This window comes from Argopecten irradians, chromosome 7 (genome assembly GCF_041381155.1).
Source record: "Argopecten irradians isolate NY chromosome 7, Ai_NY, whole genome shotgun sequence".
Classification (NCBI taxonomy): domain Eukaryota; kingdom Metazoa; phylum Mollusca; class Bivalvia; order Pectinida; family Pectinidae; genus Argopecten; species Argopecten irradians.
The window spans coordinates 7,298,768-7,370,856 of NC_091140.1; the positions used below are offsets into that span (position 1 = coordinate 7,298,768).

A 72,089-nucleotide genomic window follows, 5' to 3' on the forward strand; every position below is an offset into this window, starting at 1 on the left:
CATCGGTATGTACACCTGTAAATGAAATATATCAAAACATTAAGCATAAAACTGATTGTGACTTTCAGAGCGCTTTGGAGCGCTCATGGCTACATAAACATTGACCTATCTAGCTGTAGAAACCAATCGGACAAGCATATCATACAACTGTGGCTTCCAATAAAATAAGGAAAAAATATTCAATTTCAATACATGTACATAGTATTTTGAAATATTGATGTGACCATTTATTCGACTGTTTTTACTTATTTTACCGAATGTAATATCATATTTAAAACAATCATTGAAACTTTCCACTGTCTTTGCTTTTATTATCGGCGGATAAACATGTACAAGTGTTGTAGACAATAGAAGTTTGGCTTTTGTTATACACACTACAATTAATCAGCTGTTCCACATCCTAATAAATAATTATCTTATTAGCAATGGTTGATTATCATTACTTACAAATATCCAATTAGCCCACATAATATCATATTGTAAAGATTTGGTTTCATTTTGGGCCGTTTTACGGCCACATAGTGATAGGAAAAATATTTTGCATGATAGCTTATATACTTTATATATACTGCATATCATATGCTTTTCACAACATAATATGTATTCATGGTCAAATGGCCAAACTGATATTTTCATTGTTTGTCCTAATTAATTAAGTCTGAGAGTATAGGATGTACTTTTGAATTTTTTGCCTCCAAAGCATGTGGTTGTGAATTTCAGTTTAAAAAATACACGAGGAATTGAAAAATATGTCACAATAACCTAGTGTAAACGGCCTATAGTGATAAAAATGAAATCATTTCTGCTCTGCTGATATTTGATAAGCGTTGACATTTCATGTAATAGTTTAAGCTTTGATCTAACACATTATAAATAGCCGGTCGTTGCCTCCCTTCATACATATAGTTTAAACCATATTACAAACATGGACCACAAAGTAATGTAATCATGTACCAAAGATGGTCAAATTTTATGCTCCATTGTATTTGATGGCTATGTAATAATGGCGAACACTAGCCGCAATATATATCTCGGCTAGAGAGAGCTTCTCTTTGGCGGTTAAGCGTCAGTCTAGTAATACAGAAGTCATTCAGTTGTAATTATACAAATACCGATAAACCCTTTTTCAAACAAAGAGTATCTACTGAGGGTTTCCTATCTTCTTTTAAAAATGTCAATGCCGGTGTACCACAAGGTTCTGTCTTAGGGCCATTCCTATTCTTATTATATATTAATGACATAACTGAATGTGTAAACAGTAAAATCAAACTCTTTGCTGATGATACTTCACTTTATGAAATAATAACTGATAACCATGTAAAAATTGCAGATAATCTAACCAATGATCTTAGTAATATCAATAATTGGGCAAAGAAGTGGGACATTAATTTTAATCCTTCAAAAACAGAAGCTGTACTTTTCTCAAGAAAAAGACATATATTCAATCCTGATATTTATTTGCAGATGATATTGTAAACTCGTTCTATTTCATAAACATTTGGGGGTAACTTTCAGTAGTGATGGTAAATGGTCCAAACATATTAATAATATTTATACTCAGGCCTCTAAAAGACTAAATATTTTAAGATTACTAAAACATAATGTAGATAGAAAGAGCCTTTTAAAAATTTATACATCCTTTATAAGACCTGTTTTAGAATATGGTGATGTCATTTGGGATAATTGTACAAACCAAGATAAAGACTTATTATTAAGCTGTACAGATAGAAGCAATAAGAATTATAACAGGCCTGAGAAGAGGAACATCGCATAATAAACTTTATGCTGAAGTTGGACTTGATTCACTTGCATTCAGACGAAAACTACATAAATCAATATTGATGTTTAAAATTGTAAATAATGAATCCCCAAGATATCTTACTAATTTGATTGAACCATTCTTTAATGATAATAATAATACTCCTTACACATTAAGGAATAATCGCCTGTTTAATCCCCCCCTCTGTAGAACTGAATTATACTCCAACAGTTTTATTCCCTCAACGCTAAGATAATTTAATCAAACAGATATAGAACTCATATTTAATAATTCATAAGAACAATTTAAAGAAAGTATCAAAATTGATAATGATATTCCTACTACAGAAATTTCTAATATTTTTAAATATCATGGCGACCGTAAATATAACATTTTTCTTTGCCAGCTACGAAACCAAGCAAGTAATTTAAACTCTGATCTTTATCACGATCATTTAAGAGAATCTCCAGCCTGTTCCTGTTATTATACCAATAAAAATTCATATCACTTTTTCTTTGACTGTAGGCATTTCTATGAACAGAGAGCAATTCTTATACAGGGAATACAGAACTTAGGTTTACCAGATAATCATAATCATTTAAACATTGAAACACTATTATATGGATGTAAATTTTGCAATAATGATATTTACAAAGATATTTTACAATGCGTGATTAAATATATATGCCATACTAAAAGATTTGATTTCTGAACATATTTTATATACATGTATCTTATAGCCCTCTGCATATATAAGCAAATAATAACAAGTAACAAGTACCCATTTTTAATTACTTGATAGTCAAAATACTATCTAGCAGTGCAATTAAACATCTAAACTATTCTATATGTTAATATTAATTCTGATTTACTCTAAACTATCCTGGCTGGATGGATACTGAATACTGTTTATCGAATATTAAGAATCTTTTATGATGTAATAATTATCTAATTGAATAACCAAACTATGTACATTTTAGAACCATAAATGTTGGTTAACTCCAATTGTATAATTAATTGCATTCAATCTCCTACCAATTTTTTTCATATTCAACTGAAGACAAAATGCTCATTTGTTGTCAGACTCTCATACATATTCCAAGGGGATGGGCGATTGTGCATAAGCACAGGGGCTTTTTGGCCTAATATCTCATGGTGTGTATGTATGTTAGTCTGTCAATAAATGAGCATGATTCTTATCCCTATCCAAAAACTACAATCATTAGGAATATGAAATCCAAATAACTAAACTTGTTCTGAAACATTTTCTATTAAAAATAAATTATAGTTATCCCCCTTTAATTAGTAATTATTAGTATTATTATCACTATACTGTAACTAATTCAATTTATTTGTATATATAAATATATGTATTAATGAATTGCAGAATGAATTCATGTTTATACTTTAAAATAAGATCTGGAGAGGACTTAAATAGGCGTAGCCTGATGTCCGATCCTATTTATGTACATAATATCAATAAAATATTGTTGAAATTGAAATTGAAACCCTTTTTCATCATTCGAAACACTTTCATTTTGCTATACGTTATAACTGAGCAAATAGTGATTTATGGCACTCGTCTAGACTAGCCTTGACTTTCCTGTCAGCATTACCAAAATTTGAGAACTCATAATTTCAGAATTTCAAACATAATACAAATATTGCTGGCTAAACGAAGGAAATCATTCCATAATATGACAAAGGAAAAGTGAATGCACAACATTTAAAGCATCCTATGGAATACAGTATTATGGCATCACACGGTTTGGATGTAATTCATAAGTGGTCTAACCTGTCTGCGATGTACAGACGAAAAAACGTTTCTCAAGACAACTGATCAAATCTGGTTGAAATTTCGAGGAATCAACGGTCATATTCAACCCTGTACACAATGTCGAAGTATGTACGATATTGGGAAGTTTGTGGTTTTCGTAGATGTCACACTTAGATGTATACCATACTGTGTCGTTTTCCAGTTTGACGAGTCCCAGCCATAGATCTTTTCCATGTGGCCTGAAATTATGCAAAGCAAACACACAGAAAATAAATTCTCGTCTGGAAGACTGTTTGCATACTGATATCGCCATTGCTTAGGATACTGATTTCAAACCATTTAAGTATTCTGACCAATGAGGCCATCGTCAACTTATCTTCCAATACATTCATGTATGGCCATTAAGAAAACAAGAAAGTCCACATCTTTGCCCCTGATTCTATTTTAACGATCGTTAGCATTATCTACATGAACATCTTGAAATCCTTAATTTAGCAGTTTAACTACGCAACTAGGGTTGCAAAATGTTCCATATTAATCGATTATTGAAACCAGTTTATAACCTTTCAATGTTTTTTTTAGGTGCATGTAGTAAAACAATGATAAATCAAATTCGATTTGACTAGGCAAAAATTAGACTTAATTTAAACGTGATTCAAATGAAGTACACGCTTTACTTTTGACGTTCATTGGATACTTAGATATATATCTAAGAACACAATGCGTGAAAACAATATCAATATGATATCAAAAACAGACCATTTAAGTTCTTGGAGAAAGAAGAAAACAATAATTGGCAAGCAGACAAAAAGTTGCACAATATATTTACCATGGATTATACGTTGTGTGTAGATAATGGCGGAGGTCCAGGATATTATAGGTACCAGTGCCGGGAAACAGCTCGCCTAAATTGCTGTCTGTACAATACTTTGCGGCCTCAGACCAGGTCAGTTCCACCTTTACCACAGTACGTGTGTGTGTAGCGTCTCCATTACTCTGGGCAGCTGCAAAGTAGTAAGAAGTAACCTAAAATGTTACTACGCCTTCTTTGATTGGGATTACTTTTATGTTTAACAGTGCGAATATATCTAATCTTTTCATACAGTGAAAACGGTGCCTCAAGGTCCGTCATATCACACTCAATAAATAGTTATAATATCCATACATTTTATTTGCTATGAAAAGGGTGTTATAACAAATGAATCAGGCGTGAATTTTGATTAGGATTTGGCCGAGTTATTTTGGCTATACACTATAATAACACGTCATTCGTTAGGTCAACGTTTGTTAACATATAAAATAAAATATATGACTTGTTATGACCCAGAATAACAGAAATGAGAAACCAGCAGCTAAATTCAAAACACAATTTAATTATATATACAATATTATACAGAGATGGTTTACAATATCTAAAGTAATTGGTGGTGGTACAAGAGTAATGCGGTGATTTAAAGTGTCACTTATCTGTATGCGAATGTCCTAGTATAATCCTTGATCCTCCCAGGTTTCAAATTAACAATAATCAAAAATCCACGAGGAAAATGAATGTCCACAGATGATTTGTAAAGTTCCAGGCAATATGAATAAATCCACACAAAGTGTTTTAATAATCCACAGATAAAGTCACAATAGCTCTCCCAATAGAATCTTATATGGCGCTATACAATTCTTGATATGTCTAATTACAGGTCTCATTACAGTTCTGATTAGCTTTGGACAGTTGGAGTATATATAGCTAAACCCTAGTTCAAGAATATTGGAGAACCTTCTACTTCTAGAAATATCTAACTAAAAACAGTAAGCAAATAAACACACAGAACTTTCTGGAAATAGATCATTCTAGTTCTCTACTTATAATCAACATGTTTACAAACAAGTATGTTTATACATGATATTTCTAGAAAGTTCTATAGCCTAGATTAATGATATGACCTTTATAGGATGTATTGATAATAAAGCTATAGGAGTTATCTCCCTTATCTCAGAGCTACATGTATTTAGTGTCATACATAACAGACTATATACACGTCACATTTGTTGTCACACTCTGAACCTTCCGTTTTGCTTTGGAAAATAGAGGTCAATATAACGACAATGATTGTACCAATAAAAATACATGGTAAGGACTATGCATAACCAATAGTTTCAATAAAAGATCTGGTTGGATATAGTTTAATACCAAATACAGTGTAACAAAAAAATGGCACTAACAAATGTTTTCAAGCGTCACTGATGACTCATATAAAAGTAACTAAAGGTGGAATTATAACACGTGTAATAGTCTACTAACAATATCGGATGGCATTGTGAAGATGACCTGGCAGTGTTCTACTCACCCGTGATGTTTATGGCCTGACCAGTAGCAAACGGTGATCCTGAAATAAAAAAATATCATACCTCTTCAAGAAATTTGAATAGATATAAAATGACCTCTTACATGTATTCTTATACGCAATTCCGTTTCACGTTACTATCTGTAGTTGTTGAGAAAATTTGATTTCTCTAGAGAAAACAACAGCAATGCAAATATGACATATAGACCCAAATTCAGAAAATGCATTAAACGGGATAACTAACACAATCAGTAATAATACCATATCATTGTAATTCCGTGTGCTATGTTGGGAAGAAGACACGTGAAACGTCATCATTTAAACAATGGTTTTCAAGGCAAAAAAACCTTAATGCATATTTCAACAGATGCATTGTGATGTGTGATAGTTGGTCGTTAGTCAGATTTATTATGTCAGATAGGGCGATGAAAGAGAAAAATAAAACCAAATCGAGCTCTATCCTAATCTAAAAGACTCATCAGACAATATTAGGGAAGGTGACTGCGTGTTTTTCCATACGGTGACGATATAAATAGACAACATATATAAAAAACAAGAAAATGTAGTTGCAAGTAAATACCTTGCCGAATATTAATTCCTATTGGAATAAAAATGAAAATAAAATAGCACCAGAAATCCCTTAACCGTACCGTTTCCAAACGAGTGATCGAGTGCGGATAAATTTTGTCGACTGCTTTGTGCAAAAACGATGAAAGATTATAATCCAAATTAATCTAAACCCCCTGTCCGTAAAGATTATCCCCTTATTTCTGTAGTTTATAACCTGATAATGTTACTATACTACATTGTTGTCATGGTGATATACATACAGTTATACATTATGTATACCGTCTACTCGATGTGACCCTGTACATGCACCATGAGAGACCATTAATCATAGAGTACATTCGTGGTGTACCAATCCTACATCTACACGGAACTGGGGTTGTAACAGACGTTATTTAAAGACGGGGTAGAGGTTTTATTTTAATTTTAATACATATTTCCAGTTTTTTAGTTCTTTGTTTACGTAAATACCTTTATGATACAGACGACTTTCACTTTCAACGCATTTTTGTTCGCAACGACGCGTACATTCCGCCAGTATTGTTGGCAGGTGTATCAATCCTAATGGTATTGATTTTTGTAAGAAAAGTGTGACAACCAAATGTGAAATAAAAATATATCATTGAAGTGCATGTTGAAAAAGTGTTTGATTATTTACTTTCATGAAAATAGGAATTACTTATTATATGTTGTCATCAGAAACAAAAATCAATTTAGATTGAATGTCCAAATCTATTCGAGTGCATACGTGTCTATTTGATACAGTAATTGCATGAAACGAATGACTGCAAATAATAATCCAAAATAAAAATAAACAGAAACGAAGAAATTGTGACAAATATATGTTAAATTAGTTCGATTCAAATAAATTGTTTACCTTTATGGATGATGAATGCAATAAAATAATTTGTATTTGAATTAAAAAAAAAAAGGTTTTCCATAAGTGGTTTTATCGAACCATGCACACCTTTCCCATTTGTTATTGGGCACACAAAACAGTGGATGCGCATATATTTTTTTTCTTTATTTTTTTCAACTTGCTACTGCACAATATCGAACATTTACTATGCCATATCTAGTATTACTATATTTATTTTTAATATCACTTAATCAATGGATTTAAGCCTAAATAATATAGATAGCTTTAAAACATTAAAACGGATGAATTAACTTCGTCATTGTTACGCTCATGAAAATGTATATATAAAGTATCTACTAAAAATCTTAATCCTTGCTACAAACACACAAATTGAAATCAGACACACCTGTGAAAGAATGGAAAATAAAATCGGTTATATCATTAGATATGTAATGAAAACCTGAATCCTTGCTATAAACACATACGTTCAAACCAGACACATCGGTTATATTATACCAGTTATATTTACCGAGAACAGCGATGATTACTATTCCTGCAGCACACCATCGCACCATCCTCAAGGTGTTGATCCGGCACGGGATGGTTGGTTAATGTCTATTAGACATTGACAAAGTGATATTGCTTATCCTCATCAAAGGGACATATCATTGTACAAATGGCATATATCGTCCGTAATCCTTGTATTGTACAATATAACCACCTTGTTGCTGGCATTAAGGATCCCTTTGTCATGAATATGGACTCTCGGAAATTAAGCAACAGACATAATTGTAAAGATGTCGATAAATCCGTATTGAGAAGTCTTTGAAATCTCCTCTGTATTCTTCTGTTGAAAGGACAAATTTCTGTCCTAGAAACTTAACTAAAACGGGTCGATGATCGGACGTGGAACAGTGACTTTATGCGAGGATTATCAAAAGAATTAATTAAAAGATGTTTTGATCACCTTGCAATTTTATCAATGTCAAGTATTGTCAAGTACAACGAGTGTAGACAATGTGTTATGAACATTGTGAGTCAAATAGCGTATAACAAATTGGAATCAGTACCATTATTATACAAAGGAATATGTACAATACAAACGTATTTGTTCGCCCACGACAAAACAATATATAATTCTACAAAGGGTTGTTTATTAGATTCAAGGTGCTCAATGTTCACATAAATATAATTTCTCATTCCTGAAGCAGTAAACATGACAGAATGTTGTCTTTATAGCATTCTTGCAGTGTTCAGCCGAACAAAAATCGTCGAATTCAGAAATCATATTTTGGAACATTTCAATACACTTTTTACATAAAATATTACAATTTCGCCTTAACCCGGCGTATAAATTGCACCAAATGTTGAAGATCTAATATAACAATGGACATCACTACTCCAGCTAAAAGTAACGATCCGGCTAAGCCTATGACCTGCGCAGACGTCCTGTGATCCGGTGCACTGATACGTTTCCGGTTGTGCGAGGAGAGACTGGTCTTCTCTAGCCTAAGCTCATCCTTTAGCTGATTAACTTTTAACTGCAGATCCATCGCTGATATCTGTGTTTGTTGTTCGCAGACACATTTAACGGTAGCGTTTGATGTGCATAATGTAGCATCCAATTCACTTGTAACAATGTCTTGGAGAATGAGAAAAATAAAAATCAATCACTTGTTTCCGAATCAATTTCATGTTATATTTATTTGACTGTTTTTTGTATTGTATGACTTATAATGAATGAATAAAATAACTTTTTTATTAAAATCAATAAAAAAGCCTACTGTCGCCGCTACTAAATTATGCAATTTTAGTTTCGAAACAAGTTCACGGGGGCTGCCAATTTATTAGAAATTTATTTCAATATTATTTATATATATATTTGGTAATTATTTATAAGCGAAAACTGACGTTCGCGAGTTCACTTTGGTCGTTTGTTTACAAAACACATGTATCATTTGTTATTCACCAATATAATACTTGTTAATGGTACATTACCTGCAGTCGTGGTCACTCCAGAAGTCGTCGTTTCGCCTCCGGCAGTGGTTGTTTCGGCTAAGGTGGTTGTCGAACCTCTTGCGTAGATGTCGTAATTACGGCTGGGTCGAGTGGTGTCGTTATTTCTATAGTGCCTTTAGATGGAAACCAAGAACAATGTTCGAATGATAAGTAGAAACTATGACATGGCATATCAGTAAGTATAATGCAGCTTATAAGTAGTCAAATAGGGCTGAACGTCACTTTAAGAGTTGACAGATGTCACATGCTTCAGGAACGACTTGAAAAAGATGATATTCATAGTAATGCAATCAAATTATGGATTGAAGATAATAACAACAAAAAAAGCAAACACAATTTTAACTTATTATTTACACATTCCTATAAGTTATTCAGCTTCTTAAATGAACAGAACATTTCTGAGACTTCTTTGCGATGAAATCTGTCAAAATATAATACTGGGTACTCAAACAGCTAATTTTACTTACACGGAACATCTTCGTCGACTTCCGTCACATTGTAGTCATCATCAGGGTAAACTAATTTTACTGTCAATACAAACATATTAGTAGGATATAGAAAAGGAAAGAAGTGTAGGATTTTGTGATGGGGAGGGAGGAAACTTTATTTTCAGAATAAAAACGATGAGTGGTAACTGACATACCCATGGTAGGTCAACCTTCATATCAAAAACGCAGTTACCAATTTGTCATTGTAAACTGCGGAGTATCCATATGTTTTACTGTAATTTTTGGAACCAGTAATGGAATGAAATACGCATTTCAAACACTATAGATTTCGCTGCTATTTTCATGCCTCGAACATATTGTTATGTATGACACTAAATACATGTAGTTATTAATTAAGGGAGATAACTCCTATAGATATATATAATATCAATACATCCTATAATGTTCATATAATTAATTTAGGTTATAGAACTTTCTAGAATATTATTATGTATAAAAAATATGTTTGTAAACATGTTGATTATAAGTAGGAATCTAGAATGATCTATTACCAGAACGTTATGTGTGTTTATTTGTTTACTGTGCTTAGTTAGATATTTCTAATATTCTTGAATTAGGGTTTAGCTATATATACTCCAGCTGCCCAAGGCTAATCAGAACTGTAATGATACATGTAATTAGACATATCAAGAATTATACAGCGACATATTAGATTCTATTGGGAGAGCTATTGTGACTTTATCTGTGGATTATTACAACACGGTGGACATTCTTCTTCCTCGTGGATTTGTGATTATTGTTTATTCGGAACCTGGAATGATCAAGGAATATACTAGGACATTCGCATACAGATAAGTAACACTTTAAATATTGCACCACCAGCAATGACTTTAGATATTGTAAACCATCTCTGTATAATATTTTATATATAACTAAATTGTGTTTTGAATTTAGCTGCTGGTTTCTCATTTCTGTTATTCTTTCTCGTAACAATACGCTAAGCCGTGTATAGTGTTTTAGACAATTTAGCACCCTGTATAATTACTTTGGACCCATCTATTATTAGTCTTGCGATATTCTTACCTATATTGGTCAGATTCTTGACGCATATGATGTTGTTTAGTGACACATTATACATAATGGTAACATGGACAGGCAGGCTTCTGATGTCACTCACATAGTACAAACACGTGGATTCTGTGACGTCATACATAATGGCCACTTGGTTGATGTCTAATCCATCTCTACATCTTTCCAGGCAACTATCCATACTTGAGTTAAGAGTCGAAGTTATGGTGAACTCGATAGTGGGATATATTGTCGAGATCTTATAGCTTGTAAAATTATTTGGTTGTACCGGACCTGAAACGACACATCCTGATTGTTTATATCAAGTTAAACAGTTCACCTATATCATACAATATGATGAAATTTACATTGTTGATGTCTGTTGTATGTTTGAAAAACATTACATAGAATGTTATTCCAAATGACAATGCAAATAAATTGGATTTATAAGACCTTAGTCTTAATATGTAGGTAAAAATGCAATTCACCACCGTTATCGATAAAAGTGAGACAAATTCGATAAGTCTATGATTGTTTTTATTCTAATAATAATAACTGCAATTTCAATACACAAATTTAACAGAGGGAAGTGAGCAATGTATAATTAACGTTTGGTACATAGATTGAAATCCTGAAATATTTACATTGTGTTCCATTACAAAGAGTAACCATAAAGCACGATTGTCATTAATGCCATGTTTTACATTACTATCCGTATTGGAAACTATGACAGTATGTTACAGGCGATGGGGGTATCATCGAGAGATAGAAGACAAAGCCAACATGCCAATGTTTGCTACGTATTGATGAACTATCAATTAAACATATATCCATATGTCATGTGTAATTATGAAATATCTAACATTCAAAATAGCTTCCACATTTGTCAATTTCACTTTTTATTATCATTTATTTTTTTAAAGTTAAATTGCAAAAACCATGGTACATAATCTAAAACATGACAGCTTTCAAATCTGTCGAAACTAATGAAAATGTCAAATTAATTGGGAAGCATGCAAAATTATATCAAAGTTGTAATCAATTCCTCCAACAACAATACTACCATTAACCCAGCTAAGATGACGACTGGTTCGCCCGTTGTCAGTATATAATGTGACCGGGTGGGGTGCTTGGTGTCTTCGGCGGCATGCTTCATTGATATAGCACTATAAAAAGGGCAATAGTTCCACTATACAAGAAGACACAACATGAATATACCGCAGTCTCCCAAAACACGCACCTCGCACAACATACACGCAACACACCGCATACATGGGAGGCCGTCCTTACATGACCATAGCTGTTAATAGGACGTCAATTAATCAAACAAACAAACAAACAAAAGATGAAGATAAATATTGTATGGTGTAACGCAATAACTTACCTATGCCTTTAGAACAGACAAAGAAGTGTTTATCTGAACACCTAGTTCCAATCCAGTCAATTTCTGCGTTATCTGATGTCATGTTGACGGCGATACAATGCTGTACGTCTGGTGAGGTATCTACGTCTAAGTCCGCAGTAGGTACACACGACGCGGACCTGTAAAATGTCATGCCTGGTACTGGCTTCACTATCCCCGTCCATAAAGGTTCGGTAGAGTTCCTACAAGTATGATAACACCATAATCAAATACCTGTAAACACGCCACAATATAGTGTGACCCTATGTATCTGATAATTATTCAGCATAAGTTAAACTTATTATTTGAATTACCTAAAAAATGTTGGTCTTACTGCTTTCCTTTTTCTTTTATAAAAATCATATAAAAAAACGTTTCCTGGGTTACTCACTGTATAAGTTTTGTTCGTTTTCAGCGGAACGATAGTGAGTGGTGTAGATCGGTACTAATACACCATATAATGTCTATGTAAGAGATTGTCAGCATGTTTTGATGATTATATTTGATAATGACTGATTTAGCTTTCTAGGCGAATATATCTACCCATAAGCAGATTAACAGGGAAAATGTATAATGCTTATCAAGTAAATTGGAACACATCGGATACTCTGAAAGCTGGCTAAGCGTCTAAACCAAAAAAAAATATTTAAAAAAATCGAAATTCTGATGCAACAATATATGTACTCGGAATAAGATAGGGTATTCAAGTTCGACTTCGACTGAATAGATTTCATTGTATGGTCCATACCAATCATATGAACTGCAAAATCAAAGTGATATATGTACTCAATATGTACGAAGTAGTAGTTTTGATAAATATTACCATTCCGATTCGTATAATATACATTTTGAATGATAAATACCAATCCTGGTTAAGCAGTAACTGGTGCCGCAGGTTGATAAACATCGATCCTTTAGAGCCGGTGACTGCCAGTATTCCCAGCTTGTTGTCACTACAGTAGCGATAGGCACCAAACCATGTATCCTTCACCATGACAACGGTAAACAACTTCTCCCAATTGATTCCCGCTGAAGCTGGAATCACAGGACTACATATAGGTAAAACACGATTATAACGAAGCTCGTTTGGGACCAGCGAAATCACTTCGTTATAAACATAGTTCGGTATAATTATATATTATTGTTTTACCGTATTGTAAGAAATATTGATATAAAGACATTTTGATAACAGTTTGACGGTTTACATGTAAGTGTGTTTTAGCGCCGAAGTTTGCAGTACCAACAAATCTGTCTGCCATACGGTTCTTGTCAAATATTTCTTAAACACACTTTTTAAATATTTTATTAACTATTTTTAGCCGACATGACATGTTTGTTTCTTTCACTTTGATAGTACTACAATTATTTGATTGAGATTGATATTGAGATATCTTACCTGTGAACTTAAATGTATCTGCCGCTGTTGCAGAGATCGGACCTGAAGATAAAAATAGCATGTCTGTGAGCTGACTAAGGGAAGGAGCTGAACCAAACGTTAGACCGAACACACATATTTGAATTGTGTGACCATAACACTGTACATTTGACTCGATAGATATCCATCTGATACGAACATTCATATACCGTATGAACGTCACTTTTAAGGTGTATATATACATTGACGGTGAATGAGATCAAGACACTGATTCGGCAAAGTCCTAATTTCAAATTTTGAAAATTAAGTCATTATTAAAGATCTAACTTTAATAAGTGCAAAGCTCTTTCGAAGCGCGTCGAAAACATAAGCTCCAAATTATGACCGATGGCAAAACTTATTTCGTACTTTCGGTTTAACTTGCGTTGCTCCGTCATTGAACATTTTTGATAATTTTTTTAGATAAAAAATAATTACACTTATGAAAATTAAACGGCATAAAATGCAGTCAAAATATCCACCAAGTGAAGATGAGCACAAGGAATCATGACGTCGCACGTAAACAAATGGCGCGAAATAATGGGAGTCACATATGCGGCACCCCAGGCGTTTGGCACTGCATGGACACAGAAAATCAACGCTCAAATCCGAATCTTTAAGTTCTATTTAAATTAAAAGTGTTCGTGCCACATTGTTACATATAAGTTTCCCGCGCCGGGACGAATATTTTCACGCGATGTGACGTCACTCGCATATGTCTAGTGGGAATGAGGTTCGCATCATGCTGCAATGTGATACTGCAGATGAAATGCGTTTTTATGTTTAGATTAATATTCTGTACTGATTTGGGAGAACATATCAAACAATGGATTTGTTACTTACAACCCATTATTTTGGAAACTTCCATTTTCCTCGCGGGTTATGTTCAATAATACTTTTTTACCTTTAATGATGTTTCAAGTAATGTTTCCACAATACTCTTGTGTTTAGAATTATCAATACTTGAAGAAATAATTTACAGTAGTCTAGTAAAATAACGAAAAAAGAGCACCAACAAATTGTCAATATTTGTTTACTTATGATTTGTATTTTTGATATGTTCAGTAAAGCGTATCAACAGAACAAATGCTTGAGTTCATTCCGGGGATAATCATGTTAACCCATCAGTACAAACAGTTTTATCATGGTTGAAAAGATCATTTACTAGATAGTTCTACTTTAAAGTATATTCTTTCGTTTTTTGTTGTTTTTAAAACGTAAGCAAGTAGAACTTCGCCCTTCCCATGCATGATTAATATCAAATATATATTGAACATGCAAATATTTATAATATCGCATAACCACTGGATAAAGCCAGCGTCATTGTAGAACTTTTTTTTGCAACGAAAACTTCTCGCGAAATCTGGATCGGCTGTTACATTATTCAAATAGTGCCAAGGCTGTTTCAACCATGCGATAGCGTGAAATAAATATTAGATATATCATTGCGATTAAAGGTATTGTTATGTTAAACCTGTCGAAATGTACATATAAGACATTTTTGATATGTTTTGCTATTCATTGGTGTATGAACGTGATGTTTTGACAGATATTTCAACATGAGGCGCTGAATTTGAAATTAGTTGTCAAAAATGACGTTCATGCACCAGTGAACAGCAAAAACAACAATTATCTTCATAATCATTGTCACGTCACAATTATCGTGCCAGCGATCACGGAAGATGGCTGTTTAAATGGCTGTAATCTCTTTGACTGTATTCATTATGGATGCAAAATCTTTTGGGATTTCATCATAAACGTTTTTTTATCAAATGTAAATATAAGCATTGAACGCCTTTCATTTGACATTCATGTTTGCTAAGAGTGTCAACTGAAGGACGTTCAATACTGAAATGAATACCAATTTGCGCTCAGTGCAACACAAATATAGTGCAATGAAGCCTAGATGATATTGGAATTGGTTATGTAAATAAATACACATTGAGTACTACAAGAACTTGGTTTTTGCCTTAAATGCCTGAAATGAAATGCTTGGGTATTCAGAAACACGGCTATTGTAGTATAGACACACTAAAACGCACAAATACATAAGCTTCATTACTAATGTTCGATACCTTTCAGCAACAATATTAAAAACCAAGTTCTTTTGAATAATATTAACATCAGAAATTGAATATCAATAGCCCAGGATGAGGTTACAACAACAAACAGATGCAAGATTCTATGCGTATTATATGTTAACGGTGAATATTTAATTTGCTGTTTTGCCGTCTAGTACAGTGATATTCATCTTACATTACGCACAGTACTTAGGACGACGACCCGCGTTATGAAAGCTAAAATTTAGTTCATTCAATTAAATTGTTAAGAAGGCGATGATAAGTGTACTATTGGCGGTAGGCTTATAACTTTTGCGACAATAAATATGATCTCATTTTACAATTAAAGCTGTTTCAGAAAGTTAGTTGGCCTCCAAGCTCAAACTCGCCTATTTAGACTTATTCGCGAATACATGTTCCAATTCGCAATGTCATGAAACTACTATAGATAATTAAAAAAGCCGTGTCAGACATTGAATTTTGCCAAATGTAAAGCAAGCATGCCTTAATACTGGCTGTTCTTCGATGTGTCACCATGTGCAGTCGGCCACCCCTCTGTCAGTGAGTAAGCGAAGCGTAATCACCTGTATACATCAACAGAGTGGGGAGTATACTTAAATCAATCAATTCCGTTTTTAAATATTTTAGACTGAATAAATACTTTCCATTATTTGAACAACGTTTCGCTACAACCTCCACTGGACCGTGGCAAACAGCAGTAACGAAAGAAAGCTTCTTTACAAAACAATATTTCTTCCGCAATACGTCGTATTATTTTACTCTTATGCCACATTATGTCTCGTATAAAAATGTGTATATAAATTTTAACTTTAACCAAAACTACTTTTTTTTCTCAGTTTCACGTTAAAAATTTTTGATATCATCAATTATCAAAGGACGTCATACTGCAATTAATTGTACTTTGATCGCTGCTTGCAGAACAAACAGCTTCTGAAACATGATGTGTGACGATGTGTGTATGCTTTCCCATCTGTAGCAACTATCGGCTTAAAATTCAAAACTGTCTTTTAGACAATATTGTTTTGCCTCACGGATACCCTCCAAGTGATTTTGGTATCAAAAAAGCACCTAAGCCGAGGAGGGCTTTAACCTGTATTGTTCAACAACAAACATGTTTTTCATTGAAACTAATAGAAATCTAGATTAAAAATGTTCATTAAGTAGGAATGCATGGAACAGTTGTTCAAAATCAAAATTATTTCTTATTAATAAAATATTCGTGAAATTAAGATTTTTTAATATTAACGAGTGTCCATTTGCTTCAGAAGATATCACTACACCTTATTTGCATATATCGGTAAATAGCGTTATCTTATTCTGTCCACCTTAGATAATTGTGGTGGAAACAGGTCACACAATTCTCAGTTGTTGGATATGGGATTTATATGACACTCGCAAACTATTTTTAAATGTTACATAAGACACTCGCTAAAAAGAATAAATTTCCTATCCAGTGCAACACTCGTTGTGTAACATCTATTTTCGTAAATTGTTTCGACGCCTGTTACATCATTGATGATGAATCTTTGCACTGCTATTCAAAACGTCTTCCTGCATCCTTGGTAGATGTATCTCTTGATATTACTAGTGTTGTTGGGTGTATTGCAAACAATCTGGCGACATCCATATGAAGCATACGCATCATTTTCAAAAATCTAGCTATTTTCTATCTTAATAGCATTACGGATATAACGCAATATCCGAGCTAATGTGAAAAATCCCATAGAAACTGCCCATAGCCCAATTTTCTTTAAACTTTGCATATCGAAAGTACTACTAGTTGCCCCTTAAAAATAAGGCTACCTTTTCATTTTGTGATTCTAAAAAGGCCCAAAGGGCCTGGAATCTTTTTCATTTTCAATAAAACTTCCTTCACAAATATATGAAATAGGTAATCCTCTATTCTACATATGTACTTTTGTTATTCGTAAATTATCTGAGAAGATCGTATACTTCATATCTCAGTCGTTTTTTGAACGAAAAATATTGTTTCGAATAATTATTTTAACAAAAAATATTACTTTTGGGGAAAATGGAAAATGAAAATATTGCTCCTTGTCATCTCATATCACCCTATCAAAGGAGCTGTTCACAAATATTCTAAATATAATGGTTACAGTTTCGAAAATATTGGTTGACATGGTAACAAAATTGATGCCTTTGGTCGGCTGAAATTCAGATAATGTCAGATTAAAGTGAAAATTGGTACTGTATAAAGGGGCTATGAGGTATGCTGAATATCATGGTATCATTTTTAGAAAGATTGGTGTCATAGTAGCAAAATGGAAGCCCCTAATTATTTGAAATTTAGATATTGTCATATTTAATGAAAATTGGTTTATAGGGGTTATAAAGTATGCTAAATAACATACATTTAGAAACATCTTCAAAATGCTTGGTTTCCATATGGTAACAAAATGAGCGGCTCTGATTGGTTGAAATATAGATATTTTTAAATATAAGTGCAAATTGGTACATATAGGTTATTAGGTATGCCGAATACGATGGTAACAGTTTTGAAATACTTTGTTGTCATGGTAACAAAATAAAGTACCGAGATTTGTCAAAATTAAGATTATAGCCTTTGTGGTATTCTTTTAGTTGAAACACGTTTTATTTGAAAACAAAATGTAACTCTGTTTCGCTCTCTAATCTACATTTAAAGGACCTCTCTCACGAACAATGGAAATTCACCCACGAACCAATTTTATTATAATTGAATGTTATATGTAGCATTTCTATTTGTTAGGCTTTTTGTACTGTTAGGGAAAATGCAAGAATAAAATACACTAATTTTATAGAAACTATATCACTAATTGTTGTTTTATTACGGTAACTAGGGTCACTTTTGAATTAACAGTCACCTTTGACAAATTTGATTTCATTAGAAAATCATCTTTGGCTACAATTCAGCCTTTTGAAATGTTATTTTCCAGGATTTCTATTTTTAAAAAAGTATCTGATATAAGAATATACACGTGATTACTGGACAGATGATACCATTCATTGAATATGACCTAATTTATGCAGGTGACCTTGCGAATGTGACTCTAGGATGTAATCATCTTAAGCAGATAATGTCAATATCCTTATGCAGTACTAAACATCAATTTAATGCTATCAATCCTTTGAAATGCCTACGTAGGTCACTTTGATCTATTTTTTGAATTTTTCTTCAATTTTCTGAACTGAACATCACATCCAGTATTTACAGGCAAAACCTGCAAAAATGTTATCTACATTCTAATCTTTAATTAATTACGACTTAAACAATGACAATGTGAATTTTCACCCTTAGACTTTTGACCTAGGAAATTACCATGAAATTACCAAAAAATCGGATATTCTGAATAGCATACAATATGCAGCTGACCCTAATGTATCTTCATGCAAAATATTTTGCTTATCACCGAGTCGCCGTAAAACGGCCCAAAGTGATACCCCTCCTTTGACATTTTTTACTGGGAAAAATCCTTTTGTAGTCAAAAGAATTAGTAAATAACATTATAAATGGGTGGTACAATATAGAAGTATTTTTCATTAACATAAATAATAACAAATAAAAAAAAATATGTTCAAAAGGTGACCACAAGGATCACCTTGACACATACCTGGAATATTTTTAGAAAATATTATTTCAGGCCCTTTACGCCTTTTTAAAAATGACAATATAGATCTAATTCCTAGACCTATAATGCTGCAGAATTTTGAAAAAAAAAGCAGAGCAGATTTTGCAACCTCGTCTTGCACGGAATATAATCTATTGCATCTTGTTTTCATCAAAAATGTGTTTTCGATGACGTAAGAAATACATCGAATCCGCCATCATGGATCTAAGTGGTACGCTCCTGAAAATGAACCACTTGTACCGGTTCGGCTCGGCTGATATAGCGCGTTTCATTACAGCGGATCCGTACCGGTACAAGTAGTACGAACCCGTAAATGGAACGCACGGTAGTATGTAACATAGCAGTGAAATAAAAAAGACGATAATCAAATCTTGTCATTTTACACAAATATACGCAAAGAATCTGAATTCGTGATCGATCCTCCTCGCGAATTAGCGCGAAAATATATCTTTGTAGAAATACAAGTAGTTTAGTGTTATTAATGCTCTTGTTAGAAATAACATAATGACACAAACCTCATATACCAATAAGTCAACTATGAAATCATTTACAGAGAAAGTAATGAAAATGTACGATACCTAGAGTTAGCAGGAACAACACAATCATTGTGATGAAGCCCCAACAACACTGAGTATAAAGTCGATACAACTCCACTGATCTTACAGAAGTAATAACTACAAGACTTCTGGTATAGTACAAAGTCAGTCAAAACATAAAAAAACTTATATAGTTTATATTGATTGCTACACAAGTCAACCGGAAAATGTACGAAGCTTTTATACAGCCAATGAAAGCGCTTGGATGGCAAGGCAATCAATTAATTAATTACCGGAATGACAAGGTGCACGATAATTGTCAACTCTGATGTCACGAGCTTATATAACAATGTCGTTTATAGAAGTCATTTGAACTCGAGTAGTAGCTCATAACAACCAATTATACACGAATGCGTCCATGCACACGCATATGTAGTGAGGAACCGAACCGTTCTCTTGTCGTCTGTTCAGTTGTTCGCCACCACATATGTAATGAGGAACCGAACCGTTCTCTTGTTCAGTGTTCGCCACCACATATGTAATGAGGAACCGAACCGTTCTCTTGTTCAGTGTTCGCCACCACATATGTAGTGAGGAACCGAACCGTTCTCTTGTTCAGTGTTCGCCACCACATATGTAATGAGGAACCGAACCGTTCTCTTGTTCAGTGTTCGCCACCACATATGTAGTGAGGAACCGAACCGTTCTCTTGTTCAGTGTTCGCCACCACATATGTAGTGAGGAACCGAACCGTTCTCTTGTTCAGTGTTCGCCACCACATATGTAGTGAGGAACCGAACCGTTCTCTTGTTCAGTGTTCGCACCACATATGTAGTGAGGAACCGAACCGTTCTCTTGTTCAGTGTTCGCCACCACATATGTATGAGGAACCGAACCGTTCTCTTGTTCAGTGTTCGCCACCACATATGTAGTGAGGAACCGAACGTTCTTGTTCAGTGTTCGCACCACATACGTATGAGAACCGAACCGTTCTCTTGTTCAGTGTTCGCCACCACATATGTAATGAGGAACCGAACCGTTCTCTTGTTCAGTGTTCGCCACCACATATGTAATGAGGAACCGAACCGTTCTCTTGTTCAGTGATCACCACCACATATGTAGTGAGGCACCGAACCGTTCTCTTGTTCAGTGTTCGCCACCACATATGTAGTGAGGAACCGAACCGTTCTCTTGTTCAGTGTTCGCAACCACATATGTAGTGAGGAACCGAACCGTTCTCTTGTTCAGTGTTCGCCACCACATATGTAGTGAGGAACCGAACCGTTCTCTTGTTCAGTGTTCGCCACCACATATGTAAGTGAGGAACCGAACCGTTCTCTTGTTCAGTGTTCGCCACCACATATGTAGTGAGGAACCGAACCGTTCTCTTGTTCAGTGTTCGCCACCACATATGTAATGAGGAACCGAACCGTTCTCTTGTTCAGTGTTCGCCACCACATATGTAGTGAGGAACCGAACCGTTCTCTTGTTCAGTGTTCGCCACCACAAATCACACAACCAAGGTTCAGTTATAACTTGTTAATAATGCTTGGTTTGGTTATAGTCGCTAAATACAGAAGGAGCGGGAAAATACACGGCCAAACCGAGGTGGTGGAACCTGAATACATCGTCATTAATTATCCTCATGCAAGTATATTTAGCGATCAAATGAATGTACTGTATATCATCAACCAAAATAATCATACAAGTATTTATCAGACGATGAAACATTATCGTAAAAGCTTATTCTGATTGTTATCACTCAAAATTGCAGTTGCAATCATGCCATGTTACAAACCTACAATTGTTCTTGGTTTTGCTTGTAAAATTGACATTTCAAAATAATGCACTCTTTAATGACGGTGGCATTTAGACCACAACCTGGTATAAGTATCTGCTGCATATACCGCTATGTCTAACGACTATAACTGTTCTCATGGAAGGTTGCTTTATTATAACCAATCAAGGGTCTTCCAGTAGAGTTACCACCGTTTGTATGGCTGGCCCAATGGTTCAATATATTTTCCTTAAGGGTCTTGATGGTTACGTTCTGCCTGCTTTTCATCTCCGTATAAAGACACAACTAGTCCATCTGTTTCAATAGAACAGCATACCTTGGGCTTAAAGGTTTCCTTGATATAATGAGTCTGTAGAATCAATGATGCGTTCAAGGTTAAAAACCATAAAGCTGTTTGATATGGATGTTTTTATTCGTTATATTGTATGTATCTTCAATTATAGTCAGACTGTTATTCATCTCCTACTAAAACCAACTCCGCTAATGGAGTTCGATCCTAGAGACTTTTGGCCACTTCGACAATTATGATCATTAAGCCACTTGACGTGTTGCCTGGTTGCATTATTACAGTAATGCGATTTACATAAAATGACATGGCCAAGATGTTGTAATGCATCACCCAAACCACACTACATATGTTCAGCTTTTGTTATTGATGTCAGACAGATTTTTCTAGCAGATTAAACAAGCATGAACACAAACTAATTCATTGGTTTCGTACATGAAACGAATTTTAACTTTGTACAGAGATATAAAATAGCCTATTAAAACTCAGAAACAGTTGTGTCCTAAGTATAATTAGATAGGTATTCAACATTCAATTTCAAACGAGCGCAAAATACCTGTGTAAGTGTTGAACAGTGACAACTTTACAACAAAATATTAAAGATACAATGTAAAACCGAATAATGTCTGAAAGTAAAATAAAACGAGAAACTTCAGAAGCGTGCAAATGATTATTCGGACTTGTAATTCTAATTTAGATAATTGTAGTTTAGCATGATGGATGTTTCGTAACAAAGTATAACCCAGATATATGTATATACAAAGGATCAATTAGCAATCTCTAACCTATCAAGTACAGTACATTTGAATCTCTTTACTCTTAATTGTGCAGCATTTGCGATATCGCCACCTCACGCAACATGTCAATATGTCCTTGGATTACAGACAAGTATTAAAACAATAATCTTCTTTGATAGATTAGTAGTATCTGCACTCTAAACAACCCACTTATCTAGTCATGAAACATGTACTCAGCTGTGTTGACTTATATCACGTGGACATAACATGGTACTTCCATTATTTCTATAGAGATTTCATTGTAAGGGATGGAGGGAGATACACAACTAAATTACATGTATATTATGTTTCTATTTGCCAACGTACAATATGCTGTGTGGCTTGTCGTGAATAATAGGGAATCCCCAGAGCTTTACGTAACGTAATCGATCATTTGAACTGTTTTCAACGGTCAGCATAAACATGGTACAGTATGAAGTATTCAATGGAGCATGTCAATTTTGTTGAAGGATGCGTACATGTGTCGTCTTTGCATGTTACAGAGTTAGCTCCCTTGATGGTAGGTATCGATTTTTGCGTCATTATTTTGTGAATGCAATTCACGTCGTTTTCTCCGAAACGTTTGACGTTACGCTCGCAAACATTTGACGTCACAATCAATACCTACCCGCAAGGGCAGATAAATCTGTAATATTAAAATTAAGAATATAATGTCTATGAGTTAAATTACAATAGCTCTTTAAAACAAACACATTCTTTGGAAAAAAATCAGATGTATTTTTTATATATGTCACAGGAGAATAATGACAAGACACTTTTTCCTGCTGGTTCGTTGTTATTTTGATTTATACACCGGACGTGAACATGACATCATACAAAAAACCCTGAAAATATAATGAACTGTATAAGAACAATACATATACATGCATGTACGTAACCTACAAATAGCGCGTACCTAGAAATTGAAAAATCCGTAAAGTCGTCATTATTATCAGTCATAAACAACGTCTAGTTATATATATGTAATTACTTAAAATAGTAAATGTCAATCTACCTTCCAAGACCTATCAGTCTGGTGAAAATAGCTACGTGCCTTTGGTTTCGTTTGCGCTCAGGACCCCAGAGGATATGTCCTTCGCACGTTCACGTTGTATCTGCGGCCATCTGCGGCCTCCCACCCCCACCCTCCCCCACCCACCCAGCCCACGGGTTTTAGAAATAGTTATTATCAAACACGTTTTAACCATCAAAATATACCAAAGATATTATTACAAAAAGCAGAATATGTGAGAATCATTACTTAAGATTTGACATCCTAATGAAACACTTGACCATAATGAGCATTTGACATCCTTCGTGACAATTTTATTGCAATTCTCCATCTTGATATCAATGTTTGGCATTCAACAAAGAGTAATTCGATTGTGAACTACCTATATCCAACAGCAGAATGAAATGACCCTTACATGCACTTGCACGATAATTTGGTGCATTAGTAGCAAGAATCAGTAAAAAAGTAGTTGTTTAGGTCGAACAGAAAATAATTCAAATAGAAATATATAGGAAAATATGTTGTTTTTCTGCAAAGACATACCAGTGGTAAATTGTCCCAAACTATGGTAGCTTACTAAAATAATTCTAGGCCAGATAGAAGAATAGTACCTTGTTTCATATATCTTGATGTCTGGGGTAATTATTGCAATGATTTCATTGCGGAAGTCTACAGCAGTAGGAAGGCATTGACAATTCTGTTGCGGAGTTCTCAAATAACAACATTTGAGCAGGTGCCTGTCTGCTGCCTCCTGTTACGTAGCTGCTATACAATACGTTAAATGTATAATGCTTTTATATTTTTTTTCTTTTCATTTAACACTTTTTGTAATTGAAATGTGTTTTAAAAGAAATTGTCGGCAGTAAATATTGTTTCATTTCTTATAATTTCATTTCAACTTTTATATTCTGGGCATACACCTGCTCCAAAGAAGCCCGGCATCTGACTTTCATTCCCAGTAAGCCTTGACGGACCGTGAAAAAGGTGCAAGAGATTGATTCAAACGTAGCAGACCTTATGAGATCGTAACGGGCCTAGGAAGAACGTAGTGATATCCTTCGGAGACCGTAGGAAAAACGTAGTGCACTTTTAACCTCCAAGAACAGTCCTGTCCCGTACTCCCACGGCCCGCCACGTAATCCGATAAAGACCTTGGCAAAACCTCGCAAGACTTAGCTCAACTTAAATACAGAGACAAATATAGCTAAAATTTCACGGCGCACTGCGTTTCGGGCAAACAGGGCTGTTGTGGTCGCCGGTGACCTAGCATAAATGTCTATAAATGTCCATGTATACAGTAACTGGTCTGTGTACTCGAATGATTTCTTAAAGATGCTCAATCGCCGAAAGAACATAAATAACGCAAAAACAAACAAACAAACAAAAACCTAGAACTGACGCCTGAGTGGACGACTAATACCCCAGCTGCACAAATTTAGCGATAATTCCATAAATAGGGGACATTGTAGAACCCTAAATACTTTACCCAAAAGGAGTATGAGTTCGACGACAAAACGATAGACAGACAGACTGATAGACAATCCGATTCCAGTACACGTATATTCCCTTCGTTGCGGGGGAAGGGGTAATAAAAAAAATAATAATGTATGGATGGATTCCAAACTAAAACCGGTCAATTCCATTATCCACTTACAGTCAAATAATGCTTACAACATAATCAGCAACCCTCCGTATACGTAGTGGTATAAATTATGTCTATAGACCACTTATACAAGGAGATAACCCGAACATACCTCCGTCTCCCATACTATAAGCCTTTTCCTGAAGTAACGGATCTAATTTGCCGTCTTCTCTTGCCTTCGTGCACACACATCGTATATAAAATTACCTTTGTGCGGATAGGGCATTATGAAATATAGACCCACATGTCAATTCGATAGTATTGAAAGGGAAAATTCATCACATCCAATATTTCAAGTATTAATGTACACTTGCTGGTATTTTACTGCAGCAGAGCTAGACGGTTTATACGGCTGTCTACTGTTATATAATATCGCAATATCGTTTAGCTGCCGTTTGATAATAAGAGTGAACTCTCAATGGAACAATATCACGATATTTATTGTAACACCTAAAGCTATCACGTTCACAACAAGCTGTAATATTGTAGCTCAAAAGACTTCAGACAGATAATGGCGTCGTCTTTATAGTAGGCCAGGTACGTATATTCGTTCTAGTTCACAACCATCGAAAAGATCAAATATATGACGGTTACAAATGAAGCAACTAATCCATAATTTAAATATAAAAATAGATGTTCTATCACCCGGAATATGTATACTGTAATATTACTTAGTATTGCTTCCAGACGATACAGACATTTGTCGGTGATCGTGCACCTACGCTGAGGGAACCAGATAAGGGTAACTGCAGTTACCCTGATACAATTCCCTCTATGACTTTGGCCTCTCTACTGGAAACAATATGGAATATGCACTGTTAACGCAATGCTCAAAGTAGGAAATATCAATCATTCATTAATTTTGTCCGTTTGTTTTAAAACTAGTTTTTGCGTTGTTGTGTTCGGTACAACTATCAGCTACCGTATTTGATGTGAACGATGAGACAAGATATTTAAGCATTGAACGTCTTTCAGTTGGTAGTCATAGCCAATATGAAGGCCAAACTGGACGGATTCAAATTGCAGGAAGCGCGCTAGCGCCTCTAATGCATTTGCATATTGGCTATTACAATAAATGCCAACTGAAAGACATTCAATGCTTATATTTACATTTCATAACGATTTTATGCTGAACTCTCAAGAGATTTTGCATGTGTAATAAACCAATCGTTCGTTATCGTCAAGAATGGAACAGCCATTTGAACAGCCGTTTTCCGTGATAACTGGCACGACAATTGTGACGCCAATGATAATGACGTCATAATAAGCACTTGAAGTTCATTGACTATATAAATGCAAACTGCGCTTGGTAAGGTTACAAAGTGGGACTGCAGTGAAAATGTAAATATAAATGAATGACTTGCAGCGACAAAGGAACTGTTTTCTGAGAGGATATCGGGAAATCCATTCGCCGAACGTGGAAACGTCGTTATTAATGATTGTAACGCGAAATTTGAAATCCGTGAAAATTACTTGGTTTGCAGTACTTAGAAGGATCAAAATGTCGCCCTTCAGCCTGCTGAAGACTTATTGAGTACGACAATCAGGAATACTCTGTCCTTGAATCATGAATCTACCCGGCCGCCCTGCACGCCTGTTGTGCAAATTGATTTTTATACAAGAAAACGTGTACAACGAACAGAGTAATTATATAGTATATACCCCAAATGAAAAAAAAAATGAAAAAAAAAACAAAAAAAAACCCCAAGAAATCCAAGAGAAATTTCGGTGCCCACGAAAATACATAATACTACATATATAATTTGAGAAAGATCCTTTGAGTACTTTCTGCGATATATAACACTAACAAACTTCAATTATCAAAATCCAAGATGGCGGCCTGTCGGCCATATTTTTGATTAATCGGTCCCAAAATGTAATATGCACAACTAGGGCCCTAGGGGAACCTACATGTGAAATTTGAGAGAGATCCCTTCTGTTCTTTCTGAGAAATAGCGGTAACAAGAATTGTTAACGGACGGAAGGAGAAATGTGATTGTTATGACGCCATTTTACTACAAAGAAAGAAATGGCGACGTCATCAAACGTTGTTTGGATGTAATCGCTCACAACTCACACATATTACAACGGAAAACCAATTTCATTATTTCAAGATAACCACTAGGTAACTAGCTTTTATGTGTCCAACTTTGAAGCTTTTACGTTTGCAATTGATTTCTGCTTTTAAAAATGTTAAATTACTAAGAGTATATAGTAAAAAACAATCACTTACGTAATGTATTATGGCCACCGAGGTGTTGTACTGCCCCAGTAGAATTAAATATCTAGAGCTGTTTATATTTTAAAGTGAGCAGGAATTTAACTGAATCTGTATCTTTGCTGGTTTTATATAATGTAACTTAATCTCCTACTGTAACCAAAATTAAAAGGAGATACTACCAGAAATAAATAATTTCCAACACATTTAGTTATACATACCGGTATCTTTATTTCATTATCATAAGAAAAATGTTATCTTCAAACCTTAGTTCTTTTGCATGGAAGTAATTATCACACAGTGTCCTGCCTAAAATGACAATGTGTAGAAACAAGAAGCTGTTATATCTTAAACCTTCCTTCACTGAATGTTTCAAATAACATTGTTAAAGTTATGATGGTTAATTGTATGGTAGGGAGACATAGTACGAGTTTCTTATTAAACAACCAAACAGCTAAAGGTGACGCTAGCTGTCAAATTGTCGTTCTTCTTGCACAAGGAGCTGCATGTCATATGTGTAATATGTGGTACACAGCCCTTAGTCGTCCCACAGCGGCTGGACCGATAGTTTTTAGCCCGTAGTCGTCCCACAGCGGCTGGACCGATAGTTTTTAGCCCGTAGTCGTCCCACAGCGGCTGGACCAATAGTTTTTAAATAATGCCCATAAACATGTCAATTAATTGCTCTTTGACTTTTGGTTTATATTATCATGCGACACTATGCTATTATATCTTATATCAGTGAAGAGACTGTAAAAAGTGGAGAGAAACTAATGTACTTTCCAGAAGTAATAGCGATTGTCATCAATTTGTTATGTAATTAATAAGTGTATAACAGAATAAATTACCTGCTTCTCTTTTTTACAATTCCATTCCAGATTTCAAGGGACATTAAATATTTACAAACCACAATAATTTGCAATATACATTCTAATAATTATTTTAATCACTGCATATACCATCAATGGCAATCAAGACATCCTCAAAGTATATGAATATTACGGACCATACTATCGGATCTGATCACAATACATGTTATGTACACTGTTAAATATGGACAACTTTATTTAATGATTATTTTCTATTAGGTTAATAGAATCATTCCTTACTTCTGTGAGGATGGGACAACAAAGTCACAACACAAGTGGAAATGCATGAACATCCAGTCGAAGGCTTGCCTATGTTTGGACATTGATGATTCCCTCGAGCTAGGGCTGTGATTAAGTTGTCATACTTTCAAGGTAGGGAATGACCATTTGCCTCCCACATAAAAAAAAAGATTAAGATAGCAGTCTCAATAGAAACACTCTCACTGCATCATGATCATGGGTCTGTCAAATTACATCAATATTGATGATGTCATCAACATTACATTCCACGATTAAGTCTTATTATTCCATGACGTCATACAATTGTTTTGCCAGTTGGTGAGACAAGGCGTCAACATGCACAATCTGTCATAATCTGGGAGTTGAGAAATCTCTCATGGCTAAAAGCAGTAACTAATCAGTGAATGGTGAGAGAAAGCTTGGTCTCTTTGGTCATTATATTCACACAATCATACTCTACAACAAAAGGACAAAACTATCTGTAAACAATGTAAAGCATTCGGTCTAGTGGTCTAAATAAGTATACAAACATCTCAAATTAAAAAAAAAAACATTTCCAATGATTCATCAGCTCAGTACACGAAGGGGAGATAACCCCCATATGGACTGTTTCCGCATTATCAAAATCCATCAACAGAGACGTAATCAGTGAAGAAATCTTACCTTACAGATATAGTGATAGGTGTTAATAACACGTTGTATATAGTGACAAGTACAGTATATTGTATATTACAGATTCAAATTATAGAAAATACACAATGTCACATTTTCATGTAGTACATTACCGGGAATCGGGTAAACAGTCAAAATGAAATCAGTCGCTAAAATAATGATTTCCTGGTGAAAGCATTAAATTTGATCATTCAAACTTATAACTTGAAAACCTAATATATACCTTTGTTTCTTACAATCTAAACATTATCAAACTCAATTATCTTGAATGCATAAATACATGTAATTTGACATTATACAATGCACATTATTCCATTGATTTTCGAATATATGTATTGCAGTTTTCTTAGTACAGTTTTATTAAAGCTCTTTGACTGTCTCTAATTATCAATAAAAGCAAAGATTTATGAAAAATTAATTTAAATGAATAATTTGTTTTTCCTTTACAATGATATACCATTCAAACCTTAATATAATCAATGAAAATAACACGAAGTCAAAAGATTTATAACATAAATCTCTGAAATTACTTCATACTTTTTATTGTGTTGATATACTAGTAAAATTAACACAAGTTCAGACAGCAAATTTCGTTGAAGAAACTTTATATGAATCTACACACACTATAGACCAGTATGTCTGTGTTTAGCTGATCATCACTCCTTGTACAAAATAGCAAGATGGGACGAAAGAGTTATGTCCCTTGTCAGTAATGTAAACTAGTGTGTGTACACTAAAAAAAATAAGAAAACTATTTAAATTTCTACTAAAAAATGAACATTAAAGCTCAAAAACAAATTGACTACTAATGCTAAATCCGTATATATTCATTCTTGTTACCAGTGTACTACACAATGATTTTCTAGTAACCTCTACAGAAATGGCTACATTAAACGTGATACACATATAGGTATTGCTAGGTTACCCTGGTTATTAGCATGGTATAATATCATATTTTGTATTGAAGTTATATTTATTCTCTCTGTCTTTATTCACTTAATTAATAATTATATAAATAAATAATTAGGCTGACAACATATAGTGATACAATGAGTATATATAATACATCTGTGAAAAAAAAGATGTTCTCTTGTACAAAAGAAGTCCTTTTTATTTTGATTCACTGTAATGTTATGTTAAATATATGCTTACAGAAAATCGGGAAAGTAATGAGTACATTGAGGCAATGTCATCAATTTTGACAAATAATATCTGATAGCTATGATTTTATAATTTATGTGCTATTTAAAAACCAGATGCATGGTACAACCTTGATCAACTCAAACACATGATCATTTTGATATGAAAACATTAATTTGAGGTATTTCATTCTAAATCAGGGTCTTATCAAAGGTACACAAGCACTAAACTTTGAACTTCTACCGCCAAATCAGAAATTGATTTCATCATAATTAATCTTATAATACTTTAACATTCCATAACAAACATACAATGAAGTAATAAATTGCAGTTGATGAAGCTATATAAAAACAACCTGTACAGATGATATAACTGTGACCACTGACTAAAAACTCTGTAACCAGGGTAACATGTTAGCCACTACGTTACACCCTGGTAACGGGCAACAAACAATCATTCTCCTCACACATATAACATGCAAACATTGCACAAAGGTCAAGTTAAATTGAACCAGCAATCCATTGATCACATTAATTCATTAATCACACTATTTTGAATTTCAGTCACAAATTAATTTTTTGTTTAAAATAATTTACAATTATATGTTTGAAAATTAATAAAGTTTAACTTTATATTGAAATTATGAATTACCAGTAATAAATATTGTAAAGATATGCCACATATGTACGCTTGTTAAAATCATTCAACATTATTTTCTCAAACTAAAGAATCAACAAAAGATTTTTATCATATGATCCATTATATTTGTACATTTCAAAATGAGGATGTAACAGTATCAATACTTGTTTTAATAAAATATGTTGATTCTACGTGATAGCACTATTCAAATGACTGGTTTAATGAGCTTAGTACAACTTACCTAGTCCACTAAACCTGCCTATATTATTAGGCTTTCTAAATTTTTTTTTTTTTTTTTTTTGCCTATATATAGTCAGCTCGCTGCCGTTTGCTCTACTAAATGTGTATACAGCGGCCATTACAAACGTATGAAATAGAAGGGTCTCGGAAGTATTTCATTGTGCAGAGTTGTTTAATTTCATAAATGGGATGTAACATGGGGGCAGTGGAGTACATAAGATCCCAATATATAGGCATGTGTACGTTTTCCCGGCATTGCATGGACGATATATTAGAAATATGCTGCTGACGTAGCGTAGGCCAAATCTGGCCTACGATTTCACATTTTTAAGAGGTACTGCGAGCTGAATATATATTAGACACAAAAAAATTAATTAAAAAAGCCTAATAATATAGGCAGGTTTAGCGGACTACAATTTACCATGTAGTTCAGCTCTACTTTTTACTCAGCTGAAACAAAGAAAAGCACCAATGGCTATGTCTGAACAATTTAATGTTTAATTGCTAGATATTAAAATTGTTGGGATGTAAAGATCTGTACTTCCACGATTTTGAGAACTTCTGAACACTTCTGTAAATAGACCTCATAAACAATATCATCTCAGTGGTTCAGTCATCAAAATCAAAATTCATATCCTGAAACAAAACTAGAATTAAAAATACCAAACATGATTAAGATTAAAACAAAATATCACAATCCTATATAGAAGTTGACTTGATTCTACTGTTGCTCCACACAAACATTTTTTCGTTAGAATAGCATCCATCGCAGCCTTACTCTCGGGATTGATAAAACAATATGTAACCAGTCTCTGAGTTTTTCTGTAAATCCGAAGGCAATCCGTAAAAGTCTTCTATTGCATTAGAATCAATTTTCTACAAAGAAAACAGATATAAATAATATAGCATTGATATCATACCATCAAGGAAACTAACACCATTTATAGTCTTGTTATTTTCAAATTTATGTATGCCTTTTTTGTCCAATCAGCTTATTATTTTACAAGATTCATTGTCATGAATACAACTGGAAAGATAATGTGAAATCTGTCAGACACTGTCAAATTAACTGATTATAATAATCTATCCATAATGTCTATGCATGTTTGCAAATCGATTGGACTTTCTCAGATAATGATTGGCAAAAATAAACCGTGATATGAGAAAATTACACCATTCTTCCGAAGTATTTCATAACTTACATCAACAATATCGTCATCAAATAGAAACCAGAACCCATCACTCTTGACAATGCTAATGTAGTGCCCTCGATTTAGACTACTGCCGATGTGGATCACTACGGCAACCAGGTCATACATACGGTCAGGGTTACAGGCATCGTCCGACTAAACAGAACAAAATTAATTTTTAATTGTATATTAAGGACATATACCTGCTATACCCTGATAAATACATTCACCATACAATGCAAACTTCAAGTTTATTTTCTTTAACCTCTAGGCTTCACCTGGGATAGTAAGAAAGCTCACAAGCACTGAACAACTTGTGATGGCATTAATATAGTTATGTGTTATACATGCATAGCAACAATTATGAGATCATGGCTCAATAAAAATGTCAAAGCAACTGAAATATCATCATGCATCAAGCAAAGCAGAAAAATAAATCAAACATGGGTCTGTCGGGTGGACAATGCTATCCCAAACATTGTGGATGGTTAAAAGGGGTGAACACTTGGCATAGCCTTAGCTTGCATACAGATACATAACCCTGCCCTTTCAAAACAGAAAAAGCAACACGACACCTATAAACCATAGCTGTCATTGGTATTTAAATTATAACAAGACCAAAAAGATGTAATTGTGACCGGTGCCGTCACATAAAGTTCCCCCTATCTCCACAGAGCCTAATTCGAAAAGAGTGACCTCCCCTGAATCATGACATGACATTGTTTCACCGGTAAATAAAAAGTCACATCATTTAATTTTAAAGTTAATTAATTAGGCACAGCAATGCCTATAATTGAATTAGTGTTCTCAACCATGTTCCATTTTGTTCAATTTTGACCAATTGCATGCCATGGTGGCCATCTTAGTTCCTGGTCTGCAAAAGTTGCACATCTACAGGTCACCAAAAATGACCTCAAAATAGATTTATGTCACTAGTAACAATATGATCTATAACTTAAAAATACAACAAAAATTAATTTGGACCTAAAATGGATCCCTGCTGACCAGTGAATAAAGAGAGATAGTTTACTGATTTTAGAAAAAGTTGAAACAGTCATCAAATTTCTTTTTGAACAATAATGATAGTAATCTTCACTTTAAAAATTTAGAATCTGATTTAAACTACATTTTGAACCCAATTCCAGGCAAATTGGACCAGTACTTAAATATAAAGAAATGTATATAAGCAGTTCAATTTTGAACAATGAAAGGCTGTGGTGGCCATCTTGGATGCTGGCCGGAAAAAATGAACCAGTTGACACATCTGAAGGTCACCAGAAATGACCTTGCAAAATATCATGGCGATCTGACTTATAGTTTTCGTGAAAATGGTTGGACAAAGTAGTGGTGAAAAACCAGAAGAAGAGGAAGAAGAAGAAATGGAGCAAACACAATAAGTTTCTGTTGGGGGAATTTAATATGGTACTCACTGTGTTAAACAATCTCAATTCTAAAGGAAAGACAACTCTATAGGACAGCTTGGTGAATCGGTTCATCTGTTCCATGTACTTGAACCTCTTTAGGTGCAGAGCCAGGATTTGAGGCAGCTTCTTCACTCTCATCCTAGACAAGAACATCAAGTTATTAGTACTATTAATTAGTGCTATACATGTGTATCCCTTATACAGACAAGAACATCAAGTTATTAGTACTATTAAATAGTGCTATACATGTGTATCCCTTATACAGACAAGAACATCAAGTTATTAGTACTATTAATTAGTGTTATACATGTGTATCCCTTATACAGACAAGAACATCAAGTTATTAGTACTATTAATTAGTGCTATACATGTGTATCCCTTATACAGACAAGAACATCAAGTTATTAGTACTATTAATTAGTGCTATACATGTGTATCCCTTATACAGACAAGAACATCAAGTTATTAGTACTATTAATTAGTGCTATACATGTGTATCCCTTATACAGACAAGAACATCAAGTTATTAGTACTATTAATTAGTGCTATACATGTGTATCCCTTATACAGACAAGAACATCAAGTTATTAGTACTATTAATTAGTGCTATACATGTGTATCCCTTATACAGACAAGAACATCAAGTTATTAGTACTATTAATTAGTGCTATACATGTGTATCCCTTATACAGACAAGAACATCAAGTTATTAGTACTATTAATTAGTGCTATACATGTGTATCCCTTATACAGACAAGAACATCAAGTTATTAGTACTATTAATTAGTGCTATACTATACATGTGTATCCCTTATACAGACAAGAACATCAAGTTATTAGTACTATTAATTAGTGCTATACATGTGTATCCCTTATACAGACAAGAACATCAAGTTATTAGTACTATTAATTAGTGCTATACATGTGTATCCCTTATACAGACAAGAACATCAAGTTATTAGTACTATTAATTAGTGCTATACATGTGTAGTCCCTTATACAGACAAGAACATCAAGTTATTAGTACTATTAATTAGTGCTATACATGTGTATCCCTTATACAGACAAGAACATCAAGTTATTAGTACTATTAATTAGTGCTATACATGTGTATCTCTTATACAGACAAGAACATCAAGTTATTAGTACTATTAATTAGTGCTATACATGTGTATCCCTTATACAGACAAGAACATCAAGTTATTAGTACTATTAATTAGTGCTATACATGTGTATCCCTTATACAGACAAGAACATCAAGTTATTAGTACTATTAATTAGTGCTATACATGTGTATCCCTTATACAGACAAGAACATCAAGTTATTAGTACTATTAATTAGTGCTATACATGTGTATCTCTTATACAGACAAGAACATCAAGTTATTAGTACTATTAATTAGTGCTATACATGTGTAAGTCCATATACAGACAAGAACATCAAGTTATTAGTACTATTAAATAGTGTTATACATGTGTATCCCTTATACAGACAAGAACATCAAGTTATTAGTACTATTAATTAGTGCTATACATGTGTATCCCTTATACAGACAAGAACATCAAGTTATTAGTACTATTAAATAGTGTTATACATGTGTATCCCTTATACAGACAAGAACATCAAGTTATTAGTACTATTAATTAGTGTTATACATGTGTATCCCTTATACAGACAAGAACATCAAGTTATTAGTACTATTAATTAGTGCTATACATGTGTATCCCTTATACAGACAAGAACATCAAGTTATTAGTACTATTAATTAGTGCTATACATGTGTAAGTCCTTATACAGACAAGAACATCAAGTTATTAGTACTATTAATTAGTGTTATACATGTGTATCCCTTATACAGACAAGAACATCAAGTTATTAGTACTATTAATTAGTGCTATACATGTGTATCCCTTATACAGACAAGAACATCAAGTTATTAGTACTATTAATTAGTGCTATACATGTGTAAGTCCTTATACAGACAAGAACATCAAGTTATTAGTACTATTAATTAGTGCTATACATGTGTAAGTCCTTATACAGACAAGAACATCAAGTTATTACTACTATTAAATAGTGCTATACATGTGTATCCCTTATACAGACAAGAACATCAAGTTATTAGTACTATTAAATAGTGCTATACATGTGTATCCCTTATACAGACAAGAACATCAAGTTATTAGTACTATTAAATAGTGTTTATACATGTGTATCCCTTATACAGACAAGAACATCAAGTTATTAGTACTATTAATTAGTGCTATACATGTGTATCCCTTATACAGACAAGAACATCAAGTTATTAGTACTATTAATTAGTGCTATACATGTGTATCCCTTATACAGACAAGAACATCAAGTTATTAGTACTATTAATTAGTGCTATACATGTGTATCCCTTATACAGACAAGAACATCAAGTTATTAGTACTATTAATTAGTGCTATATACATGTGTAAGTCCTTATACAGACAAGAACATCAAGTTATTAGTACTATTAATTAGTGCTATACATGTGTATCCCTTATACAGACAAGAACATCAAGTTATTAGTACTATTAATAGTGCTATACATGTGTAAGTCCTTATACAGACAAGAACATCAAGTTATTAGTACTATTAATTAGTGTTATACATGTGTAAGTCCCATATACAGACAATATGTATACATACTTGTACATTACAGAAAATTGTGATGAAAGTAAATATTTTTAAAGAATTAATAAAACTAAATGTTCTTAAAGTTGTATGTGCTATATTTTTCATACTCATAAATTAGGAGGAGCTTTTAATATGTTAATATGGTGAAAAAGTTTGGATACTTACAACAGTCTCAATGTATGTTTAAATTTTACAAGTAGAAATAAGAGTTCAAAAGATTGATGGTAGTACTGCCAAATTAATTATAACTATATTTAAACCTACAGTGCGAGTAATATGAGACCTGGTTTGTAATGCCAAGAAATGTTCTGAATACAAGGTCATTGTTTCTTTTCTGAAGGAATTTGAATAATTACCTTCTAATTTCCCCTATTGGGGCCCCACTCTTTCTGCTCCAGAGGGGTCAAAGCAAAAATTTATTCAAAATTCTGTTAACCCCAAGGATGTTTCTGGCCAAACTTGGTTACAATCAATGCAGAACTCTAGGACAGGTAGCGATTTTATAGGATTTACCTCTATTTCCCCTATTTGGGCCTGCCCCTCCTACCCTCAGGGGTCAGAGCCAAAATTTATACAAGTTCTCTTCCCTTCCCCCAAGGATGTTTCTGGCCAATTTTGGTTACAATCCATCCAGAACTCTAAGACAAGTAGCGATTTATAGGATTTACCTCTAATACCCCTATTGGGCCCCGCCCCTCCTGCCCCAGGGGGGTCAGGGTCACCATTTATGCAAAAATCTGATCCCCTTCCCCTAAGGAAGTTTCTGGGCCAAATTTGGTTTGCAATCCATGCAGAACTCTAGGACAAGTAGCGATTTAAAGGAAATGTTGACGGACAGACGACGGACGGACAACGACAGACAGACGACGACGGTGTTTAATTGTGTACATATATGTCTAATTAACACCAAAAAATAATATGAAATAATTTGTTTTTCTTTTGGTGCATGCATAATCAATACTTCATTTCATATAGGACATGGTGCCACAGAATTTTTTTTCAGGACGCATTTAATTATTTTCAATATTTTTGTCTTAAAATAAAATTAGATGTTCAAAACTTTTTAATGGTGGTAACTAATGGTGTAAAGTAAGTAAATTTTGTAACGGAAGAAAAATACTGATTAGTCTACTCCTGTTTTAGATAGCGAAAAAATGTCATTTGTCAGCGGTGGAGTATCTTTAAGGAAATTTTTTTTTTTTTCAATAAATAAAATGTTTAACTATTGATATATAAGGGAAAGGGAGTATACATTACTGTCTCAAGACTGCAGGATTATATTTAATGAATGGGAGTTCATGCTATCAGATGGTCTGTATACATGACAAGACGACCCATGGCATAAGGGAAAACTGATAGCCAGGAAGTCTTTATAAACAGGTCAAATTGTGTTATAAAATGACCATTTGGGACCCTAAGAAAGTGATCTTCATAACCAGGGGGTCTTTATACAGAGGTGAATCGCTAAGGCTGGGTTCACTGTTTTGATACTTACAATAGTCACAATGTATAGGTTTAAATTTTACAAGTAGAAATAAGAGTTCAAAATGATTGATGGTAGTACTGCCAAATTAATTATAACTATATTTAAACCTACAGTGCAGTAATATGAGACCTGGTTTGTAATGCCAAGAAATGTTCTGAATACAAGGTCATTGTTTCTTTTCTGAAGGAATTTGAATATTTACCTCTAATTCCCCTATTGGGCCCCACTCTTTCTGCTCCAGGGGGTCAAAGCAAAAATTTATTCAAATTCTGTTAACCCCAAGGATGTTTCTGGCCAAACTTGGTTACAATCAATGCAGAACTCTAGGACAGGTAGCGATTTATAGGATTTACCTCTATTTCCCCTATTGGGCCTGCCCCTCCTACCCTCAGGGGGTCAGAGCCAAAATTTATACAAGTTCTCTTCCCCTTCCCCCAAGGATGTTTCTGGCCAAATTTGGTTACAATCCATCCAGAACTCTAAGACAAGTAGCGATTTATAGGATTTACTTCTATTTACCTCTATTGGGCCCCGCCCCTCCTGCCCCAGGGGGGTCAGGGTCACCATTTATGCAAAATCTGATCCCCTTCCCCTAAGGAAGTTTCTGGCCAAATTTGGTTGCAATCCATGCAGAACTCTAGGACAAGTAGCGATTTATAGGATTTACCTCTATTACCCCTATTGGGCCCCGCCCCTCCTGCCCAAGGGGGGTCAGGGTCACCATTTATGCAAAATCTATCCACTTCCACTAAGGAAGTTTCTGGCCAAATTTGGTTGCAATCCATGCAGAACTCTAGGACAAGTAGCGATTTATAGGATTTACCTCTATTACCCCTATTGGGCCCCGCCCCTCCTGCCCAAGGGGGGTCAGGGTCACCATTTATGCAAAATCTGATCCACTTCCACTAAGGAAGTTTCTGGCCAAATTTGGTTGCAATCCATGCAGAACTCTAGGACAAGTAGCGATTTATAGGATTTACCTCTATTACCCCTATTGGGCCCCGCCCCTCCTGCCCAAGGGGGGTCAGGGTCACCATTTATGCAAAATCTTATCCACTTCCACTAAGGAAGTTTCTGGCCAAATTTGGTTGCAATCCATGCAGAACTCTAGGACAAGTAGCGATTTATAGGATTTACCTCTCTATTACCCCTATTGGGCCCCGCCCCTCCTGCCCAGGGGGGTCAGGGTCACCATTTATGCAAAATCTGATCCCCTTCCCCTAAGGAAGTTTCTGGCCAAATTTGGTTGCAATCCATGCAGAACTCTAGGACAAGTAGCGATTTATAGGATTTACCTCTATTTACCCCTATTGGGCCTGCCCCTCCTACCCTCAGGGGGGTCAGAGTCACCATTTATGCACAAATCTCTTCCCCTTCCCCTAAGGAATGTTTCTGGCCAAATTTGGTTTGCAATCCATCCAGAACTCTAAGACAAGTAGCGATTTATAGGATTTTACTTCTATTTCCCCTATTGGGCATCGCCCCTCCTGCCCCAGGGGGGTCAGGGTCACCATTTATGCAAAATCTGATCCCCTTCCCCTAAGGAAGTTTCTGGCCAAATTTGGTTGCAATCCATGCAGAACTCTAGGACAAGTAGCGATTTATAGGATTTACCTCTATTACCCCTATTGGGCCCCGTCCCTCCAGCCCCAGGAGGGTCAGGGTCACCATTTATGCAAAATCTGATCTCCTTCCCCTAAGGAAGTTTCTGGCCAAATTTGGTTGCAATCCATGCAGAACTCTAGGACAAGTAGCGATTTATAGGATTTCACCTCTATTTACCCCTATTGGGCCCCGCCCCTCCTGCCCAGGGGGGTCAGGGTCACCATTTATACAAATTCTTTCCCTTCCCCCAAGGATGTTTCTGGCCAAATTTGGTTGCAATCCATGCAGAACTCTAGGACAAGTAGCGATTTATAGGATTTACCTCTATTACCCCTATTGGGCCCGCCCCTCCTGCCCCAGGGGGTCAGGGTCAACCATTTATAACAAGTTCTGTTCCCCTTCCCCTAAGGATGTTTCTGGCCAAATTTGGTTGCAATCCATGCAGAACTCTAGGACAAGTAGCGATTTATAGGATTTACCTCTATTACCCCTATTGGGCCCCGCCCCTCCTGCCCCAGGGGGGGGGGTCAGGGTCACCATTTATGCAAAATCTGATCCACTTCCCCTAAAGAAGTTTCTGGCCAAATTTGGTTGCAATCCATGCAGAACTCTAGGACAAGTAGCGATTTATAGGATTTACTTCTATTACCCCTATTGGGCCCCGCCCCTCCTGCCCCAGGGGGGTCAGGGTCACCATTTATGCAAAATCTGATCCCCTTCCCCTAAGGAAGTTTCTGGCCAAATTTGGTTGCAATCCATGCAGAACTCTAGGACAAGTAGCGATTTATAGGATTTACCTCTAATACCCCTATTGGGCCCCGCCCCTCCTGCCCCAGGGGGGTCAGGGTCACCATTTATGCAAAATCTGATCCCCTTCCCCTAAGGAAGTTTCTGGCCAAATTTGGTTGCAATCCATGCAGAACTCTAGGACAAGTAGCGATTTATAGGATTTACCTCTATTACCCCTATTGGGCCCGCCCTCTGCCCCAGGGGGGTCAGGGTCACCATTTATGCAAAATCTGATCGCCCCTTCAAGGAAGTTTCTGGCCAAATTGGTTGCAATCCATCAGAACTCTGTGGACAAGTAGCGAGTTTTTTCAGGATTTTACACTCTAAATATTATTGGGCCCCGCCCCTCCTGCCCAGGGGTTATAAGGGTCACCATTTATGCAAAATTATTCCCCAACCTTATGAAGTTTTGGCCAAATGGTTGCAATCCATGCAAAACTAATGTCAAAATGTTCCTCCAGTTATGGCATATATAACTTTATAGATGCTCCACCACCAACAGAGCATAAATAAAATTCACCAATTTAACAACAATTGGTGTTTAATCATGTACATATATGCCTAATTAACACCAAAAATAATATGAAATAATTTGTTTTTCTTTTGGTGCATGCACAATCAATACTTCATTTCATATAGGACATAGTGCCACAGAATTTTTTTTTCAGGATGCAATTAATTATTTTCAATATTTTTGTCTTGAAATAAAATTAGATGTTCAAACTTTTTAATGGTGGTAATTAATGGTGTAAAGTAAGTAAATTTTGTAACGGAAGAAAAATACTGATTAGTCTACTCCTGTTTTAGTTAGCGAAAAAATGTCATTTGTCAGCTGTGGAGCATCTTTAAGGAAAATTTTTTTTTTTCAATAGATAAAAAGTTTAACTATTGATATATAAGGGAAAGGGAGTATACATTACTGTCTCAAGACTGCAGGATTGTATTTAATGAATGGGAGTTCATGCTATCAGATGGTCTGTATACATGACAAGACGGCCCATGGCATAAGGGAAAACTGATAGTCTTTATAAACAGGTCAAATTGTGTTATAAATGACCATTTGGGACCCTAAGAAAGTGATCTTCATAACCAGGGGGTCTTTATACAGAGGTGATCGCTAAGGCTGGGTTCACTGTGCAAGGTGGGACAAAACAATCAGTTTGAAAATGGAAGGTATCTATCTTATTTGTTGTGGTCTTACCGTTTCTGAGCCTCCTGTTTACTGCAGCATCCCTCACAGTAATATTTGTGTTCAGCACACAGTGTCTCTGTACTACTGAAGCCCCGCAGACAGTGTGTGATGGACGTGTTCTGTTCTACGTCTACTGACAGGTCCAGGAAATCCTCATCTTTACTGCTCACCTATCAGATTATACAACAATGGCTTTACTGACTGGCCCATGTCAACAGTAACAGTGAAATGATAACATCTTTTCAGACATATCAAATTTTCACAATCTCAAAGGTGGTTTCATATATGCATGGACCAGACCAGCATAGGTCAAGTTTCAATAATATCACATTGCCCTGATCGGCTAAATAATATGTAATTTGCTGCTACATCCCCATTCCATGCCTTTCGACATTACATTGACATTCTGTCCAACCTACAATCTCAAAATCTTGAAATCAGACATTGTAACATGTCTCCATCAACCTTGATATATGTAACAGTTGAGAAAACTTGCAAAAAAATATATACCACCTCGGATCACAAGCTGCTATTAAAACCGTCCGGGTACAGCACATGAATTTACACATGCTATATATATTCTCTGTTCAATTCTTTATTAGTTACATTATTAATCAGATGTCAAACCTTAGGACCTCATATTTACACGTTTCGCAAATTTAACATCCTGTCAAAACAAACTGTCTCATGCTTGAGACTTTGTTTCAAACCATAAGACACATGAGACATTGCGTCAAACCTTACCGTCTCACAGTTGAGACACTTCATCAAACCTTACCGTCTCACAGTTGAGACACTTCATCAATCCTTACCGTCTCACAGTTGAAACTTCATCAAACCTCACCGTCTCACAGTTGAGACACTTCATCAAACCTTACCGTCTCACAGTTGAAACTTCATCAAACCTCACCGTCTCACAGTTGAGACACTTCGTCAAACCTTACCGTCTCACAGTTGAGACACTTCATCAAACCTTACCGTCTCACAGTTGAGACACTTCGTCAAACCTTATCGTCTTACAGTTGAGACACTTCATCAAACCTTACCGTCTCACAGTTGAGACATCGTGTCTCGTTAGTAAATGTTCCCTGGAACAGGTCCTCCACCCAGGTGGGTTCTGATTTTGATCCTGGCTGGTTATCGTTCCCTCCATTCTTTGTCTTGTTGCCCTGTTTTTCTGTAATGATTTTAAAATCTTTTAATTAGTATCAAATTCTGATTAAACTGATTTTCTCCAAATGAAAGAAATGCTTTATGCCCATGCAACAAAATGAGGTGGTTATTTTAGCTGACAGGTTAGGATGTCAAAATGTCTACCAGTAGTGCTAATCCTTACACTCCCCGCTCCCTGGTGAAAGCTAAGAAGAATTTTTTATCAGGTAAAGATCATTAGTGTGTCTTTAGTTTTCCTTATACTAAAACTTCCTTCTATGACCAAAATCCTCAAGAAGTAATACTCATTCAAAATGGCAGGCAGATACAATGTACTGACCTTTCAGTGAAGTCAGTTGCTGAAAAATATTGTACATTTTCTTCTAATGTCAGCAATCTCATGAACATGGAATAAGAATTGAATGAACATGGAATAAGAATTGAGTGAAAACCCTTAATATACATGATAGCTCATATACCTTGTAGAAGCTCGGACACTCTGTTTAGTAAGTAGTTGAGGAACTCATGAGCATCCTGTTGCATGTAGTTGTCAAATAATTCTGTGCAAAGAAACAGTATCACATATTATTTCAAAATAATAAATTAAAACAATAAATCAAAAAATTTTTAATACATTTGTTAGTCTTCTGTTTGTTTGAATCTATAATGTTTGTATGGAGCTTTACAAGTATAATCAGAGTTGTATTTATACTGGGGGCTTTCTAACTTGTTAAATAAAAAAAAAACATATGTGCGGCTAAAATTTGGAACTGGAGAAACTTCACACTCCATAGTCAATGTTTTATGTCAAAGTCAAAGGCATGTCTTGCTTCCAGACTATTAATTACCATATTCCTTGCGTAGCCTTGTGATGAACTTCTTTGGAGCGATTGTGCCCACCTTCTTTTTCTGTGTAGCTATGGTATAGAAGAGATCAGCCAGACAGGTCAACAGGCTCTCTTTCTTATTGTTCTTCTGGTGCTGTTTGTACTGAAGGACTTTCTCACGGAACGGACGACAGAAATACAGGGCTTGTAGTACAGAGTTACAGTAACAGGTGTTCCCAAACTGGAAAAGTGACATCAAAATGTTATAACAAAATTGAGAAAGTGATATCGTAAATAACTAAATATTGTATGAACCTGAGAAACAAAGTGACGTCATAATATTACAACACATCAGGAAATGTGGCGTTATAGTAAACAGACTATGTTTTATGGCTATTGAATTTCAATATAGATGATATAGATAAACTTTTGTGAAATTACTTGAAATTCACGAGAGTAAATCGTACATGAATGATAATTGGTTTGCAGTATTCTAATGTAATTTGATTATATTCAAATGTACATGTACCATTGCAAGTTATATATCTTATAAACTGAATAACTGTTTACTCACATTTACTAGTCCGAAATAGTGTTCATTTGCAGGCAACTGTTCGGATCCAATTTCCTTCTCTAGTTGGGAAGCATTGTTTCCCTGTAACAAAATGTTGCTAAATTCCACACAGATTCAACACAATTACTAAGACTGATCATCAGAAATAGGGTATACAGTTAAAGCATCTTATAATTACTACATACAGATTCAACACAATTACCAAGTTATAAGTCTGATCATCAGGAACAGCTAGGGTATATCAGGGATTTCATTATCTTAAAGTGTACACGGAATGGAAAATTATATTTTGATATGTTATTCTGTCTGATCTCCTGACAAGAATGTTGAAAACCGCATCAAAATCGGCCGCTTCAGTACCGAGATACCGCTCTCCGAAGTGCTCGATTTTTACATGTATAACGACTGCTAATCAGGGTATCGGCCGCTCACCCTGATTTGGGAAATAACAGGATGTGACGTCACGAGGACAACGGCAGTGTGAGCTGTATATGTTTGGTAGTGGGGTTATAGCACAAAGGTGGACATATTTATATTCCTGAAATGGGGTTACGATAATTTGACAAATATATATACAGTTATGATGACGATTTGATCATATTATTATGGAAGTATTGCAACTGAAATAAGGCTAAAATACATATTTATAATCAGTCTAAAAGCATCACTTTGTGTACCTTGTATAAACTTTTATACGTGCACGTCTCGGTACATTTTTACTGGAGATCTAATCTCTGTTTCAACAAATCACTAAATTATCAAACTTCTCTTTTAATCTATGTCGCCATGTGTTATTTAAACAATCTTCAACAGTACATTTATTGATCATAAAGATTATTATTTTTGGTATCATAATTATGATCGATATTGACCAAAATTCACAAAGAATTGGACATCTGAAATCTAGTAACTATCAGATGTATCAAAATTCTGACATTGTGCATTATATTTGCATTAATCTTTCTCTATATGTCATTTGTAAATAATTTTGCAGTTTTTGTTATAAAAATACATATACATGTAACCGGAAACATTTATTATGTACAAATGTATGCATGGGTGTTTCTGAAGTATATACATGTAGTGCTTGACACACTTGTTATATGTTACGTACAAACGGTATATTTTACTTTTATTTTTAAACCAAAAATTTATAAGTGTTTACAAATATGACATTATACAACAATAACATGATGGCCTATCGCTAACTTACCTGTGAACTGATATTTTGACACGTGACGTGTGCTAATCAACTAAGCGTGGCAGGTCACTAACACCTTTCTTACGTAATCCCCTCATTAGCCAGGGTTGATCACGCGCTTTAGTTACTGCAGTATACAGGTATAGAGATTAACGCGGCACGACATTGAAAGTATTCTGATTTTGAAACTTGATATCTGATATTTGGAAAAGACATAGACATCTTCAGTTCGTCTGACCCGTGCATGATTTATTGTTCTAGTAAAGACACTAATGAATGAATTTGAGCGAAATATCAACAAGTCGTCGGATGTACCGTATTACGTGTATATGAAAGCTGAATGTATTTCGTCAAAAAACAATTAGATCGAAAAATATCACTCCATCTAAATTCTAAAAATGTGTTACGGTTCTCAAAACTTAGTATATAGAATTAAATCCACCAACTCACAGTAGAATTAAATGACAAACATATTTATTGGTAATTAAACAATGGTATTAAATGTGTATTAAGTCACACGATCGATTTCAGAAAAAACACAATTAGTAGATGCATTTGCACATATGCAAAAAAATCTGTTTAGAATCATACCTTAAGTCGTATGGGCAGGTTTTATGAAAAAGTCGGAATTTTGTAAAGTGGGTTCAAGGATTTCTTTGACCAGTTGACATTAGACGACCTGAGTTGGGTTTTGGGTAACATAATCAAGAACATATATGTCCTTGATATAATATTCATGTATATGTGGTCCCAAACACCGCGGATATACAACGTACATGGATTATTATGTACATTTTATTGTGTATAATTATGCAGTAATCGCGCAGAGATGTTCATTTATCTACGACAGGTACATCAATATATGTATGGTATAAATCCCTATTTCCATGCATATTCCAAACTCATATCTGTGATTGAGGATAATATTAAATAGGTATCGGACATGTACACAGGTATTTGTGTCTTCAAAATCGATTTTTACAAACGGATGGTTCACATTAGATGGCAGACACCGAATATCGCCACTCTAACTTATGCGAGTAGAGTCGATCCCGTTGTCCTCGTGACGTCACAGGTCAGGGGTCCTGAATCGGGGTCAGTGGCTTGGGGCTTCAGGTGTGTTCTAGAGAAACGGCGCATTATCTCTAATACCGTAATCGCTATGAAACTCGTACTTTCGGCATTCTAAATTTTATCCAATGACACTTTTATCGAGCCTTATATAGCAAACCATTCCGTGTACACTTTAAAGGAGAGGTGGTACAATTGCAATTTCAGGGGTTACTTTTCTATACCATCTGTATACTATCTAAAGTAATTTAGCCCAAATCAGGCATTACCACAGGTTCAACCAGCAAAAAGCACCAGGTACCACCTGATATTGAAACCCCTGGTATATACATTTAAAGTATCTTATATTTTAATTTCTACTCAATTCTCCATAATTCAGTATAATGTACAGTAAAAGGGGTACGGACAAAAGCCCCCCCCCCCCTTCCCGGACAAAAGCCCCTTAGGACATAAGCCCCTAGGACAAAAGCCCCTAGGACAAAAGCCCCTAGGACAAAAGCCCCTAGGACAAAAGCCCCTAGGACATAAGCCCCTAGGACAAAAGCCCCTAGGACAAAAGCCCCTATGAAAAAAAGCCCCTCCATACTAATGAAAAAGAGGACAATGCCCCTTCATTTTTCAAAAAAGATTAAATTCAAAAATATAGTAAAAAAATATATATTTTCTTGTATCATTTTTTTTCTTCAAATATATATAATTTACTGAATTATTGGGATTTTACTAAAAATTTTGATAAATTGATTTAATGATTTATAGAAAAAATGTAAAAAATTATATTGATGTTAATATAATTATGACACTATATGATAGAAATATTTTCCTTATTATCTTTATATATAATCAATGCAAACATCAAGCTGTTAGCCTGGTAGGTGTATTATCAGAAAGTAAACATTAATGGCTTCTTGTATATATAACATTCTAATGTCTATGTAAACATGTTTTTTTTTATTCTTTCTTTGATATCAATAACTCAAAAATTAAAAGAATTCAAATGGTGACATCATAATTATGCATTTTTGTTATGTTTGACACTCTTCTCTAATAATACCAAAATTTGTCCTACACTCACAGTAAAACATGGTTATAAAGAACCTCAGGGGACCAAAAAAATCACTTTGGTGTAGGCATAGTTTATAATATTACACTCATTACAGACAAATATCTTACAGAAACCTCGAAGGAATAATGACAGACATCTTATATAAACCTCGAAAGGAATAATGACAGACATCTTATAGAAACCTCGAAAGTAATAATTATACAGACATCTTATAGAAACCTCGAAAGGAATAATAACAGACATCTTATAGAAACCTCGAAAGGAATAATTACAGACATCTTATAGAAACCTCGAAAGTAATAATTATACAGACATCTTATAGAAACCTCGAAAGTAATAATTATACAGACATCTTATAGAAACCTCGAAAGGAATAATTACAGACATCTTATAGAAACCTCGAAAGTAATAATTATACAGACATCTTATAGAAACCTCGAAAGGAATAATAACAGACATCTTATAGAAACCTCGAAAGGAATAATTACAGACATCTTATAGAAACCTCGAAAGTAATAATTATACAGACATCTTATAGAAACCTCGAAAGGAATAATAACAGACATCTTATATAAACCTCGAAAGGAATAATGACAGACATCTTATATAGAAACCTCAAAAGAAATAATTACAGACATCTTATAGAAACCTCAAAAGGAATAATTACAGACATCTTATAGAAACCTCAAAAGGAATATTTACAGACACCTTATAGAAACCTCAAAAGGAATAATTACAGCCATCTTAAAGAAACCTCAAAAGGAATAATTACAGACATCTGATAGAAACCTCGAAAGAAATAATTACAATCATCTTATAGAAACCTCAAAAGGAATAATTACAGACATCTTATAGAAACCTCGAAAGGAATAAAGATAACTTTGTTGTAACCATGAATTCGTTGCAAGCATATTCTTTATAAAGGATCTTAACTTATCAGTAAGTTTTCATTTGGTATGAGATTTTATAAATGAGTTCAAGAAGTTATATTTTCCCAACCCTTGGTGTTGCACAACCGGATTGAGCAGATAGTATCTTAAAGTTTGGAGCTCAAAGGTTGATCCAGGCTGGTCTGTCTACATTTTCTACTTTCCTTTTTCAGAATTATAGTCCCAAATTTATAAATATGCATGGCTGCGGTGGTACTTTGTAAAAGGAGGGAGCTCAACTGTAGTGGTATTGAACTACAAATGTACTTCACAATTTTAGTATACATATACTTATCATCAGTAATAGTGTGCTGCTATATAGGCATCTCAATCAATAGACCATTCCGCTATTGCTATATAGCAGTCTGTAATGTTAATTTATTTTCGCTGCTAGTCATTTGGACTCGTAGACCGCACAATTTTACTAATCCAACTATTTAATCACTAGTCAAAATTAAATAAACAGCCATTTTGCTTCAGCACTTTAGTCATGATCAGTTTTGACCCAAATTTGTTTTATGCAGTATGGATGTATTAATTGGTGAATGCAAATTCTCACAAAATGATGCATCTTGACTGAAATATTCAGATACAAAATCGAATGCACTTAAAGTGTGTTGAAAATGCAATTGACCACCGCTTTTGTAGATAAAGTATTTACCAATTTTAATCGGGTTGGGAGCGACTAGTTTATCAAAACTGACACTGTGATAGCTAGTCCATCTGCAATATTATTAGTCTTGGGCATCGGACTACATATGTAGTACTTAAAGTCACAGACTAGCTAGTGTTCAGTTTAGAAATAAAACTAGCTCCAGGACCGATCCTATGTGGCACTCCAGAGAAGACATGACATTGACATTTACAATCAGAGCACCCCCCCCCCCCCCAAAAAAAAAAAAAAAAAAAAAATCAGAAGAACATGTCAAAATATGCAAAAATCAACCTTTAATTTCTTCTTAGGGGGTTACGGAGTAGACTTTCTTGAGGTTAAAAGTTTAAACATGTGAAATTACCCCCATTTGAATTTCTAAACGTTGGCAATTTGCAAGCATGCATTGAACACAATGTGTATGAATAAACCAGGCCATTAATTTGTAGTTTGTTGTTCATTAATTTTTAGTTTGTTGTTTGTTTGATTTAATTGTCCTATTATTAACAGCCAGGGTCATGTAAGGACTGCCTCCCATGTATGCGATATGTTGCGTGTATGAAGTGTGTGTTTTTGGGAGACTGCAGAATATTCATGTTATGTTTCCTTGCATATAGTGGAACTCTGTCAACGAAGACACCATGCAAGCAGCGAAGTACATACTGTCATTGTACCAACAAAATAATATGCATTAAACTTTATCTGTCAATCAATTTTAGCTACTTATAAGTACGCGCAATCAAGAGACAGAAGATATCTTATTCTCACAAGTCCGTAGCTTATATAGGTGAATTGACTGGAAAACTGAATAACTGAATACAGTAAACATGTCAAATATTGACATTGATAATAATTATATTTGGCTTATGAATTTTGGGTTGGTAAACTGAAATGAATGTTGCTATATGTATTGTCTTTTAAAAAATGTTGATATTTCATTACCTTCGGAAAACAATAAAAACATTAGGTTCGTTTATCTATTTAGTCGTATGACAAAATGTCAAACAAGATCACTCCTAACACAAGACGGAAATGAAAGTGCCACGGTTACGCAAGAACTGTGTCAAGAACACCTGACATTCACATCGACAACAACGATACTGCAGCAGCGTGAATAACTAAATAGCGACTTGAAGAGATACAAACCATAATTGTGGATCCTCACGGTACCTAAAACGTCGCAGCAATCTTCGTTTATTTACACCGGCGCCATATTTTTTCTCACGTCATGTCTAATATTGGATCCGGCGCACCAGTTTCGCAATAAGACGACTTACCTCTATTAGAGTTACCTCCCCTCATATGTGTAGATCGGTTTCAAAACTAGCCGAAATAACAAGCAAATAAAGAAACCAAACAAATGAGAAAACTTGACAGCACACAGTACCTGTTTTGGGGGAAAAACAATACAAAAATAGCTTATAGCAGGAAAATAAATAATGATATTAGATATGAAAGCAAAAGCATGTGAAAAACACTTTATAATAAAACAATTATTTTCTTTTTTCATTTATTTTTATTTTTAGTGCATTATATAAAAATATAGCATGACAAGCTCTTTCGTGGTGCAATTAATTTTTTATCTTTTGTAGAATTAGAAGTTCATTTTGTGTAAGAACTTGTGTAGCTGAAGAAATTACGTCTGCTGAGCACTACCATTTGTCAGTGGTGGAGCACCTTTAATAACGGCAAATAATCTCTTAAGATTTGATATGTTTTAATGCATAATTTATAACTTGTTAGTACCGCTATTGTTGATAAATTTGTCAAAAAATGCGATAAGATGTTAATTGCCCCCATCAATTCCGAATAATAAATGCAATAATGCTAGTTTGTTTACCCAAAAAGGATTGAAAATCGTTTACCCGTAGGCCGAAGATTTTGGACGAAAGTTTTCGGTGAAAGTATATATGTACACAAGTACATGTAGGAGCGTAAAAAATGAACGACCAGGCCGGAATTCGAACCATGGAACCTCCAAACACTACATTTAGCCAATACCAATTAGTTAACGAGCCCTGCCTGGTTGCCGGGGATCGACCCGATCCAGAAGTGTTACAAACTGATGCATCAAACTTTCAAATATACATTGTATGGAACAGAAATAAATCATTTTGAAATTTTGAGTCCAATTAAACCCATTGGCTGAACTAATAATACTTTTAAAGATTTTCGGACTGTCTCTCTCCGCTGTTTTTTAAGGATTTCAAAGCCGCGGAAAAAAATGTACAAAAACGGGAGGCGCAATAAAAACAGTGTAACGACACGGACATAGATAAATTAATTATATCATGGATATAAAGTCGAAGGAATATATATGTTTAAACAGACATTTATAGTATACTTTCTAAATTTCTGGTATAAATGAGGCATGTCAGCAAAAAAAAAATAACAAAAAACGGCAAATTGTGGTGTGGTTAGTTCAGATTTTTTGTTGAAGAAATCCTTTAAAACAATATAAACTTATCCATCAGCTTTTAGATATTTCATTTCCGATTCAATTCAATTTTTCAATTCAAAATATTTTATTGTATATATAAATTATACACAATGGGATTGGGTAACAGGCAGTGCCTATATCAACCCTTTCCCTCTTCCAGTAATGTACAACATGTTATAAATACAATTTAAACATCAAATTACAATTTAATTAGTATACACATCCTTGCACTCTCTCACACACATCCTCACATTCCTACCCTTAGAATTATATTAATGAATCAGGGAACATTTAAATTTGAGTAAAGATAATAAATTATATGGGAAGATGTATAAATAATTTGTTAATAAATGTGTTTATTAATTAATAGTTAAATATATGTCTGAATATATCATCATGTAAGTTATATCACAACAGTCTTTTTGTATGTATTATATATTTAGACACATTATCTAGGATATATTTGTTATCATCATCAAAAAGTAGAAGACTACCTTTAGTTAGAATTTCAGCTGAGATATAGCCAATTCTGTTTAAGATCAAGTATAAAAAATGTCTACAGAAATTAAAAAGTGGGCAAGAGAAGAAAAAATGGTTAATGTCTTCAGTTTGATTACCACAATCACATTGAGCACTGTCAATTAAAGTTTCACTAAATCTATCATAATTAAGGTTACTAACTCCTTGTCGGAGTTGACACAGTACTATGTTAATAGATCGGGGGGAACAATATGTAAAACCCACACTAACAACAGACAGAGTTGTAGTGAGTTTATCAACTTTATTTTTAAATATTGATATAGATTGTGAATTAATAATATGTTCATCTAACTGATTCCATATGTTCATTGTGCTAGGAAAAAAGCTATTTTTATAACAGTTAGTACGTGCGAACGGGACATTAACATATCTATGGGCACGCAATCTATAATTGTTGTTATTGTTGTTTATATAAGGTGAAATTATTTCATATAGATAGTCAGGAGTCATGCGGTTGATAATTTTATATAGCTGGATCAAACAGTGTTTGTTTCTTCTATTAATTAGAGACTTAATATTTGTTTCAGAATATAGTTTATAATGAGATGTACCTCTCCTCATACAGGTGATTATTCTAAGTGCTTCGATCTGTATTTTTTCAATTTCATTGGAGAGATACATTGTACAATTGTTCCATACTATATGAGCGTATTCCAAAATAGGTCGTATAAAACTTTTATATATAATTTCGAGGGATTTGCGATCAATTTTATGCTTAAGCATTCGAAGTATATTTAATCTTTGATAGGCTTTGTTTTGAATATAATGAATATGGTTATCCCATGTTCCTGTTTTATTAAAGTTTAAGCCCAGGTGCCTATGGCAGTCATGTTCATTAATGATAAAATTATTAAATATAACATCAGGATGATTAAGATTCCTTCTTGTAACATTGAGACCTACTGTTTTATTAGCATTAAAATTAATTTGCCATGTTTTAGCCCATCCATTTATTGAGTTGAGGTCATCATTTAGCTGATCAGCTGCAGTGACTGGGTCATTATCAATAATAACATATAGTGATGTGTCATCTGCAAATAACTAAATGTTTGAAAAAACTTCATTTGTTATATCATTTATAAATAACAAAAAGAGGAATGGCCCCAAGACTGAGCCTTGGGGTACACCAGCTGATATATGTTTGAAAGAAGAACTATAACCTTCTAACACTACTCTTTGAGATCTATCAGTTAGATAACTTTCAAACCATTTATAGACTTTATCAGATATTCCGTATTTTCTAAGTTTATATAGGAGGCCTTTTTGCCAAACGGTGTCAAAGGCTTTACTAATATCTAAAAATACAAATCGAATATCTTTACCATTATCAAGGTTTTTTGTTATTGTATACATCATAAATGGATAAAAGTTGATTGACTGTCGAATCGCCTCGCTGAAACCCTGATTGGTGTTTACTTATGACCTGATGTTTAGTGATGAAATTAAAGACATATTTAAAAATATTTTTTTCTATAATCTTGGAGAATACTGAGGTTATCGCAATTGGCCTGTAATTAGTTGTATTGGAGGCATCACCTTTACCTTTATAAATAGCTGTAACATTTGATCTCTTCCAAGTAATAGGAATGCTGCCAGTAGTAATAGTTTTATTAAAAAGAATATTTAAGGGTCTAATTATAGAAGGGCATATATATTTTATAAATTTGGGGGCTATTCCATCTGGACCAGCTGGTTTATTTTTATTAATGATTTGAATCTGGTCTATAATGTCAGTGTCAGTAATTGTAATATCAGACAGTTTTACATGACTAAGGGGAGGTAAATCTTGTTGATGAGTATCATCTATATAGTTAGATATTGAGGTGAAAAATTATTAAAGGCATCAGCTTTCTCTAATGGATGGATTAAAATTTTATTATTAACTTTTAAAGGTGGTGACTTTTTAACTTTATTATTTAGTGAAGAAATTGATTTGGTTATTCTCCACCACTTACCTGGAGGGATGGATTTATCAATTAGAGAGTTTTGTAGTTTAGTAATATAATTAGTTTTAGCTTTTCTTATAAGATCGATAGATTTATTCCGAATTTCCCTAAATGCTTCCCAGTCCTGAACTTGATTTCTATTACATGCTTTCCTGTGAATTCTATTTTTTTTCCTAAGACATAGCCTAATTTCATTAGTTATCCACGGTTTATCAGATGGGCGAACTGTAACGGTTTTGCAAGGAATATATTTGTCAATAACATCATTAAGAATTTGAAGAAATTTTTCATTTATGTCATTAACATCATTTGAATGGCCAATTAGAGTGTCCCAGTCTATTGATTGTAATTCGTTATTAATGAAATCCCAGTTGGCACTTTCAAATTGATAAAAAGTTTTTTTGTAAGATTTTTCACGCAGTGTTTTGAAAACAAGATTTAAAAGAATAGTACAATGGTCACTACAAGTTGGAGGTAGTACCTCAGTGTTACTAACAATGTTAGGATTGTTTGTAAAAAATATATCAATACTTTTAGCAGATGTGTCAGTTATGCGTGTTGGTGTTTGGATTAGGCTGTCTAGTTGGTATTTTGTTAAAATAGTGTGAAGATGTAAATTGTTGGGGAGTCTCATCATGTCCTGATTGATGTCACCAGTAATGATTACATTAGTGTTCAAGTTAATCAAGTTTTCTATAAGATCATCAAAATGTTGCCAATAGTTAACTCTGGAATTAGGTGGACGATAGATGCAACACAAAAGAATTTTTTTATTAGAGTTTTGCACTTCTACAACTAAATTTTCAATATTGGGGTTTTCCAGATCAGTTCGTCTGGTAGATATCAAGTTTTCTTTGGTAAAAATCAGTATACCACCTCCATTATCTATTTCTCTGTATCGTCTGAACATAACTGGGTGTGAATCTAGTGCCAAGCTATCATCAGTTATAGTGTTGTTTAAGTGTGTTTCAGTTAAGCAGACTATATCATATTCCGAAAATTCAGTTTCAATAATATCTGATTTGTTTCTAAATGATCTCACATTAGAATGAATAATTGACAAGTTAGATAGGTAATGTCTCTCAGGGGGTTGACCAGGATTGGGATGAATATCACCACTAAGCAGTATTAATAAAGTTGACAAATAGAAGATTAAAAGAAAAAGTATTTTATAACATATACATATAACATTTATGGAACCGTTAGGGCTTAGTAGAAAAGTGTAGTCTATTGGCCCTGGATTAGGATGAATGTCACCAGATAGCTCCAATAAGAAAATACTCTGATGGGCAAACAAAACATTTTTGATTTGCATAGCAATAATTTGAGTTAACAGGTATAGGGTAAACAACAAATAAGCACTTCCACACACACATTCATACCAAAAGTAGAGATTAATGTACACTTTAATCGAATATTAATGCTAACTGAAGTAGGTAGCAATTCAATTAATATAAGAATTACTCTGAATGAATAGTATTTATGTAACATAGACAAGTTGTTATTTAGTTGCGACTTCACAAAGTTAATTAATTAAGTAATATTTGGTCTAAATATAGATCTGTGGTTACATATAAGATTATATATACAGCACTTTGGATACAGTCAAAGGGAGACAACCAATAAATAAAACAGAGTAGCTAGAATAGTATGTAGCTTGTTTACAGCAACAACGGATTAGAATACAGTCAAAGGGGACCACCAATAAATAAAATAGAGTAGCTAGAATTGTACAATCAAGTGGATGAGAGAAAACAAACTCAGTCTGAATTTGAACAAAACCCAGTGCATGATGATTGGATCAGCACAGAGGTTATCCAAATGCCGAGAGTTGAATTTAAATATAAATGATTTTCATATTGAATCTGTACATTGTGCAAAACTCCTTGGAGTTTTTGTTGACCGTTGTCTTTTATGGACTTATATTGACTATGTATCAAAGAAAGTCTCAAAAAAGATTGGTGTTCTGAAAAGGCTACTTTTAAGGCCATTTATGTCAAATGCTGTTCTGAAAAAAGTCTACCAAAGTATAGTTTTTCCACAATTTATGTATTGCTCTGTTGTTTGGAGTGAGGCCAGTAACAAATCTTATATTCATAAATTGTGCAAGCTACAAAAAAGAGCAGCAAGAGTTTTACTAAATGTTAGAGATATTTTAACACCATCCAAAGTACTTTTTACTCAGTTGAAGTGGCTGCCAATAGAAAACTATTTTATTTTTAGGAAAGCTGTTCTTGCTTACAAAATTTTACATGGGGATACTCCTAGTGTCTTCAGTAACATGTTTACCTATATTAGGGATGTTAGTATGAGAAATACCAGATCTTCAATTTCAAATAAGTTTTATATTCCTAATGCTAGAACAAGTTATTTTAAGCGTTCATTTGTTTACACTTGTTCCAATGTACTAAATGGATTGAACAATGATATTAGAAATGCTCCCAGTGTTGCTGTTTTTAAACAAAAATATTTAAAGGATGTATTTTCACAATTTTAGTTTTATACTTTCTACCAATATTTTAGAAAGCAACCATATTTACATGTTGATATGAATGTATATGCCTTTTTAATTAAGGTATTGTCTGTATTAAACTGTTGTCTGTGATAACTGTATATATTGATGCAGGGCCATATTGTAAATTAGACTTGTCTAAATATGTAACCCTGGTTAAATAAAAGATTTTATTATTATTATTATTATTATAGCTTCATTTTCCGATGCAAGCAGTGAGTCAAAGCAACGTAAATTATTTTTTTTATATATATATTTTTATGATCAAATTAGTTTGTTTTGCCTGGACCTGTGATGTTGTGTATCCATTTTACAGATGTAACTTATAATATATGTCATATGCAATGTTCGAAATTAACGCTTGTCCGTCTGCCAGTGACCGACACTTTTATAGTCGGGCAGACAATGTCTGTCCTCTGTTCCATAGAGGATATACAAAACAGAAAATAGCAGCAGAACTGTAGAAAGGTTGAAGATCAAACTGTATAAAATCATTTTTTAGAATATTCTGGTTTTCAGTCAACTTTATTGAGAGCACACATATTTTGTTAGTAAAGTACAAGGATGAAGGATGGATTGTAACTTTGTAAGGACCAGTAATTTTCAGTCAGGACCAGTAACTTTTCGAGTCCTTAGGACCAGCAGTGAAAAAACCCGTAAGGGAGAACGCTGCATGGTCATATGCCATGATAATATATCGAGTTCTTAGGACCAGCAGTGTTCTTTAGTATTTAAACTGTTCTTTAGTATTTAAATTGTTGTATTTCAAATATTTAGTATATCCCTAATTTAATCATAATGATAGTCTTTTTTTTATTTTGCACCTTCAGTTACCACTCGAAATATGCATAAATTATGAAAATGTCGAAATTTTAACAATTTTAGCCAGTTTTTGTTTTAGAAACCATAGAGCGCATTCTTGAACAAACCTTATATTTCTCCTAAAGATGTACTGAAATTGCAGACATATTCTCAGTAAGTATTAAGTGTGTTCAAGAATGCGCTCTACAGTTTCATAAACAAAAACTTAGTGAAAAATTGCCAAAATTGTCAAATTTCCACATTTTCATAATTTATACATATTTTGGTTGGTTAACATGGCAACTACATCTTCAAAATTAGAAAATAATCATTTTTTTTAAATACAACAAATTAATCACTATAATGACTAGTAATATAGTTTTGAAAATTTGATGGATTTGGTGGCCAAAAGGGGCCCAAACCATACTTACTGACGCTGCGCAACCCACAATTATTTAATTTAAACACACAGTTAACTATCTAAATATCTGATGTAAATTAAAAAAAAATTGCCGCGAATATATACATACATGTAGCTAAAGCAATATTTGGTGTCAAGCCATAACAAACTGGTATTTACATGTTCTATTACCATCCCTGTTATCAAAATGGAATTCACTAGAAACATCAATTAAGAAAATCTTTGAATAAAATATGATATATGTCTTCTCAGAAATAATGATACAGATAGTAGGACTGTGGCCTACAGCCAATATGTAAGCCTACGCTGGGGTGTACGCGTTCGTACGTCGACTGAATCCTTCAGGTTCTTGTAGCCTCTTGCTGTCACTGCGCATGCCTAAACAAATTCTTTTTCTTCCGGTCGGCCATACTGTAAGGTGCGAGCACAATTTTATCTCCGAATCACGCTCTTTTTGTCCAGTTGAATACGTTTGTTGTCATTTTCTGACATGTTATTGGATACTTAAACATATGTTTAATTGAAAGGAATGGATAATTGGGTTTTGAAAACAATTAAAATGCCAGAACTTTCGGTCAAAATTCTCCGTGTTGCAAACCACGTGTATCGTGCCGAGATGTACTCTGGCGTTCATATGTGAAATTAAACTTTTTTGGCCAAAGAGTGTTGTGAATGACAGCACGTTTTTAGTGTGATATACTGAAGGTTTAAGTTGATTACTAACTTTGATCAATATTGTACTCTGTGACAAATCTAGTACCGTATATACATGTCTTAAATTATTTAATATTGTGAATTTGCATTTAGATACAAATTACAAACGTTAATATACTAAGATTAGGCGATTCTCTACAGTCTACTTCAGTAATGATATTGTTAAAGTACATGTACAGTTAATATACTAAGATTAGGCGATTCTCTACAGTCTACTTCAGTAATGATATTGTTAAAGTACATGTACAGTTATGTAAAATGCAAAATACCTTCTGCATGTGTCGAATGATATCAAAGATGCAATTCAATTTATTGTGCTGAGTCGATGATGAATAAAACATTGAATCTCGTTAAAATGATAATTTATGAAATGAGTTTTTTTTCTGAGATCAGCGCATAAAACTGAATTAAAGTGATTTGAAATCATTGATTTGTAAGTATTCTTTTCTTCTAGTTACTGATCATGAAAAAACCTTCAAAAATGTTTAAACATACCATGTTAAAGGACCCTAATTTAATGGAGATGTTAACGTTTAGATCAATTCACACTGTGTGGCAATGAAGTCCCCCTCCCCCAATCGCCATTGCAAAATCCATTCATAATTTTGTGTCAATGAAAATACTATGGAGATAAACAAAAAAATAAGGTCTCTTTGTTTTTCTATGCTTACAGTCTGTGACATTAATTTTTTCTCTGCAGGCCATTTGGACTAGTAAACCCCAAAGTTTTACTAGTTTTAACAATAGTAATGGGGAGGTCGCCATTATTCAAAATGTAAATTGAAAGAGTTGATTTTTTAAATGGGTGTTAAAACATAATTAAGAAGTGATCTTCTGTGCAGGTTAGTGCATTGGCTGTGTGAACAGTGATTCTGGTGAGAGTTGCTTGGCTTTGGCATTATGAAATTGAGAGAAATTCTGACATTGATCATGACCTGCCCTCAAAATAATAGCAGGTTAGATAGTGCAAACTCTTAGGACTGTACCCCAGGAACTTTCACCGTAAATCCTGTCACTATTAATTCTGAATTGTCCAATTAATCCATTAATCAATGGGGATGTATAATCAATTTGATTTGGGTGGAAATATGATGAGAATTGCCATTTAGAGAATTGACCAAACAGAAATTATACGTCAAAGGAGTTTATGAAATATTTTTTTTATTTTTCAACTGCAGAAGGCATCATGACCAACACAAAGGGATATAGGCGCGGTACGCGCTACATGTTCTCTCGTCAATTCAAGACAAAGGGAGTCATTCCATTGTCTACGTATATGAAAATATACAGAAGAGGAGACATCGTCGATGTTAAGGTAATATTGCACAGCAAAAGACCGTTATACTCAAACCCACATTCCTTGAATACCCCTCATTCGTCGATCTGATCGCTTGGTCCAGTCCCTTTCCCAATATATTCCCTCTAACAAAACCCCAGATAGTTGAATAGCTATTCCTCAAACAGAAATATATCCCCTTTTCATCAAATACATAGAAAAAAATGTTATAATATATTCGTCGAACAAGTGTTTTTCCATTGAGAAATTTTCAAACATTCACATTCATAATATTGGCTACCCTGTATTCCTCGAACTATATTTGATCTGGTCCCCTACTGTTCCATGTAATAGGGGTTTTACTGTTGACAGAAAATTTCTCTCGGTTTAAATTTAGTTTTATTAACAAGAAAAAGGTTAAGATTTGTGATACCAGTCAGATTGTCGACATTTTTCAACAAGCAACTTTACTTTAATACTAGAACTGATCAAGTTAGATTGCAGCCTTTATCATACATAGGATTCTGTATTTATAAAGGGCATTTCCTGTGAATAACCTTATTATTTGTATAGGCGAAGATGGCAATTATATATGAATATAAGTAAACAAATCATTTCATTCCCTTGATGGATATATAGATAATGATGACCTTCACTACAAAGTAGAAACAATTCTCAAAGTTTAAAATCATTTTAAATCATATTGTTAAGTAACAAAAAAATGCGCAATGTGAGGTTCTTGTTTACTTTTAAGTTGTTGTGTTAGGTTGGTCGCAATGGTCTGTAGCCTGGACTTTTCACAAACAGATTCACATGTATTTGTATTGTTGTTTAACAGGGCCACGGAGCTGTACAGAAGGGTATGCCTCACAAGGTCTACCACGGAAAGACTGGCCGAGTATTCAATGTCACTCCTCACGCTGTTGGTGTTGTTGTAAACAAGCGTGTCGGGTAAGATTTCTCTGTGGTGTGGATAACAGTGTTCAAGATATCCCGTAAGGAATTTTTCCTGCTGGTCCTAAGGACTGGCTGACCTAAAAGTTACTGGTCCTGACAAAGTTATAATTTATCCTTGTAGTTAACATAATTACTAGCAAATTGATAGTTTAACTGACAAAATGTATTTGCATATCCGGATTAGTATCATTGGCTTTCAACAAAGTTAACTGAAAACCATATTACTACGAAAATTTATTCTTCGATCTTCAACAATTCTAATGTCATTTTTGGTTTGTAAATCCTCTATCTTGACCAAAAGTTGCCAGTCAAAGGACCATCTACATGGTAAATATTGTCTACGCCACTTTAAAGTTGCTGGTCAAGGGCAGGGGGACAGGCGTTAATTTCGAAAGCTGGTGGTTAATAGAAATTCAGCAAATTAAATCCAGTTTTAGTTTGCCTAACATCCTATCATTTGATCAGTTCAGTTCATTTGGAGATGGCCTCCCCTAGATACGCAAAGCATACCGCAATGAAATGGCTGTATATTTGAGTTATTTTTGAATGATAACTGTCTGCTTGATTCCCTGGTTGAGACTTATTCAGCTGTAATACTCCAATGCTGTTCTGGTGTACTGTAAAGTGTTTATTTTCTATTTTGGATTAAAAAATACATAAACCTAAAATCTTACTAATCTTTAAAAAAAAACTCGTTGTCACAATCCACTTCATTCTTTTAAGCACTTCTTTTGTCTTTTTGATAGTTAAAATAGGTTTCTTTGGAATTATGATATAGGGTTTTGTTTTGTTAAGACTAAGTAGAATTGTAAATTAAGTTCCATAATTTATTTTTCTGAAAACTACAGACACCGAGTTCTGCCCAAGAGAATCAACTTGAGGATTGAACACGTGAAACACTCAAACTGTCGTCTGGACTTCGTGAAGCGTGTGAAGGAAAACGCCGAAAAGAAGAAGGAGGCTAAGGAGAAGGGAATCATGCTTAGCTTGAAACGCCAGGTAAGACAAAGGAAACCTTGAGATATCAGGGTTCACATAGGCTTGAAAAGGCCTTGAATTTTGAGTGTCTGCCTTGAAGGACTTTGAAAGGCCTTGAAAAATGGTTGTAGAGCCTTGAAAACATAATTATAGGCCTTGAATTTACTGAATCTATCACAGACATCTTCTAATTTTGGTGGTTAATTGCAGAAAAATCGTTAAAACTTTTCTTAAACCTTACCACCCTTATCACGGCATATTGACAAGAAAATGAAAATGACATTTGTAGAGTCTCTAGAATGTACCACCTGTTATTGGTAATATGATACTCGGAACACATCTGGTTTTATCACTATCCAATAAAAGAAGAATCAGGGTCTTCTGTGGGTTTGTTATTTATGAGGAGATAAGTAATAATAAGATATAGACAGATAACTGAGCTGGATCAGTCAGTATTACTAGCCGGCTACAAAAACATGGTGGGGAGCCTGGCTAACATCAGAAGGTGAGGACAATAATGATGACTGCATTTTGATATCATATTAAATTCAGACAGTGAATTGGATTAGTTTAATGGTTTTCTTTAGGGCTGAAACGATTAGTAATTTTTGTATTCAATTATTCGGTCACATGTAATCGATTACTAATCGATTAATTGTTTGAATTGAAGGCAACTATATTGTTTCACTACTGACTACTGAAAACGTCCGCCATGTTTTGTTATCAACTAATAATAACACCTACTATACAATATGACAGAGGACATGCCTTATATAATATAAGCCTACCAACAAATAAGAATAGATTTATTGACAAAACAAACATATTTTATCCCAAATAAGCTCTGAATTCCTTTCCTGTATCGTCTTCCGTAACATTGTTTAAATCAAGTCTGCTAACCCGCTGTTTTGACGTGACCTTCACATGTACGACTAAATCTGGATCGCCACAGAGCGACATGACCAAATTTTTGTCAATGAATTTTTTTTATTTCCATGATCAAAAAAATAAAATAAATCAACAACTCTTATCTTCAATTAGAATATGAACAAAAACATTCTTTTTATTTGATAAACACATGCAATAGTAAAATTTAAATGTTCAAGATTACTGCTCCTTCCGCTCCCGAGCGTCCTGGCGGCGATTAGGCCTCGGTGAAGTAACAACATGGAGTCGATCGCTAGTGAAAATTGGCAAACAGCGTGTTGCAAGCTTTCTCATGACATCCACTTTTTCATTGATTAATGACTTTAACTTCCAGAGAGACGTAATTTAACAAGTATTTCTCACATCATATATGCTTTGGAGTTCAAAACATGTACATAAAGAGATGAAACTCCAGTCGGAATGGCTTACTCAGAAATCCATGATCTGTCAACATGTTTAGTCAGCTTACAATGATCTTGCTATGCGTGTTACGATTAACGATTAATAAAATCTTTAATCGATTATCAGCGATTAGCTTCATTAATCTAATCGCCTCCAATTATTCAACTAATCGTTTCAGCCCTAGTTTTCTTTAGATATTGTTCAAGGCAATTTATAGTTAAATATCTACAATTTGAGATGGTAAAATCATAGTTGAATATCGGTATTTACAGATGTTGAGATAGGGTGATAGAGGGGTGGTTATGAGTTAGATATAGCGATGTATGGGAAAGTTAGAGGAAATGAAGCATCTGTAATATCAACCTTGTTCAAGCAAATTGAAGTTATAACGGAAGTCTAAGAGTATGGCTTTCTAGATTTTATTTGACAATGATGTGATGGTTAGATTGAAATTTCTCAAATTATTTGTTCACTTAAAATTGTCTGCAAATTTGTCAGATATCATCAATATAAAGGATTAATGTGAGGAAAATGAAAGAAACATTTTTATTTTCTTGTTAATTTGAAATTATTATGCTTATAATATGGCTATATGTGCCTTGAATTTTTTAATCAAAAGCCTTGAAAAGGCCTTGAAAAGCCTTGAATTTCATATCTTAATTTCTGTATGAACCTTGGATATGTAGTGTTTCCCACAGCCCTGATTAGCATGGCGCCGTGCCGTGCCCTTTTTACCTGACGCCATGCCCCTGTTTGTCCCCAGTACACGTTTACTAAACCACCAAAATACCAGGCAGTGACTTAATAGTAACAAAAGAGGTGTGACCACTTCCTGACCCCATGACCAACACCCCAGTGGCCCTAATTAGCAGCCTTGGGCTATTTCCACCTTGGCTAGTGGTGTCACTTTCACGGCTGTGTATTACGTAAGCTGAAGTCAAGCAGGCATCAGCAAGCGAGAAAACAATCAGCTGGCCTTTCATTTAGTTTTGACTACAGCTAGTGAGCACTACTACAAAAACAAATACTGCTTACAATTGTATATTATTTACTCACGTTTTTAATGTTTAATAGGCCTATCTATACTGATGAATGTCACAAGCTTTGCAATCGTAATGGCCGCCATTTTGGGTATATTGTAATAGTCGATCCGAGTCAGGATTTACTAATATTCACGTTTTTAAAAATGAAAACAGAATATATATTTTTTCTAGAATTTCGGTGTGAATTTATTTTCAGACAAAAGAAATTAATAATAATAAAATTATTAATAGCAAATTAATTAGAACAAATCAAATTAAAAAGAAATCTACTGTTTTCTCTCTCAGCTTAAATTACATTTTGAATACTACTGTAACAATTATCTGTGTTATCTTAATTTAGTGCTTGTAAATTTAAGAATATTATTTTAATTAATGATCCATTATTTTGAAACATGGTAAACTGATTCAATTTAATAAGATATATTAATATAAAGGTAATTGGATTGAAATAAAGGCATTTTTCCATTCTTTTAATTAATAGAATCAATTATAGACATGATCATATAATTGGCAGATTTCAATTTACAAAATCATTTTTACTCAGAATAATTAAATAGATGTCCTGATATTATGTACTTAGAAACTCAGACAGTTTAAAGTATTTAAATGATATTAAGTTGAACCAAATTGAATAAATAACAAGACTGTTTTAAAGAATTTTCCTTGTATTTGAAGTTGTCGATATAACGTTTGTGCCCCTCTGATGCTTATTTATCACTCATTTTGTTTAGTCTATATTGGTCTATTGACGGTTATCAATGTGAGAAAAGGAAGAATTCTTAAGTTTTTCTATTACTAATATGAAATTGCTGAATTCTAATTGGTTTTCTATTATCAATGTGAAATTGCTGACTTCTATTTTCTGTTCTTTTGCAGCCTAAACAGCCCAACACATCCCACTTTGTGAGGACGAAATACAACAAGCCTCAGCTGATTGAACCAATTCCATACGAGTTCATTGCCTAGGTCATGAATTAAAAAAAACATTGTACAGAATCTACATCACTTTCTTCTTTCTTTTACTGAACCTACCTACTGTATTTGACCCATTAAGCACCCAGGATACTTGTAAAGATGAGGACTCTTGATAGATCCAATCCTGATAAGCCTTTCGTAAAATCAGTGCACACAGTGTGTCATAAATCAGTTTGTAAAAATAAATCAAATAAACTATTTTCAGTCTATATTTAATTTGAGGTCTGTGAAATCGAGGGAGGGCTGCTTGTAGTGATGGGGTTCTTATTGGGTCAAATACGGTATCCAGATTTCATATCAAGAGGTGCAGCGATTTATCATGATACAATAAAGTTGCACTACAGTATAATGTCAGTTGCTTGAAATATATGATAAATAGAGGATCTTACATGAGTGGCTATGTGAAATGAAATTTATCAAACGAGTTTTAATAATTTGATATGGCAGGAGCCTTTAGGCCAATTGTACAAACCGGGCTACGCTATTTACGCTCCTGGAAACGCTTCTTTTACATAGAAAAATGTATTGGGGGGAACGTACAAATAAATATTTGCTCAGTGTTCAACCCGCGGTCAAGAATCCAAATATACAAGTTACCCACGGTTACTACACGAGTTATTCACCAATTCGTAGAAGCAAAATTAACGAAAGACGGAGCTAAAACTGGATTCAGTTCATAGAATTATCACATATTTCAATTATAGGTGACTTTTTTTCTTGTTGAATGTTCTGTTATAACTATATTTTCCAAATTACGCATGCGAAAACGCTAACCGGTATACACTTAAACAACATACAGCGCGTAAGATACATGCAAATACGTACGTACCTACCTCAGACGACATTTTCTATGTATTAGAAGCGTTTCCACGAGCGTAAATAGCGCAGCCCGGTTTGTTCGATTAGCCCCGATGTAACTGTTTAATGTGCTGAAATAGTCATTTTCTCTTAAAAAATAGCCGCCCTTTATATAAAAAATCACGCAGCCATCCTTGATAGCCCAGTGAACTACAAACACACATACATGTCTATAAGTATGAAATAAGTATAAACACGTACACATACGTACAAACACGCATACATGTATATAAGTATAAAGACGTACACGTACGTACAAACACGCATACATGTCTATAAGTATGAAATAATTATAAACAAGTACACATACGTACAAACACGCATACATGTATATAAGTATGAAATAATTATATAAGTATAAAGACGTACACGTACGTACAAACACGCATACATGTCTATAAGTATGAAATAATTATAAACAAGTACACATACGTACAAACACGCATACATGTATATAAGTATAAAGACGTACACGTACGTACAAACACGCATACATGTATATAAGTATGAAATAATTATAAACAAGTACACATACGTACAAACACACATACATGTATATAAGTATGAAATAATTATAAACACGTACACTACGTACAAACACGCATACATGTCTATAAGTATGAAAAAACTAACAACGTACCAACATTATAAATAGTACGTACACGTACATACATGTCTATAAGTATGAACAGTACACATACGTACACGCATACAATGTATATAAGTATAAAGACGTACACGTACGTACAAACACGCATACATGTATATAAGTATGAAATAAGTATGTACACCTACGTACAAACTCATACATGTATATTCATGAGTGTGAATTAAGTATAAACATGAACACGCATGTACAAACACATACATGTATAGAAGTATGAGATAAGTATAAACAAGTACACATACGTACAAATTCAATCATACATACATGTATATAAGTATGAAATAAGTATAAACACGTACATATACGTACAAACACACATGTACATACATGTATATATTTATATAAGTATGTGATATGCATATATCCATACCAAAACACATAAAAGTAAGAAATATATAGAAAAAAATAAGTATACATCATTAGGAGACTAATAGGGTTTCCAATTTAGATATGAAACCGTACACTGGATTTCCGAGGGTGGGTTTAGGGAAGCTTCCCATCATTAGCCTTATTACACACGAGGCTTTGAGATTAGCTGTCTCTGTTAATTACGTGTATTATTACATGGTTATTGACTTCCGTGTTAAAGAATATACATAATCACCAAACCAGTCAAAGTTAAAATGTTTATGTTGATTTATATTAAGCGTTTCCAAAGATCCGATGAGCTTATTTCCTATGACTTCGACAACAAAGCGGTTAACAAAGAAACACAGTTACTGTAAACTTACATTCCCGATGATCCGATTCCGATTGTGATTGTGATTTCATGACGATTTCTGTTAGTGGGTTCTAATGGTTTATACTATAATCATATGCCTCTCGCTTTTCTCTTTTGTATTATCATGATAGAGGTGCCTTTCCCCTCGTCAAAACATGTACAGCTAGCAAATTCACAATATTTGGGGTAGCGATGACATGGTGGTTCACAGGGGCCTCACTCGAGCATCGGTCTAGCGTGGTGCACCCACGTCCTCAAGTATTCACCTTTACGCGTGGAGACTGTCATGAGAATTCTAACTCAAGTAGAACTTTCTTAGCAAAAATATAGGTATCAAATTTTGCTTTGAATTATCTTATTTTTGAGGTATGGTTATTTTCATATTTCCACAATGACATGTTTATATATTTACATGAAAAAAACATTTCCTCGAAACGTGTAAGACGATCTCGATAACTGATTTAATTTTCCTTTTTCGAACATGCAAAAGCATTTCACTCAATTTTCTAATTTTCCCATGTAAGGGGTAATTAAGTACTCCCCTCCCTTTCCCCGTTTTCCACTCATTAATTAGCAAACCGTGGACCAGACTGTTATTATGCAAGCATTGGCAGTTTATTTTACGTTTTTTTAAACAGAAAACAGTTTGAGTTATCGTTCTTTGAACATGAATTAAGATTACCATACAGGATTAAAGCTGCTCCACCGCCGATAGAACTAATTATTAAATTAATATTTATCATTAGGGCAATAATTGATGTTTATTCGGGTGTATATGTCTAATTAACTCACAACTCATATAAAATAATTTGTTAAACTTTTGTTGTTTAAGCTTCCGTATAAGGCATCATTTTAAATTCTTATAATGAAGTAAAAATAAGATGCTCAAACTTTTCAACGATGGTGATAGTGTAAACTAAAGATTACCATTCATCGGAGGTGAATCATTCTTACCATGCTGTACAACTGTCTAGAAACCACAACATTAATTGAACTAGGATGTATTGTCAATCGATGCGTCCTCAATAATTCCAGGGGTTACTATCACTATCGTTAAGTGGACGACAGTGATGGTGTCGCTTGAGAGCAAGCTGCTAAGGACAAATGGATATTTTATTGTTCAAAGGGAAACATGCCATAAAATAAATCATACTGATCAAGTCCATATTCCACGTCAAACACATTTACAAACGAGATAAAGATTTTATGAAGGAATATACATACACATGTATGCATATGAAAACTTACTGTAATGTAACACGTCTGTTATTTGTTTTCTCTCTGTTATCCTAAATGTCAAAGAGGGTAGTTCGTATTGTTATCCTTATCTTAAGAATAAAAACAAATCAAACGCTACCTTTTGATGTACTCGTCTTACAGTGTTGCATGGCATTGTCAGAGTATAACAAACTTATCCGGAAATGCTCTTCATACCAGGCCAAATCATTACATGTGCGAAAATATGCCTACCTGTTAAAATGAAAGAAAAAAAACAACTGATTCCATGCAGAACTATAAACGAAACATAAACATAGAAATACGGAAACTCTTTTAGAAACTTTATTCCCATGATTGATGTAATTGTGTCCTGTTGGTTCATTGCCCAGATCAGCATACTAAATTAATGATCTGTCACAAAGTTACTTCGATATTGGGATTTCTGTACTCTATAAATAGCCCACTGGGTTTCCACAGCTGATGAAAAAGAAGCCTGCCTTGAACTAGATGCTGCGTGTGAATGCGGATGTCGTCGACCATTACCTTCGTGACGTTATCTACATGTCTGGGGCTGTATTATGTTTGGTATGGGGACACATTCGTAAGTATTCCGACTAAGACAGCTACACCTATCATACGGAAACTTCTATATAAATTTAAAAAAAATACATAAATGGTATATATATATATGATGATGTAATATTTAAAACACCCACAGGGCCTGTCTGTATTACGTAACCACAGGCCAGGAGTGGTTCATAGGAATATTGAATGATTTCTATTGTAGCTGATATGTAACTTTTCGTTAACATTTTACCTTTCTTCATTTGTTTTCTTCGAGTTAGCCACAATCATCTTTGTTGTCTTTCTTCATCTAATAATATACATAGTGTACATATATAGGACATATATGAAATACACATAACCTGTTACCAATAGATAAATACCAATCAAAAGGAATGCTATAATGAAATGTCTTTTCTTTTAAAATGGTGTTGGAAGGCTTGATGTTTCTTGTGATGTCCATGTCGTTGTAGTTGTAGAGTTGAATGATGATGGAGGCGTTGATTTTCAGTTGCATGGTTTTTATTTGGTTCCATATGCATATTTAGTACAGTGGATAAAGGACCATATAGTCCTATACATCCTGACGGGAATTACAATCATAACTTCTCCGTCTACTAAAATACATGTACAAAATTATTTCCATGCTTCCTAGTGTTGGCATCTTCATAGGTGTCCTGGTGTGAAGTGTGTCATGTCTGTAGTGTCTGTTGTGTCCGGAGTGTCTATGGAGTGTAGAGTGTCTGTGGAGTGTGTTTCGAGTGTCTGTAGAGTGTGTTAAAAGAATATCTCAAGTCTCTTATATATTCGATACCAGGAAGCAGGAATGGCGTAAAGGTCATGATTTCCTAAAATTATGTCAGGCAATGATTCAATAACAACTTCCTATATGGGCTTAATTCTTAGACGATGTTCCTGAATCAACTGCCTGAAGACATATTCACATTGGTCAATCAAATTATCAAGTTATATATAGTTTACTTTCACTTAAATCTTTAAATTAAATTTCCATTTCAAGGCATCGTTATACTACAGAAGTCTATGTTTCTTTGAGAGTCGAAACGAGTAGAGTTTAAGTCATTTGTAAGTAAATATAATTAAAGCACTTAGTGATCGGATATCACATACAATTTGGACCATTCGCAGAACAACGGAAAGCATAGCAATTACAAAAATCTGTTTTACTGATGGGTGGTTTCTTTATAAAAAACACAATTTATAGCGGATCTACACAAAAATCGTGGTATTGTGAGAAGATATTTTGTTCTATAAAAGCATTTCACAAAAAAATAAGTCTACCTCGGACATTTTGTACGAATGATACTGTGTGACTGGGCAAAGGGATTCCCAGATGCTACAACCATAATCTGTGATAGCTTAAAATACACACGAAGTGCTTACAATGATCTCCAGTTACTTCCTAAAAATTAAATGAATTACAATTAAAAAATATTATGCATGCACGGACTGTGCGATAATGAGTTCAAAGAACATTACATTTTAGCAGTAAACAGTTATTTAGTCGTGTTTTTTGACACATACAGCGTTTCGTCCTACTCCAGAAGCTTTCAGTTTATACATACATGTTGATGAATCATTTATATTTATGTAAATATTTTCAATAGAATCCGTCTGTTTTTATTCCATAGTGTTATCGTCTGGCAGTTCGCCTACATTGTTCATCATTTATCTAGAGTTTTAGACTGTTTAAAGGTGACGTAATTCTCTCCTTAACATATCTGTAATTGATTTAAACATATTTTATTGCAAAATGTGCAATGGGATTGGGCACAAGTTATACAACATATATAAAGCCCGTTCCCAAAAATAATAAAACATTCAAATTACAGACAAGATGGCATTTACAATAGAATATATACATAATATATAAAGTTGTATTTGAGATAGAGAGAGAGGGAGAGAGTGAGGGAAGAACGAGAAAGAGAGAGGTGGGGGAGGGGAGAGAGCTATTTTATAACCAGTATGCTCCTCAAGATGTTAGTTTCAACTCGTAATATACTATTATTTTAAAATCTAAAATCTACCCCTCCGATAAAGACGACAGAAGTTCTAAACCTCTTTTCTTAACTTTCGACTCCTCAATGTTCATATCATCCTGTCTTCGGTTTGTCTTTCTCCTGGTCACTCTAGGCTTTCTTTGAATATTCGTTTCTCTTTTGTCGTCAGTATCGGAGGGTTATACAAATATTATTTAAGTGTAAATACAAAACCAGTAAGATGTTGGGAGTAAGGCAGATATGGAAATATTTGATATTAGAAGGACGAAGTTAAAATCCATGAGTATCTTTGATATATTGCTGAGTGTGCATGAAGATTAATTCATTTTCTTGTGTACTTAAGTTCATATTTCCAAAAAGTAATAAATTGACAGAGAGTGGATTAAATGAGTTTAGCTGTCGAAATAGAATGATTCTTTGGTCACTATATGAATTACAATTAAAAAAGAAATGCTGTGGATCTTCAACTGGGAAACCGCAATGATTATTTTTGATCTGTTACAATATTGGCTCTGAATAAATGGCTACGTAATGAACTTGAACGATTTCTTAAGTTTGTATGTATAATGTTTAATTGACGGTCTCCAAAATAAAAAAAGTTGGGTATTACAGGTACGTCTTGGTTCTGGATAGCATGTTTAAAATTAGAGAATGACTCGCTATGTCTGGTGTTTATAGGTAACTGGTTCCATAAACGAACGGTAGACGGGAAAAAAGATATATTTGAAGATTCAAGTCTATTATTAGGAAGTGTGTAATTTTCTGCATTACGAAGAAGGTATTGGGTGTTATCAGCAACTATAGAAGGAAGGAGTGTTTGTAGATAGGTTGGGGTTAGCCCATGATGTATTTTATAAAAGAGT

At 34.2% G+C, this 72,089-nt stretch overlaps 2 protein-coding genes and 1 long non-coding RNA gene across 3 annotated transcripts; 1 reads left to right on the top strand and 2 right to left on the bottom strand.

The window, feature by feature from the left end:
• Positions 1-13,148: 13,148 nt before the first annotated feature.
• Positions 13,149-20,049, bottom strand: LOC138326968 (uncharacterized). Its single transcript, XR_011208993.1, has 3 exons — positions 19,939-20,049; positions 13,633-13,674; positions 13,149-13,271 (listed from the first exon to the last, which is right to left on the bottom strand). It is a non-coding gene; the product is annotated as an uncharacterized lncRNA (long non-coding RNA).
• An 8,112-nt stretch (positions 20,050-28,161) lies between these two features.
• Positions 28,162-50,541, bottom strand: LOC138327423 (ubiquitin carboxyl-terminal hydrolase 46-like). The gene is made up of 9 exons (XM_069273498.1): positions 50,395-50,541; positions 44,333-44,413; positions 43,780-43,999; positions 43,411-43,491; positions 42,826-42,956; positions 41,789-41,949; positions 34,049-34,181; positions 32,631-32,774; positions 28,162-32,304 (listed from the first exon to the last, which is right to left on the bottom strand). The coding sequence occupies exons 1-9, from the start codon at positions 50,395-50,397 to the stop codon at positions 32,203-32,205; spliced, it is 1,056 nt and encodes a 351-aa protein (XP_069129599.1). The 5' UTR covers positions 50,398-50,541; the 3' UTR covers positions 28,162-32,202.
• Positions 50,542-58,243: 7,702 nt separating this feature from the next.
• On the top strand, positions 58,244-65,201 carry LOC138327424 (large ribosomal subunit protein eL21-like). The gene is made up of 5 exons (XM_069273499.1): positions 58,244-58,326; positions 59,801-59,937; positions 60,737-60,849; positions 61,704-61,854; positions 65,082-65,201. The coding sequence occupies exons 2-5, from the start codon at positions 59,809-59,811 to the stop codon at positions 65,169-65,171; spliced, it is 483 nt and encodes a 160-aa protein (XP_069129600.1). The 5' UTR covers positions 58,244-58,326; positions 59,801-59,808; the 3' UTR covers positions 65,172-65,201.
• Positions 65,202-72,089: the final 6,888 nt, after the last annotated feature.

Bases quoted from the DNA above. Each gene is read 5' to 3' on its own strand.
- LOC138327423 (XM_069273498.1), bottom strand. The intron at 44,000-44,332 runs GTGAGTAAACAG...TCACTTTTCCAG, and splicing joins ACTATTTCGGACTAGTAAAT to TTTGGGAACACCTGTTACTG. The intron at 41,950-42,825 runs GTAAGGTTTGAT...ATAATCTGATAG, and splicing joins GATGTCTCAACTGTGAGACG to GTGAGCAGTAAAGATGAGGA.
- LOC138327424 (XM_069273499.1), top strand. From the start codon at position 59,809: ATGACCAACACAAAGGGATATAGGCGCGGTACGCGCTACATGTTCTCT. The intron at 59,938-60,736 runs GTAATATTGCAC...GTTGTTTAACAG, and splicing joins GAGACATCGTCGATGTTAAG to GGCCACGGAGCTGTACAGAA. The intron at 60,850-61,703 runs GTAAGATTTCTC...TGAAAACTACAG, and splicing joins GTTGTAAACAAGCGTGTCGG to ACACCGAGTTCTGCCCAAGA.